General features: G+C 34.8%; 4 protein-coding genes across 4 annotated transcripts; 3 read left to right on the forward strand and 1 right to left on the reverse strand.

Moving 5' to 3' along the window:
• The first annotated feature begins 24,824 nt into the window (after positions 1-24,824).
• Positions 24,825-27,559, forward strand: LOC139875447 (replication protein A 70 kDa DNA-binding subunit B-like). The gene is made up of 10 exons (XM_071862782.1): positions 24,825-24,980; positions 25,084-25,162; positions 25,469-25,538; positions 25,696-25,823; positions 25,942-26,026; positions 26,259-26,400; positions 26,633-26,829; positions 26,912-27,191; positions 27,254-27,325; positions 27,398-27,559. Exons 1-10 carry the CDS (start codon positions 24,825-24,827, stop codon positions 27,557-27,559), a joined length of 1,371 nt encoding a protein of 456 aa, XP_071718883.1.
• An 858-nt stretch (positions 27,560-28,417) lies between these two features.
• LOC139875448 (F-box protein At2g35280-like) lies at positions 28,418-29,098 on the forward strand. The gene has a single exon (XM_071862783.1). It carries the CDS (start codon positions 28,418-28,420, stop codon positions 29,096-29,098), a length of 681 nt encoding a protein of 226 aa, XP_071718884.1.
• An 897-nt stretch (positions 29,099-29,995) lies between these two features.
• On the forward strand, positions 29,996-35,570 carry LOC139875449 (uncharacterized). The gene is made up of 8 exons (XM_071862784.1): positions 29,996-30,128; positions 30,456-30,677; positions 30,764-30,892; positions 30,973-31,417; positions 31,524-31,941; positions 32,004-32,472; positions 32,645-33,832; positions 33,910-35,570. Exons 1-8 carry the CDS (start codon positions 29,996-29,998, stop codon positions 35,568-35,570), a joined length of 4,665 nt encoding a protein of 1,554 aa, XP_071718885.1.
• A 28,443-nt stretch (positions 35,571-64,013) lies between these two features.
• LOC139875450 (YDG domain-containing protein At5g47150-like) lies at positions 64,014-64,961 on the reverse strand. The gene has a single exon (XM_071862785.1). It carries the CDS (start codon positions 64,959-64,961, stop codon positions 64,014-64,016), a length of 948 nt encoding a protein of 315 aa, XP_071718886.1.
• Positions 64,962-72,089: the final 7,128 nt, after the last annotated feature.

Below are 72,089 nucleotides of genomic sequence, written 5' to 3' on the forward strand. Positions count from 1 at the left end.
AGTACGCCTTTTTCACTATGGACGAAATTGAAATCTAGCGACCAAATCATCGAAGTTCAAAACCTTTTCTAATACTTTCGAAAGATGAACCGACTTCCGATGAAGGCATAATAAAAAGATCTTCGGGTGGGGAAAGGAAGAATATATTAGAAAAATCCTGATATTCCCGCTTTCTTCCTTGAGGACAAGCAAAGCTAAGTGTGGGGTATTTGATATCGGGCAAAAAGTCACGTTTTTACCCCCTAAATCAGGCCCTAAAACAATAAAGATTAAAACTTTGTCGGCAAAATTATCGCTTTTTCGGTTGATTTTGTAGATTAAGTAATTACAAAGGCGATACAAAAAGAATCAAGTAAAACAGAGCTAAAACGAAGATTCTAGAGCGAAAACGGTGAAAGACAAGAAATCAAGTTACGATCCGGTGAATCAGGCCCTGATCAGCAAGCCATACGGCCTGCCATACGGCCTGCCATAATGGAAACGGCCTGCCAGATACGTGCCACCACACGAGCCACCAAACGGCTTGCCAAGCGTACGGCCTGCCAAACGGCCTGCCAGGCGTATTTGGCAGAATTCCAAGTCTATTTAAAGGGCCTTTCTCCATTCATTCCAACACACACTTAACTTGCAATTCAATTTACATTTTCAATTTTTTAGGTAGTTTTTAGCAGTAGTTAGTTAGCTTTTTATTTTCCAGAGGATATCCCGGCGAGTCCCTCTGATTCCGGGCAGATTAGTTCGGCTTTTTCAGGTTTTTATCCGAAATGCTTATCTTTTGTATTAAACATGTATTCTTACTTTTTATGTTTAATAAAGCGTTCTGATATTGCCATGATAGCTTAATTTATCTGTATGTTGCCATGATAGAAGTTTGGGTTAGCGTAATTATGTTAATTTAGTACGATTACTGTTATAATACTGAACTAGGAAGTCTGATAGATTTGTATGCTAGCATCTTAAGGATTGACCAATTTAGGTTGTGATCAGGACTTGTCCACCTATATGAAATTAGCTACTTCATAGGATTAAGACCCCCTGGTTATACTGTATCTGAAGATTCTATGAACTCGGTATGGCCGGAGTTCCCGAGAGGCATCTAATGCACTTTTAGGACACGGAACCTAGGAATTGAGGCATGAATGACCTAGTATGCTTATTGACTATTCCGAAGAGACCTCTCAGGAGCTGTTAAGATCTAGTTAGTGCCTTTACTATATGACCCAAGCCTATTGCATGTTCTTGTCTGATTGTTACCCTAGGTCTTAGTCATATCAACTGTTTAGGTACTCAATAGGTTTCTATCTGCTTTACTATCAGTATATTAACTGTAATGCTGTATAATGTTTGTTTTGTTGTGATCTCACTAGTATGATGAAATGGTAGTTAGTCTTCAATCAAGGTTTTGCCAACTTAAACCGACGAACTCCTTCCGTTTGTGATCAGTGTTCAATCAACACGGCACGTTGTTATTCAGTTATCTAAACTGATAACGAGGGTTAAGATTAGAGCTCAACCCACTAACCAACCTAGTACTCTACTGAGGATAACCTCCGAGGTATTGTTACACTTCAGTTATACGACAAAGTGACATACTTCTCACTACTCAAAGAGAACTCCGAGAGTTTAGAGATAAGTAGGTCTGTGTAATTGGCTCATCCAACCAGATCAACATCAATCCAAGCATAGCCTTAACATAAGCATAGTTATCTCTACCTAACCCAACACTGATATCTTGGTCAATATTTCCCTGATCTGCATACTCCGGATATCCTCCCACTCTATTTACTTTTCTGCATTTAGGACCTTTAGCTAAAACCAACTACTATCTTTTATCCAGGTAATTTAACTAAAAGACAATTATCCACTTGATCTTCAATTCATTAATCAGCATAAATTTCGACACTAGGTTAACTTACACCTTCTACACCTTAGAAAGTAAAAAGTAAATTTAGGCCTCGCAAAATATAAATAACAAAATGACTGTGTGCTGCCTTGATCAACCGAATCAGACATCCTGCGACCTAACGACACCGCATGAATTAAACTGTCCGTTTCGGCCATATTGTAAGTAGCACATCACTTATGCACTCTCCATTCCCAAATCGAAAGCCAATATGGGTTATGAAACGGTAATCGACTACATCCAGCAATCCTCTCTGGCTAGAGCTATCACCGGTGTACCTTCACACTTATTTGCTGCCTGCTTGGCACGATTTTGCCACCACTGCCACCACTCCCCAGAATGTTCCATATATTCGTGGCATGGTAACCGAAACCCTAACTTGCTCTGTCACCGTTGAGGCCCTCCGCCGTACTCTTCAATTACCAGGTGGACCATTTGTCGATTCACCAACCAGCGATGTATTCAGATGGGAGGTGCTAGAAACCATTGGGTTTTCTCAACCAATAGCTCATACACCTTTAAGGAAGCATATGCCACCTCTTTGGTACTATTTCTTTAGCTGCTGACCCAGTGCATCAACCAGAAATCAGGAAGTTTTGACCAGTGCTCAGATTTTGAGCTTAAAATTGGTCATGATTTGTTGTTTAATAGAAACATTGATTATGCCGGAGAAATCTATTTGAGGCTAAGGGAGATGGTGCAAGCACCTAAAAGAACACATTTAATTCCCTTTCCACGATTCTTAAGTCATGTTTTTGAAAATGAGCTGGGTGAAGCATACTAGCAAATCTCTGATGAATCGTTTGAACTGCCTCTCAAACAAGGGGGAATGCCAAAAGAGGCTCCTGCTGACAGTACAACCAGTAGAGAACATAACTGACCCCCAAAACAGACTTGAGCTGGGTCCTCATCGTGTTGAACCAGCTCAGGATACTGCACAACTTATATGTTACTTGGATCATGATAAGATTCTCACTCCTACATCATTACCAGCCAGAACTCTTACACTATCTAGGTCAACATGTGTTGCCAATGAGTCAGTAGAGTCACATCTCTACTTACAGACACCTTATTCTATCTCATTCGAAGGGCTGACTAAATCAATAGTCTGTTCCCAGATGTGATGACCCGCGAATTTCCGACCAAATTTAAACCTTAATCTTTATATGTTTCCGACACGATAAGCAAAAATCTGTAATGTTGAGTCTCGAAAGTTTTGAAATCTATATTCATGTAATCAATTACCCTTTGACTGTGCTTGACGATTCACGAACAATTAATTGTAAACAGATATGTGTGTATATAAATGATAATTCGAAATATAATTTGAAGTATTATATGTTGTTGTTATTAAAGATTAATAAAATAAAAATACGATATTATAATAATTATTATTTAAAATATATCTCTATATATTAATGATGTATATTAAAAATAAATATTAAATGATTGTGTTACTCGTTTGATGTTTCGATTGATATTAAGCAAGTTAAATATAAACTTATGTAATTTTAAATAAAAGGTGATCCGAAAATGGGTTATATAAGCTATAGGCTTATTGAAAGTATATTCAGGATCAAATTAGTTAATTTCAACACTTTTTATATTTTACCCATAAATGGGAGGGACAGTTGATGTAATTTTTATCTAACAAATTAAGGATCGAATGTTATACCATAATGACCAAAACAAATAAATATAGTTAATCTAAAAACTTGAGATTTTTTTTCGAAGACTTCCATCCGCCACTAATTTTAATTAGTAGACGATACACAGTCTGAAAACTGTCGGCACAATGATAGAATTTACAGGCTACCAACTTGGTTCATTCACACGTTTCTTTTCCATAATATGCAATTATCATCATTATATGACTACTTTAATTTATTATTAAATCTTATATTATTTATCTTATATTGTATATATACATACATACTTACACTGCTTGGAACACAAGCCGCCAATGAAACCATTAATTTTAATCACACTTTTCTATTTCTATTCCTAATTTGACTAACACACCCACATGTACAATTTCTTTTCACCCATGAATTTTGTTGATTGAAGGATTACTGTATTTAATTCAATCATGTGGATGATATTTTTTTAATTGTTACTATTATTAATCTAACCTTATATATACACCTATACTATATAATTAACGATATAGACAAAGTAATCGATGGCCTTACTGCTCCATATCATTTTATGTATGATTGATAGAATAATCTGTTACATTTCATCTCACCTATCACTATCTATGTCTATTATGACATATATATATATATTGGCATATATCTGTAAAAACAAAAAAAGAGAAAGCACCCCTACCCCCACCATCCACCATTCCATTATTTCTCTATACACGTTTTCAATTACTCTTCTTATTCTAATATGATTAGGAGATATATATACATAAAACACAGACATGGAATGGGAGACTACTTCATAATTGTTTCTATTTCTTCTTCAACAACTCACCACCTTAATCGCCATCTTAAACCACCGCCGGCCACCATATCCGAGAGCCACCACTACTCCATCACCCACACCATCAATCCATCGCCACCACCATGGTTCACCACCAATATCTAAGTGTATATGTTTATGTTTGAAAAACGTTACCACAATTAACAACCACCTTCACAAACCACCTGCTTCAATCCTATTCAAAACCCACAACGATCACTTGTATACGAAAACCACGAGAATAAAACCATCCAGTGTCTCTGAACATCACTATCTTCGATCATGAGAACCAAAACATCATTGAAACAAAAGTCATTTGATTTAGTTTCTACTATTCGTTGCTGCAACTATAATCTGGAACCCACTTCTCTTTACATGAGTATAACTACAACGTACCGGTACTCTCTTTGTTTCAATCAACCACTATATCACAACCCATTAAAAACCACTTTCGGGTCACCACCAAAAGCACCTACGAAACAAGTTATTGCTACAAGCCATCTCCTGTGGATCGTTCTTATTTATTTTGATGTTTGTTACTAATTAATATCCACTCTAAACTGCACTACTGCTGCTCGCTAATTTTCTTATGTTTCTTTCGAAACAAACCCACCACTCGCCGTTATTTTTTTTATTTTATTTTTTTCCTTTACTGCTGTGTTACGCCATCACCTGCTGCATAATGATGAAACCACCATGGACCATCGTGATCTTGATACTGCTACGTGCATTTTTCTGTTCTCTTTCGAAGCTCACCACAGCCGTCCCCACCGTTGATTGTTTCTGCTCGATTTTAAAACCCAAAGATTAAAACCCTAGAATTTCTTTTAACTGCTACTGCTGCTGTGATATTGCTGTTTCAATGATGGTGATAAAATGCAGCGAGGGTGTTAACAAGAAGTGATGATGTACGATGAAGAGGACGATGATCATGATACATGATCATGTTAACGAGATAAAAGGATTCCACAAATTTAATTGGGTTTGAAAGATCACTTGGGCCGTATGTTTATTTTTTTTTTGAGTTGGGCCGGAATCTAGTATTGTCTGTTGGGCCGGGACTGTTAAAAATATGTTGGGCCGAGATAATAAGAAATAACGGATTATAATCAAGGTTGGTTGGGTTTAAATCACAAAAATCGTGTTAGCTAGATGGTTAGTGATGTTATGGGTGGACGAGAGGTTGCGGGTTTGATCCTTGCCACTTGCTGTTTTGTATATTTTTGAAGCTTGTCTCCTTTTAAAGGTAGCATTATTATCGGAATTATTATTATTGTCATTATTATTATTAGTATTATTTATTATCCGTGATTGATTGTTATTAAGTAAAATAATTATTATTGTTATTATTTATTATCATTATTATTATTCTACCATTAGGATTAATACTACAATTAAACTAGTATCATAATTACCATTAGCAATTTTATAGTTATTATAATTATCATTATTATTAATATTATTATTAAAAATAATTATTTTCGCAAAAACTATCATCTTTACTTTATCATTATTAGTAAAACTAACATTTTTATCTTATCATTATTATCATTTTTATCAAAATTATCATTATAATTAACATTACACCTAGTAGTGTTATCAAAACTATTAATATCTGTATTATTAATAAATCTAATTATTTTTGTTATCACCAAAAGATACAAATTGTTAATTATTATTATAGATATTATATTATCAAATAAATAGCTACATAAGAATTTATTTATTACGTATCACATAACAACATTTATATTTTCATAATAAATACTAATTATTCATCTAAAATACATAAAATAAATATAGTTAATTTAACTATTAATGAAACTTACAAGTTGCTAAAATAACAATTAATAATAATACATAAACTTACTTGATCACGAGTATATGTTTTAATATATATATGAATGATATAGGTTCATGAATCCGAGGCCAACCTTACACTTGTTCAATGATGTTATATGTATTTTTACTACGAAATACAGTATGGTGAGTTTCATTTGCTCCCTTTTTAAATGCTTTTGCAATATATATTTTTGGGACTGAGAATACATGCGCAACTTTTATAAATGTTTGACATAATAGACACAAGTACCTTAACTACATTCTATGATAGAATTATCTGGGATTGGGGTTGATTGATATGAATGATTTGTATCTCTAGTACGATGCGAAATGCCTGCTATGAGATGATTGGTTGATATGAATGGTTTATTAGTTATGACATTTTGGCACCGGATGGCCTATATTTTATATACATGTGTTCAGCCGTGGGGTGTAAAGACCGGCACAGAGGTTCTATATTTTGAAGGCACATGTATTCAGCCGTGGGGTGTAAGACCGGCACAGATGGTTACTATTATATTTTGAATCTCCACCAGGTGTTCTTCATATGAATGATATTTTTGTACAGTTGGAATGGGACTTCTGTGCATTGATTTATAATACTTAAAATCTTGTGGTCTATTAAAATTGATGAAAATGAAATGTTTACTATAAACTAATGAACTCACCAACCTTTTGGTTGACACTTTAAAGCATGTTTATTCTCAGGTTTGAAAGAAGTCTTCCGCTGTGCATTAGTTCATTGTTAAAGATATTACATGGAGTCGTTTATGGCATATAGAAGTCAGTTCATCGCGATGGTACCAGATGTTATTGTATTCGTTCAGGAAGATTTTGGACGGGGTATGACATATGGTATCAGAGCGGTGGTCTTAGCGAACCAGGTCGACATTAGTGTGTCTAACAGGTAGATGTTAGGATGCATTAGTGAGTCTGCATTAGTGTGTCTAACAGGTAGTTGTTAGGATGCATTAGTGAGACTGATTAGTGTGCCTAATAGTTATTTGTTAGGATGCATTAATGAAGTCTGGACTTCGACCTAGTAGTTGTTAGGTTATATTAATAAGTCTGGACTTGAACCTGGTCTGCATGTCAAAAGTTTTGCTTATCAATTCGTGTCAACAATTACCTGCTTATCATTCTTAGTCTAGACACATTTTACTGCATTCATTGCATAGATAGTGTATAGACAAAAATTCATATCTTAGCATATCTGCTACTGTAGACTTTATCTGACACGTTTCCTTAATTCCCTTAGTAATCTACGGGATCTTCTGTACTATGTATAGGTATTCTATGTAATTATAATATCATCCGATATCCGAAAATCATTTCATATCGAAAAATCCTTTTATTTAACCGTACGCAATGGAACTCACCACTAGATCAAGTCCCTCAGATTCCGATATGGAGTCCCACTCCAGCTCCGAAAGCAGCGTCACCAGAATGAATCAATCAATTAGCCATCCCCAATTCATCTGATGGATTCGTAGTCGACTCAACCAATGGAGACGAGGAGAAGGCGATACTTTCCACTAACCAAATTCACCTCTTGACGAAGAACCTGAAGCACTTACCAGCGAACCAGTCTGAAACACGATTTTCATACTCATTTCTCGAATACCTCGTCACGATTAGATTCTATCTAAAATTTTAAACCTTATTCATTCGCTTGTTACGACCGACAATCATCCCGGGGTAGCGAAAGAAGTCAACGAGTTTTGCGCTCGAGTCATGACTTTGGAAAATACGATGCACAACTTACAAGCACCAGCAGCATCACTGGCACCAACAGTACCACCAACATCAGCACCGACAGCACCAGTACCACCAACAACACAAGTCTCAACATCGCACGCCTCAACATCACAATCTATACCTCGTGCATAATCTTTGTTCTACATCTTGTTCTACATCAATTATCTTTGTTCTACATCTTGTTCTACATCAATTATCTTTGTTCTACATCTTGTTCTACATCAATTATCTTTGTTCTACATCTTGTTCTACATCAATTATCTTTGTTCTACATCTTGTTCTACATCAATTATTTTTGTTCTACATCTTGTTCTACATCAATTATCTTTGTTCTACATCTTGTTCTACATCAATTATCTTTGTTCTACATCTTGTTCTACATCAATTATCTTCGTTCTACATCTTGTTCTACATCGATTATTTTCGTTCTACGTCATTTATTTTCTTTCTACATGGCAATTATGTAATCTCTAATGTTTTAGAGATTATATACTCTAGTTCTAACCGTAAATCAAATGAGTTTAATACCATATTAACTCATTAAATCCATGATTACATTTGAAGAAAATATATATGCACATATATTTTCACAAAGATTGTAATAAAAAAAAAAAATTTCTCTTGTACAAACTGTTAATGATGAAAATATTTTTAACGGGTAGGTAATACCCGAGGAATAATTAAGATTTCACATTAATAAGCTACACCTTCTACAACTAAACATTTCTTCAAGTTGCCACTTGATTTCATCTTAAACCTCATTTGTATCGTGATGATTTCAATCTTCGTTCAAACCTTTCACGAATCTTGGAAACACCTCAATCGAGAGGATGATCCAACTAGATGTATCCGTGTCAGATCTTTTAGCATTGTTATTACCGAAAATAACTTTGCAATCCCTTCTCAAATTAGCCAATTTTGTGACAGCTCCAGCAAATCAACTTCAAGTTATTTATTTGAATAAACCCTATTATAAAGATTACCCCTTCATCATCGTTACCGAGGAACCGTTTATATTCCACCACATTAGCAGTAAACTTACCCGCAACTTCATTACTCATCGGCTTAAGTCTCTATGAGGAACCATTATATCCGTTCATTAAAACCCTATCATATACTTATCCGTATCTTATAACGAGAGTTGTCATATCAATTACCAAGAATTAGCAATCAGTATTTTGAAATCTCGCAGCATTTCTACATCAACAATTATATGTACACATATAATATTTATCTCTTGGAATTATGATCTTACACTCTGAAATTTTGAAAAGCACCTAGTCTACAAATCAATACTCCAAATTCTGAAAAAGCTGAATACATCAGCAAAAACTGTACAAGCTAAATACAGCAACAAAAACTGTACACGACCTTAGCCGTCGAAGATATAAAGATAAAGAATAGTATATTGGCAAAGCTCAGAAAAGCTGGAACTGGAAATCGGATTGAGCAAACCATGAAGGAGACTCTGAACAAATCACAAGGACTAAACTTGTACATAAAGAATCCAGATGATTCCGTTTCTGATGAAATCTTTAGCGAATACCTTACTCCTTAACCACTCTAAATCATCGTGAATGAATTTCCTCATCACAATTTGATTCTGAAATCCTAAGATATCATCGTACCTTTCCTTATTAATATCCTCAATATTTCTGAAGATATCTTCATAAATATTCTCGTTCGATATTAATTATCTCTGTGCGCTATTCGTATTATATCATAAAAGGAAACTGTTTTAGTTTCTATATTCTGCGAACCTTCGAATTTAAAATATGAATGTTTTTGAAGTAATGTTGGAAACTGATGCATGAGTTAGTATAATATAATGACACTTGATCAACGTCATTATATTACAGTAATTCATGCTGAGTTTCTAATGGAACATGATGATTCACAGTACCATCATCATGTGCCATATTACACGACTCTTACATTCTATCTAATCTTCAACATATCAAGAACATATCTTCTTGATAGTTCTATCTCTTCTCATGAATTCTTGTAACTTAACCAATCAGTATCGTGCTATTACAATCTCTCTCTTAGAACATTAGTCATGTTCACTCAAAACCTCATATCTATGAATTCTGGACCATTATTCGCTTGACTTAAAGTCGGGAAGAGAAAATAAAAGTGTGGAACTCCAAAATATAATGGAAATGAAGATGGTGGATTTATAATAAAATATCCGACAGAGCAATCGGAACAGATTATTGCATTTTATCAAAGAAGATCCTGATTTCCTTAATCGCCGAAGAACCCAATCTTATTAGAAGACTTTCTCTAAATCCCTTGAATTCCGGAATTCAACCATGACTAATCAAAAGTTATGATGAAACTTGTCTCTCTCATTTCACTATTTAGTGATAGCTTCATTCGTACTCTTCGAGTAATCAAATGGATTTATCTCTCTTAATAAAAATGATAAAACTCTATTTATCAACTCATATTCGTCATGAAAACATTTTTATTGTTAGCCATGACGACCTCTATCAAATTTCGGGACGAAATTTCTTTTAACGGGTAGGTACTGTGATGACCCGCGAATTTCCGACCAAATTTAAACCTTAATCTTTATATGTTTCCGACACGATAAGCAAAAATCTGTAATGTTGAGTCTCGAAAGTTTTGAAATCTATATTCATGTAATCAATTACCCTTTGACTGTGCTTGACGATTCACGAACAATTAATTGTAAACAGATATGTGTGTATATAAATGATAATTCGAAATATAATTTGAAGTATTATATGTTGTTGTTATTAAAGATTAATAAAATAAAAATACGATATTATAATAATTATTATTTAAAATATATCTCTATATATTAATGATGTATATTAAAAATAAATATTAAATGATTGTGTTACTCGTTTTATGTTTCGATTGATATTAAGCAAGTTAAATATAAACTTATGTAATTTTAAATAAAAGGTGATCCGAAAATGGGTTATATAAGCTATAGGCTTATTGAAAGTATATTCAGGATCAAATTAGTTAATTTCAACACTTTTTATATTTTACCCATAAATGAGAGGGACAGTTGATGTAATTTTTATCTAACAAATTAAGGATCGAATGTTATACCATAATGACCAAAACAAATAAATATAGTTAATCTAAAAACTTGGGATTTTTTTTCGAAGACTTCCATCCGCCACTAATTTTAATTAGTAGACGATACACAGTCTGAAAACTGTCGGCACAATGATAGAATTTACAGGCTACCAACTTGGTTCATTCACACGTTTCTTTTCCATAATATGCAATTATCATCATTATATGACTACTTTAATTTATTATTAAATCTTATATTATTTATCTTATATTGTATATATACATACATACTTACACTGCTTGGAACACAAGCCGCCAATGAAACCATTAATTTTAATCACACTTTTCTATTTCTATTCCTAATTTGACTAACACACCCACATGTACAATTTCTTTTCACCCATGAATTTTGTTGATTGAAGGATTACTGTATTTAATTCAATCATGTGGATGATATTTTTTTAATTGTTACTATTATTAATCTAACCTTATATATACACCTATACTATATAATTAACGATATAGACAAAGTAATCGATGGCCTTACTGCTCCATATCATTTTATGTATGATTGATAGAATAATCTGTTACATTTCATCTCACCTATCACTATCTATGTCTATTATGACATATATATATATTGGCATATATCTGTAAAAACAAAAAAAGAGAAAGCACCCCTACCCCCACCATCCACCATTCCATTATTTCTCTATACACGTTTTCAATTACTCTTCTTATTCTAATATGATTAGGAGATTAGGAGATATATATACATAAAACACAGACATGGAATGGGAGACTACTTCATAATTGTTTCTATTTCTTCTTCAACAACTCACCACCTTAATCGCCATCTTAAACCACCGCCGGCCACCATATCCGAGAGCCACCACTACTCCATCACCCACACCATCAATCCATCGCCACCACCATGGTTCACCACCAATATCTAAGTGTATATGTTTATGTTTGAAAAACGTTACCACAATTAACAACCACCTTCACAAACCACCTGCTTCAATCCTATTCAAAACCCACAACGATCACTTGTATACGAAAACCACGAGAATAAAACCATCCAGTGTCTCTGAACATCACTATCTTCGATCATGAGAACCAAAACATCATTGAAACAAAAGTCATTTGATTTAGTTTCTACTATTCGTTGCTGCAACTATAATCTGGAACCCACTTCTCTTTACATGAGTATAACTACAACGTACCGGTACTCTCTTTGTTTCAATCAACCACTATATCACAACCCATTAAAAACCACTTTCGGGTCACCACCAAAAGCACCTACGAAACAAGTTATTGCTACAAGCCATCTCCTGTGGATCGTTCTTATTTATTTTGATGTTTGTTACTAATTAATATCCACTCTAAACTGCACTACTGCTGCTCGCTAATTTTCTTATGTTTCTTTCGAAACAAACCCACCACTCGCCGTTATTTTTTTTATTTTATTTTTTTCCTTTACTGCTGTGTTACGCCATCACCTGCTGCATAATGATGAAACCACCATGGACCATCGTGATCTTGATACTGCTACGTGCATTTTTCTGTTCTCTTTCGAAGCTCACCACAGCCGTCCCCACCGTTGATTGTTTCTGCTCGATTTTAAAACCCAAAGATTAAAACCCTAGAATTTCTTTTAACTGCTACTGCTGCTGTGATATTGCTGTTTCAATGATGGTGATAAAATGCAGCGAGGGTGTTAACAAGAAGTGATGATGTACGATGAAGAGGACGATGATCATGATACATGATCATGTTAACGAGATAAAAGGATTCCACAAATTTAATTGGGTTTGAAAGATCACTTGGGCCGTATGTTTATTTTTTTTTGAGTTGGGCCGGAATCTAGTATTGTCTGTTGGGCCGGGACTGTTAAAAATATGTTGGGCCGAGATAATAAGAAATAACGGATTATAATCAAGGTTGGTTGGGTTTAAATCACAAAAATCGTGTTAGCTAGATGGTTAGTGATGTTATGGGTGGACGAGAGGTTGCGGGTTTGATCCTTGCCACTTGCTGTTTTGTATATTTTTGAAGCTTGTCTCCTTTTAAAGGTAGCATTATTATCGGAATTATTATTATTGTCATTATTATTATTAGTATTATTTATTATCCGTGATTGATTGTTATTAAGTAAAATAATTATTATTGTTATTATTTATTATCATTATTATTATTCTACCATTAGGATTAATACTACAATTAAACTAGTATCATAATTACCATTAGCAATTTTATAGTTATTATAATTATCATTATTATTAATATTATTATTAAAAATAATTATTTTCGCAAAAACTATCATCTTTACTTTATCATTATTAGTAAAACTAACATTTTTATCTTATCATTATTATCATTTTTATCAAAATTATCATTATAATTAACATTACACCTAGTAGTGTTATCAAAACTATTAATATCTGTATTATTAATAAATCTAATTATTTTTGTTATCACCAAAAGATACAAATTGTTAATTATTATTATAGATATTATATTATCAAATAAATAGCTACATAAGAATTTATTTATTACGTATCACATAACAACATTTATATTTTCATAATAAATACTAATTATTCATCTAAAATACATAAAATAAACATAGTTAATTTAACTATTAATGAAACTTACAAGTTGCTAAAATAACAATTAATAATAATACATAAACTTACTTGATCACGAGTATATGTTTTAATATATATATGAATGATATAGGTTCATGAATCCGAGGCCAACCTTACACTTGTTCAATGATGTTATATGTATTTTTACTACGAAATACAGTATGGTGAGTTTCATTTGCTCCCTTTTTAAATGCTTTTGCAATATATATTTTTGGGACTGAGAATACATGCGCAACTTTTATAAATGTTTGACATAATAGACACAAGTACCTTAACTACATTCTATGATAGAATTATCTGGGATTGGGGTTGATTGATATGAATGATTTGTATCTCTAGTACGATGCGAAATGCCTGGTATGAGATGATTGGTTGATATGAATGGTTTATTAGTTATGACATTTTGGCACCGGTTGGCCTATATTTTATATACATGTGTTCAGCCGTGGGGTGTAAAGACCGGCACAGAGGTTCTATATTTTGAAGGCACATGTATTCAGCCGTGGGGTGTAAGACCGGCACAGATGGTTACTATTATATTTTGAATCTCCACCAGGTGTTCTTCATATGAATGATATTTTTGTACAGTTGGAATGGGACTTCTGTGCATTGATTTATAATACTTAAAATCTTGTGGTCTATTAAAATTGATGAAAATGAAATGTTTACTATAAACTAATGAACTCACCAACCTTTTGGTTGACACTTTAAAGCATGTTTATTCTCAGGTTTGAAAGAAGTCTTCCGCTGTGCATTAGTTCATTGTTAAAGATATTACATGGAGTCGTTTATGGCATATAGAAGTCAGTTCATCGCGATGGTACCAGATGTTATTGTATTCGTTCAGGAAGATTTTGGACGGGGTATGATACCAGAGACCAACACCAGATGTAATTGTTGAGTCAAATTTATTTGGTTCTACAGTTGTTAACATAAAATGTTCTATTATTTCAGTTCTTATCAGGGTAGATGAACAGGCAGAGGGGGAGCAAGAAAAAGATGTTATAGTTTCTACTGATGAGATTGATGCCTCTGCTACTGGTGTTGGTGCTACTGATTCTCCGACTGGTGGTGCTGATGCTGGTACTGTTGCTTCTACAGCTGCTGGTGATACTGGGAAGTTAGTTGATGCTGGTTCAACTATTGTTTATGAGGAGCTGGTCTCTGACATTTTTCCTACTGTTACTCCTCAAGCTCCCAGTATTGCTGCTTTCACTACTGAACCTGAAGTGGAAGATGAAATCATGGTGGATCCTCATGTCCTTGAAAAAGTCATTGATAATATTGTCAAGGAGATTCTACTTGATGACCCTCTCACTAAACCAAAGGGTGACTCTGTGCTTGATTCTGACAACGCTGCTGATACTGCTTATTCTTCAGATCAGGAATTTCAAACAATTCCACCAAATGCAGCAAATGTTATTGTCATCCCTGGTTCAGATTCTGGTCAACAGGATGTTATTATGGATGTTGGTACTTGTGCTACTTTTCCATCTGATTCTTCTTCAGCTCCTGCCTCTGAGGAGAAAAAACCATATGTTATCAAGGCACCAGATCCAGATGAAGTTGTACCTAACTTCATCTTTAAGGGAGCTTCTATTTCTCCCAAGATTGCTTTGCTGGTGGATCAGCTGACTATTGATCCACAAACTGCTATAGTCTCAGCCAGCAGGTTACCAAGAGAGGAGCTGACTGAGCTATTATCTCAGCTAGATCGACCAGCAAGAGAAGAGGTATATGAGAGGCTGGATGTGCTGGAGCAAATCAATGAACAACCATATTATCATGTGTTTGGTATGGCTCCAGCTGTCTCACCATGGCCTAGTACTTGGAGGCCTCTCATTTTCATCATAGATCCAGTCACCAAGAAGTGTGTCATGCAAAATGTCCCTGATTCGCCAGTACCTTCTTCTTCATCAGCTTCTTCCTCATCATCTTCTTCATCTGATGGTTATGCTGATGAAGGTACTGGTAAGGGCGAGCCAGTCACTCATGATAATGTGACTGGTTCCAAGGACAAACTAGTGGATCTCACTGATGATGCTGACAAGGATACTAGTGGTTCTAAGCCTTTGGGTGAAGGTAAAAATGATGGTGATCATGGTGATGAGTCAGATCATGACCTTCCACCTCCACCACCCCACGGAGGCACTGCTTTGTTAGCTGCCAGTGACCGCCCCTCCACCAGCAGTTTCAATGCTGATGAGGTGGCTGACATCTCCACCTTCGTTGTCTATAAGACATTGGCCGAAGTTACACCAGGTCTACAAAACACTATTCGCTCTGCTATTGTTGATAGAGTATCTGAAGCCATACGCTGTGCTGGGGAAGTTACCACTACTTCTATTGAAAACAAGCTCAAACAGGTATGTGCTTTTGCTGATCTAGCGGTGGAAGCTATTGTCAAACAATATGAAGAAGAAGAGGATCTCAAGAAGTGAATCATCTCTCATAATGAATATTGTGAACATATTACCCGTCTCCAAGCTGAACTTGATGCTGCTAATCAGAGGAATCTTTTTCTTAATGAGGAGAACAGGGTATTGATAGAGAGATTGGATTCGCAGGAACAACAAATGGCCAACATGATTCCTGCTTCTGCTTATGTTCAAATGGTGGAAACTATACAACGAATGGCTGCCCTACAAGGTGATGTTAGGGCCATTGTTGAACAAATGGCCATGGTTGTTGCAAGGAATGAAGTTAGGTCTTCCAACCTCCTTCTTCGACAATATGGTGTAGATCCTGGTGCCCATCTTACTCCTGAAGTTGCTGAATGGAACAATTTTGCCTTCTCTGTTCCAGAATCAGATAGTGACCTTGATGCACAGGTCCCCCCTACTCACCCTTCTGCCTCTACTGATGACAAAAAGGGGGAGAAGAAGTCTAAGAAGAAGTCCAAGAAGAGAAAACAATCAGAGGGGGAGCATGAGCATGAAAAGGCTCCAAAACAACAAAGGAGGGATGGTGATGGTGATGGTACTACTGGTCAAGACTCTGGTCATAAGCCCAGCAACGCTCATACTGAAGCTGGTGTACAGGCAGCTGGTGAATCTCAACCCAGTGTGTCTGCCACATCAGTGGATGATATTAGTTCTGGCAGTATGCCCAGTGATGTTTCTGAGCTAGCTGTTGCTGAATCTTTTGCTGTCTCTCAGACGATTGAAAGGAGAATGAAAAGAAAACTGGAGAGACATCAGAAGAGACAGCAAGTTTTAAATGATGCCTTTAATGTCAAGTGGGAGGCCTATGTTGCTCGTAAACAACACATAATTGAACATAGAAGGAGCCTGACCCCAGAAAAGATGGACATTGATGATGACCTGATTAGCATTGACAAATACAAAAAGGATGCACGAAAAAGAAATGCTAAGTTCATGGTCAAATACGACAAGAAAAGGGAAAAGCTGTATGCTGAGTGAGCATACATGATCAAACGAATGACTCCAGAAGAAATGAGAGATTATCTGCAATCTACCGAGTCAGAGGGAGTTAGAGCTGATGTGTTTATGAAATGGTTAGATGCAACATTAGAAACCAGCTCATCTTCTCGACCAGCATCTTTTGCTCAGCCAGCTACACAACAAAAACCAGCAGAAATAATAGATCTTAATGACGATGATGTTCAGGGGGAGTATCTTGCTATTGTTCCCTACCTGCCTCCAATAGAGCCAGTATCCACACAAGAACCATCAGCTAAACCTATGTCTATTGATAAACAAAGGGTGAAATCTACTCCTAGGGATAATCAGCCCCTAAGGAAAGGACCCCCTATTTGAGGCAGCTGATGAAGATACTGAGGTGGATGTACCAGCTGATACTAATCAGTCAGTTGGTACTGAAGACACAGCGAGGAGTGCTGTGAATGAAGACCCAGCCAGAAGTGTGCTGCTGGGTGATACAAGTGTTGAAGACCCAGCCAAGGTGGTTGGGCTGGGTGCTAATCAAGATGATGACACGGTTGATCCTGCTGACTTTACAGTCTGGGGTAGAGGAGATCACTTATTTGTTCAATCACCTATCTCTCCCCGGACCCTCACTTATTTTAACAGAACACAGGATAATCGTGTTAATCAGTTTCCAGTGAGTTCATCTGGCATTGCAGAATCAATCATGTATCCTCCATCTTTCCCAAAACGTCACGATAAACATACTACTTGGGAAGATGATTCAGTTGCCCATGGTGAGCCAGATCTTAGAAGAATGAATCCAGATGAAAGAGATGCTTACAGGCTGAAGATCGCTGTACCAGAATTGCTTGAGCAAAGACAAGCAGCTATTAATGAAAGAATATGCCAAGTTAGATTGCTGCATCATCCTCTTAATCAGCCACTCTACATCACTGCCTTGACTTATGGCATTGAAATTGGCATATATTTAAATAACAGTGGTCAAAGGCTCTCTACTGATGAGGAGAAATCTCAATTTCAAGAAGCTCGCCAGCTGGGTATGGATCTAAGGGAGTATCGTGTTGCCCTTAGAACTGAAGAGGGTAGAAAGATGATTGAAACAGTCAAATCCCTAAAAATTACTGCCAATGATTATCTGCTGGGCTTAGAAGCTGAAAGGCAAAGAAGGGAGGCTGCTGATGCTGAACTCGCTGAGAGGTTAAGGCTTCAGGAAGTATAAGACAAATTGGCTGCTGATAGAAAGCAAGAGGCTGAGTCCCTAAAATTAATTAAAGCCATTGTCAAAGAACAGGATAAAGCCTTTAAAGAATTGGAAGCTGCTGAGAAAGCACCAGATGCTGCTCCTGTTGAAACTGAACGAACCATAGAGTTATCTTATCATTATTATAGGAGTAGGTATGGTGATGTGATGAATAGAGGATCCAATCCCAGCAGGATCATCAAAGTGCACAGAGGCTCAAAAAGAGCTTTCAGTGTCAGCAGGGAGAATAATGTTCAAGAAAGGATAAACTATGATGAGTTAAGATCCCTAGGATTTAGTGAATGGATGGAGATATTGGAGTATTTCATTAGTAAAGGTCAAAGTGTCATCAGAGATACACTTAAATCTGAACTCCAACAACTCTTCAAGAAAGCAACAATGTTTGGGAATGCACCAGTAGTGAATGTGGAAGAAGTTCTTTCTCAAAAGCCTAAAGGAAAGCAATCTACTGGTGAAGGCCCACACGGAAGAGGTCCCATCATTCTACCTCCTCATAAACCTGTATTTGACCCTGATGTACCTATCATGTTTCCTGAAGCCTGGAAAATCAAACAAGAGGAGCTATCTGAAGAAGAACGAGATAAAGATAAAGATAGATAGTCCTCTATGTGCTTAAAATGTATCTTTTGCTTTATTCACTTTTCATTATGATATTTTTGTAATTACTGTATATATTCTGTGTAATGAAAGTGAAATGAGTTTATCTTCAAAATCATATCAAATTATAAGATATAGATAACTCAGCAAAAGATCCCAAAACAAACTTAAAAAGGGACAAACTTACTGCCTATTTTTCTTTAGTTTCCTTAGTGCTGGCTTTAGTGTTTTCTCTTCATGTCAGAGGTTTTGTCATCATCAAATAGGGGGAGATTGTTGAGTCCCCAAAATAATCAAGGATTTAATTATGACAAAATAGAATTTATTTACACTAAAATGTTATGTGCAGCCAGCACAAGTTTGTTTATGTATAGTCAGCTAATATAGCTGTGTCGAGTGTTTAATATGCTGCCTAGTCTACCAGCACAAGGTAGAGTGTATTCTTCGAATCAGCACAGGATGTGTACTCAGCAAATCAAGAATAACAAGTGACTCAGCATATGAAGAACCAGTATGTCTGGTTAGCAGCATGCAACACAAGACAGCCATGCTCCATTACAAGCATGGTAGTTTCCTGAGTGGTCTACATCAAATGTACTATTCAACAGAAGTCGAAGACAAAGTTGAAAAGAAAAGGACACACGTCGGCGGCTGACAAGTGACCTTACAAGACCACGTGGGAATGCAGAAGTTTAACGCATGTGCAGACATGGGTTATCCTTTGTCAACACCTAGGGAACACAACATTCTATTTGTTTAAACAAATAGTGGTACCAAACTGAATTGGGGTGTTCCTGCAAATAGCTACCAAAGAGGAAAGAAGGGAGCACGCCTTCTGACACAATTGTCCCCACAAGTACAGACATCCTATGTACCAGTGGACAATGGATCAATTACACGGATAATAGGACTATTATAAATTGATGTATCCACTATTGTAACAACTAGTGGTGTGGGTTTTATTACTTAGAGTCCAAAACGTGTAATAGCTTTTAGTTTACCTCTTAGCTATAATCTAGGTATTCTGTATCAACCAACTATCATTCCACCAAGGATAGTTGTGATTCTTTGTGATTCAATCAATAAAGAATAACCGTTGAAAATTACCTGTGACTCTATTTAATTTACATGCTTGAGTACTAATTGTGTTTAACTGTTAAGTTAATTAAGAAGAAATTGTATTCACCCCCCCCCCTACAATACTCCTGTTGTTATTAAGGGAACAACAGTTAGGACTTTCGTCCTTGGAGTCGGAGAGAATAATGGGGCTAGCTTTCGACATGTTATCTATAAGAAAACAAGTAAATCGAGAGTAACAAGTAAGTAAGGCAACTTATAATTGTCTAGTTATAGATTAGGCTTATCAACGTATCCCATAGGCAGACACACTAATGCATCCTAATTCTCTATAACCTCGCTCTGATACCAACTGTAATACCCCGTCCAAGTGTGGCCTTGACTTGCTGTATTATCAGGGGTCAAAGTCTGATCGATGTAATATATATGCAACGTTTTAAAAGCAATAGTGAAATTTTATTCAAAAACCAAACGTTTACAATACTTAAAGATAAAAACCAACAAAGTACTAATCAAAAACCAAATGTATATATAATGAAAGACAAGATGCCACTATTATAGTTTAAACAATCTTCAATCCAAATGCATGACCTCTACTGCCTTACTAGCTACAGCGGATTCATTCTCTAATTACCTGAGTATAAACATGTAAAAACGTCAACATAAAGGTTAAGTGATTCATAAGTTTAAGTATTATAAAGTGTAGACCATAAGATCTGTTTGCATGCTCGCAAGCATCGTTAAAAAATATATAAAGATTCTATAATTTTGAGCATCTGGTAACTAAGCTTAACGTACGTCTAAAGTACCACTGTTCTTAAGTACACTTAACCAATGTGTACTACCTCAAATAGTATACGCCTATTTTGTGCTAGCGCGAGTAGCCCGAACGGGGATGTCAAGCCCTATGGATCCATATACATATATTGGCGCCCACCAGTTCATAAATTATTAGTTACTAGTTACTAAAGCTAAGGGATTTTCGGTTATAACTCAGCATCGAATGTAAGTTTAGCACTTGTGTCTATGTTGTAAAACAGAAAAAGACATGTATTCTTACCCCGAAAACAGTTTATAAAATAGTTAAAAAGTTAGGGCTATGACTCACCTTATGAGCACAGTAACAGTGCGATAGCAAATAGCAGCGGTGGTCCAAAGTAGTCAACCTATCATCATTAGGTTTAAGTTAGTTGGATTATCATGATCATCATCATCATTTTAGTTATACGCTTGATAACCATATGTTCATATTTATTACCGGTGTTCCTTTAAGAGTTTTCAGTGTTTACCATTCTCACAGTTTAGATGTTGTATAACTCAAACGATCCTCGTTTCTATCAAGTAAGTCAATGGACAGCTAGATGTAACCGGGGGCCAGGACTCTTGATCCGACTTTAAGTCATGACATTCGAGATCCACAACCATATCCCAAACTGGCAACCTAGACACCATCCATGAACGTAAATAGTAGTGAGACTCGTGAAAGTCATACGTTATCGGTTTGTGATTATAGTTCATTATATAATTCATATGTGTTTTAATACTTTCAAATGTGTGTATAGAAATACAACACGATATGTTATATTATAAGTATATAATATTTAGTCTGTTTAATAATAATATTTATATTATAATATAGATGGTATAAATGATACATATATCATATTATAATATTAATACCTTTTATTTTAGCATTATAATAATAGGTATAATGTAAATGTATTTTACATATCTTATAATATAATATTATATTATAGTTAGATAAGATTTTATCTAATAACCTTTTATCATTATCTGTAATAATATTATATTATACTTATTTTTTTAAGATCGTATTTATCGTGTTACTTATAAGTATTCGTATTAACAATAATAGTTTAGATACTTATATATAATATTATTAGATAGTGAACCTTATCCCTTATCTTTTATCACATTTATATTAAAGTACTTATATATATATATATATATACACACGATACATACATACATATATATATATATATATATATATATATATATATATATATATATATATATATATATATATATATATATATATATATATATATATATAATTTTATTGTTTTGTATTATCAAATTTATTTAATAATCTTATCATGTAAATCATTAAAATAAAAGTATTAATTTATTATCAAGCTTATTATGAAACCATGCATACATATTATATATATATATATATATATATATATATATATATATATATATATATATATATATATATATATATATACATGCATGCATGCGTAACATATACACATACACACATACGCGATATATATACATACATATATAATATTATTGTTTATCAATTCTTTCAAGCTTTTAATCAAGTTCATGTTTATATGTATTCAACCATATTCAAGTGTTTATCAACTTTATTCATGCATTAACAACATATATGTACCATAAAAATTTAGGATTGCGTATATATAAAGTGTATAATTAAATCTTAAGTTTATAGTGTACCTTGGGAGTGTTTCAGCAAGGAAAAAGTGAGGATTTGAAGGTGATAAAGTGGCCGATCAGCAGCAACAGTTTCGGCAACAAAGCAGGTACTAAAAACAACAAAACAATGTTCATTTGTGGTGGTTATGAGTGGCGGTTTGAACCAAAAAACAGGACTAGCAGCAGGGCCGAATATGGGTTGTTTTGGAGGTATTTTCAGCTGCAAACGCAGCTTAAAAAGGGTGGTGGATGTGCCGATTTAGGGCTGCAAAAGACAGCAGCAGGGAGGCGGTGATGGTGGTTGTTTTGGTGGTCGACGATGGGGTTGTTTGGTGGTGGTGATTGCCGATTTCTACAAGAGAGAATAGGGAGAATGTTTGTGATTTTTATGAATGAATTATGAGCTAGGATCATTGGTTTATATAGGTGAGCAATTAGAAAAGAGTTAGGATTTCTAATCCTTTAAGAGTTATCTTTTAGAAGGTTATAGAATATTAGGATTCTTTAGGATAGAGTTTAGGAGTTTGAGTGTATCAGGACTTCTAACTTTTATCCCTTTAATTAATTTAGATAACTTTTTATTATATTTCTTTTTTTTAATCGATTTATTATTTAATATAAATTTACTTATATTTTTTTCGGTTATATATATATATATATATATATATATATATATATATATATATATATATATATATATATATATATATATATATATATATATATATATATATATATATATATATATATATATATATATATATATAGGGGCAGGATCAATGGGGAAGTAACCATTCGGGGGGAAGCGGGGGGAAGCAAAAAAAAAAATCATTTTTTTTGAAAAAAAATTTCCGGCATCAAGATCACAAGAAAATATGAACATTTAGAAGAGATACTTCGTGATGAATGTTATTATTTAGGTGAGAAAACGATCGACAAAAATAACATTCAAGATAATATTGTTCGTGAAGAATATGAACGTTTTTTTTTTCTTCATGTTTTGTGAAGTAAAATTTAGCCCGATTTAGAGTTTTAGGGTTTAGGGTTTAGGGTTTAGGGTTTAGGGTTTAGGGTTTAGGGTTTAGTGTTTTGGGTTTATGGAATAAACCCAAAACACCAAACCCTAAACCCTAAACCCTAAAACACTAAACCGTTCGTGTTAAAAACTCAATCTAAATCCTAAATCTAGACCCTAAATCTGAACCCTAAACCCTAAATTTCTAAACCCTAATATCTAAACCCTATAAACCCTAATATTTAAACCCTAATATCTAAACCCCAATAGCTAAAACCTCAACATACGTTCGAAAAACACGATAATTGTTATATATTACTTCTTCGAGCGTTTTCCCGCCAAAATAAAAACATTTATCACAAAGTGTCTCTACTAAATGTTCATATTTTCATCTCATCTATAATGTTCGTGAACAAAGTTTTTTAAAAAAACAAAAAAAAAAATTTGTTTCCTCCCACTTCCCCCCGAATGGTTACTTCCCTCTTGATCCTACCACTATATATATATATATATATATATATATATATATATATATATATATATATATATATATATATATATATATATATATATATATATATATATATATATATATATATATCTATTAACTACATATAAATCTATAAGAATATGATGACGTGTCGCAACCTCACGCATTTGAGCCCCACCCCATACAACTATACTCACATTAAAATTATACATATACATAAAAACATATACATACACAAACCAAATTCAAAATTCGGATTTTTGCATTTGGTACCCAAAAAAAATCAAATTTTTACACTTTCCAAGGCAAAACACTCAATTATCTTCACCATTTCCAATATTTCCATTTTTTTTCACTTCCTTCTCCCACAATCCATAACCGGACTAAACCTCTCTACACATCCTTCCACCTTCTTCTTCCAGGTATTACTTTATTTTCTTTCGTAATCAGTTTCTTAATTTTTCGTCAATTAATTATAATTTGTTTTCTCAACTTATATGTAGTTACAGATCAATATATATTGTTATGATAATTTGTGCTGTGAACATTTATTTATATATCTACTTAATATAGATTTTTAGTAAATCTTTACACACAACTGATTTGTGTTCTCACATTCTATGTGGTTACACATTCATATGTAGTTTTGATAAATTGTGTTCTGTAATAAGATTTATATGTAGTTATACAGATGTAGTGATACATTGATACGGTCAACAGGATGAGAATTCTTGAAAATACATTTATATGAAAATTGAATTTCTGTTATGTAGTGATAATTTATTTTCTCAACTTATATTTCCTTTCATTTTAGTTTATGTCATGTCTCGATCAATCAAGAACATTTCTGTAGCAGCTATTGACAGACGACAAGTGAATTTTAATCTCAAAGTTAAAGTCGTTCGAGTTGTTCAAAAGCTTGGTCACGGATTTGACGAAGGCAAGCCCACTCTTGAGCTCATTGTGTGTGATGATATGGTTTGTGTTCTTTTACTTTGTTTAGTCTAAAGTATATGTTTTTGTTTGTTCTAAGTATATTTTCATATATATGTTTGTTACATTTACTTTCTTCATATATCAGGGCCATAAAATTGTAGTAAACATCCGTAACAACCTGAAGGACAAGTTTGATGTTCTCATCAAAGAATGGGGCACTTATTGTATTACCTACGCTGTTGTAATTGATAGTCCCCTTTGTTATCGGTCCAAACATGTGAAACATGATTACAAGCTCATGTTTACTAAAAAACCTCTGTTGTTGAAATACCACCTAACGAATGGACTGGGAATAATGGATTCACGTTCATTCCTTTCGATGTTTTGATAGAGAGCGAGATTGCAGTTGGAGTTTCTGCAGGTCATTTATTGTTTATGATAAACCTTTTTTTAGTGTCGACCTATATATTGAGTTAAGCCACATAATTTTTTTAATCAACAATTGCTGAGCTATTTTCGTTTATGTGCAGATGTTATTGGTCGTGTATCGTTCTATGGTCCAATACAGGATTTCAAAAACACCGGTGAACTAAAGAACAAGTACATTAATCTGCAACTGATCAATTTAGAGTAATATTTTTACACCTATAACTTCTAATTGAAAGTATGTCTTTAATTTCAGTTTATCTTAATATTATACTTATGTACGTTTTTTGTGCTTGTATTTATATAAGATTTATATTTCACTGATTAATAGTTCTTTGGAAGTTGATGCAACTCTGTGGGGTAAATTCGCCATTGATTTCGACAACCATATCAAATATGTGTCTGATGATTCTTCTGTGATCTTGATCATTCAGTTTGGAGTCACCAAGCCTCATAACAGTTTGTGCTTTTTCATTCAACAAACCTTCACAATAATATTTTGTATTTGTGTCGTTATGATCTTTGTGTTACTTTAATGTGTTTTGTCCATTCTCTTTTGTTTAAATTAACGCTGCAGGGAAGCTGGCCGTGTCCACCGACTGGAATTACACTAATGTAGTCTTTGACAAAAACCATCCGCAGATTGTTGATTTCCGACAACGGTACATTGATTATCTCATTTAATAAATACCTATATAAAAAACAATCATTGGCTAATAAATGACAACCATCGTGGATCAATGTATCACTACATTAACTACATGTTAGTTAATGAAGTTAATCATTTAATGAGGTGCTATGTTTGTTACATAAATACAACATTGATTTTATTTATAGTTGTTTTAATGTACTTTACTCTAACAAACTAACTTCCTTATATTTTCTATTTCATAGCCTCAATGAAATCCATTCTGGTGACAATTCAATTGGTTCCTTAGCTCCTTCTTTGTCAGTGATCCCACCTCGTGATCGTAATCCGAAAGCTTGGTTTAAAGATGCAAAGCATCTTGGTTTAAATCAGTTGAACCCTACATTGGTAATAATTTAACCTTGACAAAAAATATAACCATTTATCTGATTTTTATTCTATCATATTAATCCCATATATAATGATAATTTTCTTCCAATTACAGTTTCTTTTATGATACACATATTATACTGCAGTTAACCTGCATAATTTAATTGAGTTGTTGTATACTTGTGAAGTTCACCCTATTTTAGTGCACATCTAATACCAATGTTATACTGTGTATATCAAATACTTTCAGAAAGGTATCTTCATTGTTGTAGCCACAATCAACACCATACTTCCAGACGATCTTTGGTACTACATTGCCTGCAAGAAATGTAATAAGAGTGCAAAGCCTGTTACCCCCAACTATGATCTTACTTTGGACATTGATCAGCTATTAGCTTTGGAGCGAAAGTGTTATGCGTGTAGAGATAAGCCGGATCCGGTAATTAGGTGAGTTGCCAATAACTACTTAAACATGTTCATTTATGTTATAGTCAATCTTTAATTGTATAAATGTTTTTATACATAATAGGTTTAAAGTGCCAATCCGTGTGGAAAATCCAACTGGCACAGCATCTTTTACAGTTTTTGAAACGGTTGTCAAGAAGTTTGTTACCAAAACAGCATATCAGTTAATGAAGGAGATGTTTGAAGATGATGATTATCCGGAAGACTTGGAAGCTTTGTTGGAGAAGACCCTTCTTTTTAAGATAGAGGTCACTAATTTCAACAACGAACGGGGTATTCGCAATTACACTGTTAAAGATGCTACCGACAACCCTGAGTATTTACAAATCTTTGAAACCTTCAAGGTAACATTTTATACTTTAACATTGATTTCTATTTATTATGATCTAACGTTAATACGACTTAGGTTGATCATCCATTTCAATGTGAAGATGTTGAGGGCGAACCATCATCTGATCTGCTGACTTATTCAGTTAATGTATGATTTCTTCTTCTATATTACCTTCATTATTGATTGACAAAATTAAACTAATTAAGATTATCATTGCAGTTTGCTTCTAATGATGATGCGAGTGGTTGTCGGTCCATCGATCTCAGTGACGATATTGGTTTTAGCCCGCCATTGAAAAAAATCAAACAAGAACTTTTAACGACTCCCGGATCTGTGAAGTCTTCGACTACCAAGGTAAAATGGTCCGATCGTTTTGAATAGAATCTGTCGCAGATTGTTAAATTTGAATATTTTTTGGGTTCCCCGAATCACCAACGACATGTAAACGATACAATTGTTTTGATTTTGTTACTATTTGATGATGGTGGCCATTAGTTTAAACCCTTTTAGGTCGCCCATCATATTCAAAACAATGTTTCATGCCTTCGTTCCAACATAATCCTTTTATGTGTATTCCAATGATCTGTTACAAAACAGAATATTTTATTAGAACGTTTTAACTTAACCAACAATAAAATTCTTATGAAATGTGAATTCTAAACATAATATGTTTTTGTTCATGCTTCCTATAGTCATAAGTTTTAAATGTTGGAATAGTTGTTACCTTTTATACTTTATGATTATATCACATAATCATGTTTACTTATTAGTTGTTAAACATACAATTACATGGTATCCAAATATTTAATCATAAGTAGATTTTATGTATAATGTTTTATATGCATACTAAGTGGTCTAACAGTTTGTCATAATCAATCCTTAACATATAATTGATAAACACTTCCAATACAAAAACGAAAATACCTCAAATGCGTTTACATATTTTTAAAGAACAAGATTGCTTACCATTTTTATCAAAATTAAAATAATTAAAAAAAGTTTGATCCATGCACCAAGCCACGTGCTAACCTATACAATTAATGATGATTAGACCTTGGTTCCTCTCATGTCGATTCATAGCACCTAAAATCAACTTTCCAAAGAAAGTTGTCAGTCACCATTTTTTAGCACAGATTTTTTTGATCTTTCACCTTCTTCTCAACACATTTCTTGCAGTTACCCAAAAACAAATATTGCAAAAAACTCCATCTTCCTTTTCTTTAAAAAACATACAAAAAAATGGCGGCAACTCAATATAGCATTGTTGAAGCTCTTCCCCAGGACATGCTAGCAGAAATATTGTCTCGAGTTGGGCGAGATTCTTGTCAACAGTTGTTCTTAACTAAGACTGTTTGCAGAGATTTTTCGGAGGTCTCCTTTGATCCTTTAGTTTTTAAACGTCTTTGCTTAGATAGGTTTCCTATTGTGCATTTTGGCAACCCTAAATTAACAATGTTGTTTGATCGTTGTTTTTTCTATGGAAACCCTAATATGATTTATCGAAGGGGTTTAACCTGTTATTTTAATTCACATGACTATACTGAGTTAGGGCTTCGTTTATTAAAACAGGCAACTGAAATGAAAGTTTTAGAAGCTGTTTATGTTTATGGTTTGATAATGTTTGCTAAGCATGAAATCAAGTTTAGGGATGTTGGTTTACAAATCCTAATTGAAGCGTTCCCACCCTTACCTGATTTGGTAGTTGCTGTTCGAAATCGGGTTTTTGCTATGCTTTCAAGGTTATGGTTGTTTAACCGCCAACCTTTTGAGGAAGTGGCAACCAGGTGCCCTAACTTAGCCCACCAAGGTTATTGGCCAGATGCACATGGCTGGGAACAACAATTGCAACCACCAGATTGCATGTCGTGTTTCTGGGCTTTTGAGTTGGGTGTCTTTGTTCAACGATTTCATTATCAATAGGTTGTGTTAAGATTATGGACATATTTTGTACTTCTGATGCCACATTGTTCATATTTTTTGTTATATATTACGGGCATTACTGATTATTATGTTGTATATCTTCATATCACTTTGTGTATATGAAGTCTATTCTGATATTCCTGTTATAATGTTCAATGTGGATGTATATCTAATAGTATGAATACTTTAGAAAACTTCTCATGCTAAGTACCATATGACCAACAATGTGTACAATTTACCCATAAAACAATCAAGTGGTACATAATATGAAGTATTATTGTTACTAACAGTTATATGTACTCAATTTTGTAATAGATAATTTTGTGTTGAACAATATTTTTCAAAAGATCAATAGGTGTAAAAACTAAATAAAGCCTAAGTCCTTTGTTGTTATTGTAATCTATTTTAACTATAGGGCTGAAAATATGGGCTTATACATCACCTTTCATGTTTAGATTTGATTTCTTATTGGCCTTTTAAGCCCACATCTCCTAAACTGAAAAATATATTTACATGTTATAAATCTGACAACAAACTATATTATACATGTTTGATAAACGTACACAATAAATGAAATAGAAAGATGAGATGATAAAAATATGAATTTTATTTTTTGAAAAGCCTATGGTGTGTTGGAAATAATATAGTTGGCAAAGTTTGACTAAAAAAACATCATTACCTTAGACTTTACCCTACTAATAGGTTTAAGTACATGGTACCAATAAAACAATTAACAAATTAAACATGCCTTTACCTGTTGGGTTTACTCACTAACCACTCTTAAAAGTTTTTGAAATTTGAAATTTTAAATAATCAATCAACTAAAACTAACGGATCAGAAAACATCATCTTCAAGAATCATAATTTCAGCAAAATTTACATAAAAACAAACTTCAGATGGACAGAGTTTTGAGAACATCTTCACGTAACAATAAATCAAAACAAGCAGAAAGTAGCAACGAAGAACTTTTCATCAAGAGAAAACAACCATCAAGGGATTTTGAGTTTGATGTTAATGGATCAAATTCAGGTAACGCTTTCCTGACTTATTAACTTACACTAACAAAACATATGTTTACCATTTGTTCCTTAAGAATCAATTGTAACTGTTATATCACTTCTATTTTTCGTGCTTATCAAACTCCTCCACTGCAAAGAGAATTGTTAGTAACATTATAATGAAACACATAAATCAGACAAACACAACAACATTTGGCCAACAATGCACTCCTTCAAGATCAATACTAACAGGTAACCAAGCTTTTGTATACTGTAGTTATCTAATAGCATGGGTTTACATATGTATATTATTTGACTGTGTAAAATTTAAGTAAACAATCATTATTTGTGGATTCAGATTTAACCAACACAATTGGAACAAAGTTTGTGAATTCATCTACAACACAATGTACATCAAGTTTCTTTAAAGAAAACATGTTCCAAACATCGACATCTAAACAGGGTGAATGTTCACATACCATTGCAACTCCTGCACCGAAAACACCAAGTGTTATATTAGGTAATCCATCACTTACAAATAGTGACCAATGTTGTTCTACAGAAGAAAGTGTATCCAAAGGTAATTATATTGGCAAGCAATTTTATATTTGCATTTCCCTTTAATTATTAAAATTTTCATAATTAGTTTTTATAATCTATTTTTAGATGCACGGTCAAAGCGTAAATCAGTTATCAACAAACGTTGGAGGAGAAAGATTACACCCATTGCTTTCGACATTGAACAACTGATCTCCAATGAAGTTCAAAAAACATCATTCAAGGGAATTTCAAACGGTACTCATTTTATTTTTGCCACATTTGTTCATTTATTATATATTTTAATAGATTAAGTAATTAATTGTTAGTATTGACAGATTATGTTGATGACGGAGATATGACTTATGTATGTTCTGCCTGCGGTGCTAAATTATGGCTTAAAGAGACTAAACGTGGGAAACTAACTCAACAGCAAACTGGTGCAGAGTCACTTTGTTGTCAGAAAGGTAAAGTTGCACTTCCAGAGTGGACCAAGTCTCCTCCTAAATTAATTTGGGATCTATATACCAACAATCATCCAAAAAGTAAACATTTCCTTGAGAATATTAGACAGTACAACATGATTTTTGCGTTTACTTCCATGGGTGGCAAGGTGGACAATCGATTCAATAAAAATTGTGGCCCTTATACATTTCGTATTAGTGGTCAAAATTTTCACCGGTATGGAGGTTTATTACCAAATGTTGGTCACAAGCCCAAATTCGGACAGTTATACATATACGATACTTCAAATGAAGCCCATAACAGGAAAGAAGCAATCAGGTATCATTCGTCTAATTCATATATTGTAAAATCAAATAATAGGAATACCAAAAACAAACTCAAATTATTAACAGGTTAATTTGTTTATGCTTGGCACCCATGACAGAGGGAAAAACAAGACAATATCGACGTCATCAAGTCATTCACTAGACGAGGATCTCATTGTTCAAATAATGCAAGTTCTCGATGAACATAATCCTCTTGTCAAGACTTTTCGGATGGCCCGTGAAAGGTTTAAAGATGATCCTAATATGCAGTTGAAGATTAAATTAATTGGTGGACGAACCAAAGATGGACGTAATTACAATCTGCCAACGGTTGATGAAGTTGCGGCACTTATTGTTGGTGATATCAATGTATCTTCCTTTGACGAAAGGGATATATTAATTGATAGTCATGTTGAAGGGTTAAAACGAATCTCTGAGCTTCACCCTGAATATTTAGCTCTACAATACCCACTTCTGTTTGTTTACGCAGAAGATGGGTACCGTACAGACATACTTCATCGTGATGTCGATGTCAATGTTGGTACCACAAGGAAAAAAAAAGAGTTACTATGCGTGAATTTTTTGCTTATAAACTTCAGGAACGTGCTGAACCCACACCTGTGCACTTAGGCCGTAAGTTGTATCAACAATTCGTAGTAGATGCTTACACTATGATTGAGTCTGAAAGAATATCATACATAAGGAAGAATCAAAAAATTCTAAGAGCTGATACTTTCAACAACATAATGAATGTATCGTTATCGGGTAATGTGGTTAATAGTATGATGGGAAATATGATAAAACTTCCATCCTCATTCACGGGTAGTGCTAGATATATGATTGAGAATTATCGTGATGCTATGGCACTTTGTCGTGTATTTGGCTATCCCGACTTATTCTTAACTTTTACATGTAATCCAAAGTGGCCAGAAATCACAAGAGAATTGGACGGGACAGGATTTAAAGCAGAAGACAAACCTGGTTTGTGTGCAAGGATGTTTAAAATGAAGCTCGACCAACTGATGAAAGATATAAGGAAACAAAAGATTTTTGGTACTTTGAAAGCAGGTTTGCCTATTAACTTTTAACTACTTTTCCAATTGTATTATGTGTTAAATTTTTGTATTTATTATTTAATGCTTACATACTTTGTCAAACAGTACTAATATATCCAAAATACTTTACATCATCCAATAATTCAATGCTTCAAAATTAATAATTTCTTTCTTTATTTTTTTAGAAGTGTACACAGTGGAATTTCAAAAACGTGGATTGCCTCATGCCCATATATGCTTATTCCTTGATGAAAGAAGCAAAATGCCTCAACCAGAAGATGTAGATAAGTATATATGCGCTGAAATACCGGACGAAGTCAACGAACCAGAACTGTATCAACTCGTGTCAGATTTAATGATGCACGGTCCTTGTGGGGACAAGAATCCATCGTGCCAATGCACTGATACAGAAACCAAAAAATGTACAAAAAGGTTTCCAAAACCTTTTTCAGATGTCACAAAAACTGATGCAGACGGTTATCCAATCTACCGAAGAAGGAATGACGGAAGAACGGTCAGAAAACAAGGTCACGATTTGGATAACAGCTGTGTGGTAGCTTATAACCCTAAACTACTCAAAATGTACCAAGCACATCTCAATGTAGAGTGGTGTAACCAAATAGGTTCAATTCGATATTTGTTCAAATATATCAACAAGGGCAACGATAAAATTACAGCACATCTCTGTGATCAAGAAACTGATGAAATTAAACAATACTATGATTGTAGATATGTTTCATCTTGTGAAGCAATGTGGAGAATTTTCTCATTTGATATACATCATCATCGCCCATCAGTTATAAGATTACCCTTCCATTTAGAGGGAGAACATCAAATCATTTTTGATGAAGATGAAATAATAGAACAAGTATTAGAAAAACCATCTGTGAATACATCAATGTTTCTAGAATGGATGAAGTGTAACAGGTGCAGCAAACAAGCACGTGAGTTGACTTATGTTGATTTCCCGACAAAGTTCATTTGGGACAAAGACGACAGGGTGTGGAAGTTGCGTAAAAGAAAAACCGGTGCAATTGGACGTATTCATCATGTGTCACCAGCTGCTGGTGATCTTTTCTATCTTAGAATTCTTCTAAACAAGGTTAAAGGTCCAACTTCGTATGAAGAAATCCGAACGGTAAATGGTGTCCTATTTGATAACTTCAAAGATGCTTGCTACCATTTAGGTTTATTGGATGATGATAACGAGTATATAGAAGCTACTAAAGAGGCTTTTTTTGGGGAGGGTGGACATTTTGTTAGAAATTTTTTTGCACAGCTACTGTTAACTAACACTATGAGTCGACCGGAAGATGTTTTTGAAAAAACATTTGAATTTTTGTCGGTAGATGTCGTTCATCCAAACAGACCAGGTAATGATATTTACAGTATATTATTCGATACTTTTCATCTTAAATATACTAATAAAATGAGTGGTAATTTATTGCAGGAACAAAAATTGGGAACGAACTTTTGAAAGATTTGACTTTACAAGAGATCGAAAGATTACTTCAACGTAATAGTAGTTCATTGAGAAATTTTAGTTCAATGCCTTTTCCATCTTATAATACAAGGGATATTTTTGAAAACCATCTTATTATAGATGAACTCTCCTACGACAAAAGTACACTTGAAGTTGAACATGCAGATTTCATTACCAAGTTAACAACAGAACAAAAGGATGCATATGATCAGATAACAAAGGCTGTTGATGAAGGCACTGGAGCTGCGTTCTTTTTGTACGGATATGGTGGTACTGGAAAAACATTTCTCTGGAAAACACTAACAGCTGCATTACGAAGTAAAGGAGAAATTGTTTTAAATGTTGCAACAAATGGGATTGCAGCTTTATTGTTATCTGGAGGTCGGACAGCTCATTCACGTTTTAGAATACCACTTCAACCAACAGATGAGTCTTTTTGTACTATTAAGTCGGACAGCAATTTGGCTGAACTAATTAGGAGGGCAAAACTAATTATTTGGGATGAGGCCCCAATGGTAAACAAGCTGTGTGTTGAAGCGTTGGATCGTTCTTTTCGTGATATATGCCGTCAAATCAATCATAATAGCATGGATACAATATTTGGCGAAAAAATTGTTGTTTTTGGTGGTGATTTTCGACAAATATTACCGGTTATTCAAAAGGGTACAAGACAAGATATCGTGGCTGCATCACTCAATTCCTCCTATTTGTGGGATTATGTAACTGTTTTGAAACTTACAGTTAACATGAGATTAGGTGGGATTGGTGCCTCTGCAACTGATTCCGAAACTAGAATGTTTGCTGAATGGATACTAGATATAGGCAATGGTGATGTTGGTGAATCAGAAGACGGAGTTTTTGATATTGAGATTCCACAAGATCTTTTGATAACAGATTATGTTGATCCAATCGGTTCTATGATCTCAACTATTTATCCAGAATATCTTCTAAATCTTGCCAATCCACAATATTATCAACAACGTGCAATTCTTGCTCCAACTCATGAAGTTGTGGACATCATTAATGATAGAATGATGCAATGTTTGGAGGGTGAAGAAAGGTCCTATCTGAGCTCAGATAGTATATGTGCGTCACAAAGAGACACTGACTTTAATTCTGAACTATACAATACTGATTTCCTAAATAGTATTGAAGTTGGTGGATTACCAAAGCACAATCTAAGGCTGAAAGTTGGTGTACCAGTTATGTTACTTCGAAATGTTGATCAAGCAGGAGGTTTGTGTAATGGTATACGGTTACAAGTTATTGAATTAGGTGAAAGAATGATCAAAGCCAAAATTTTAACCGGTTCCAACGTGGGCAAGATAACAGCTATATCACGTATGCTAATCGTTCCTACGGACAAGAGAATACCTTTCAGATTCCAAAGAAGACAATATCCGTTGTCGGTGTGCTTTACAATGACCATAAATAAAATTCAAGGACAATCACTTGAGCACGTCGGTTTATTTCTTCCAAAACCGGTCTTTAGTCATGGACAACTATACGTTGCACTTTCTCGAGTAACCAATCGTCAAGGAATAAAGATATTAATTCTAGACAAGGATAATAAAATATCAAACAAAACGAAAAATGTTGTATTCAAAGAAGTGTTGCAACACTTATAGATTTGAGTTTACAACTACGTTTAATGTTTTTTTTTGTTAAGTATTTAGAATTATGGTTCATTTTTATGAAATTTATTAAGTATAATGCATGTTTCATGTTATTTTTTTTTTTTAATTAGAACTATGATAAAATGTTATGACATCCATCATTTATTAACTACATATCATAACTTCTAAATTTGTGCATCAAAATTTTTATATAAACAACTACAAATTATTGCTACAATTAATGAAGATCCTATATTCATTAATAATAGAGAAATCAAAAAGATTACAAAAAATAGTTGTTAGACTAATTAAAAGATGATCACAACCTGATTAAAAAATATTAATTATATCATTGATTGATAATAATTATATAAAATGATTTTTTTAAAATCAGTTATATTATTTCCACCGTGCATCGCACGGGCTCAAAAAATCTAGTATATATATATATATATATATATATATATATATATATATATATATATATATATATATATATATATATATATATATATATATATATATATATATCGTTAGTTTCTTTTTTAAATAAGTTTTGGTTTTCTAACCGAGCACGTTTACTTTGGACAACTTAAGTTTCAAGTTCATTATCTTAATAACGTTCGTTAAGTATAAAATGATCGGAAAAATTGGGTTGTTATACTTTCCAGATTATACATTTAACATTACGGGTATTACAACTATTTCCTCCTTAAAAAGATTTTGTCTCGAAATCAAATATCATAACTTACATAATATCGTTATCTTTTTCCAAATTTATAAGTGCACGAGACTCCAGAGAATAACATAATCAAAGTGTTACTACATTATATAAAAGTTTCATGCTATAAAAATTCAACAATTACTTATATCACTAAAGTTTGCGTATAACATTTATCCTCGATTTTTCAAGTATCCGGACTCCACTCCACTTAGATATTTCGTACTCAAAATTTAAGATAAGTCAAATTCATAAAAAAATACATATTATAATTGTTAACCTAAAAAGGAAGAATTATTAGCAGAGCGTCAATATAGCCCTTAAAAACTATCATGATTAAGTATAAAGTGACATATTATTAAAACCTATTATTATTTAATAGATTATTATGATTATGATACCGTATATATAGTTGTATATATTATGTATGTGCTAAGAACAACGTTTTTAATTAATAAAGTAATAAATTTATTTAATAGGTTAATTTATTCATTAAATCAATTATTCAAAATTTCAGGTATTACAAATGTACGGTAAAAACTTGTAATGTAGGTAATTTCTCTAATTGTGGTATTGAGTGATATTCAACTTGGCGTACTGCCAATTCGGGTTCAATTCTCACTTCAAACGGGGAGTTTCCAATCTTTAATAGTACTGGCAACATTAACGCGATTTGGAAAAGTCTTTGAGGAGGTTTTCCCAAACTTCGATGGTCCTGCCAACATCATCGCGAATTTGATTTCCTCCTAACGCGTGTGTGGGTGACAAACGAGAACATTCGATATCGATATCGTCGTTCAAAAAAAAAAAAAAAATTTCTCTAATCATCCGGCCACCTATGGCCAATCATTTTAATTTGCTTAATTTGTAGGATTTTTTATCATGAGATCGTTTCTTACTTTTCTTAGCCACCAATCTCATGAAATTTGTTGCTTATAAAAATGTATCTTAGTTGTTTAGTTTTTCTTATTGTATTACATAGTCTTGTTTAAATGATTAAAATATTTGTAACGTTACATTTAGAAGATAAACAACAAATGATGAGGAAGAACAACAATTCAGGTGTAATGAATAAAAGTTTGGTTTAATATTAGAAAAAGTGAGATTGTTGAACCATAGACATAAGCAATCAACTAGTAGGCTAATAATATATATTTGAACAATAACTCAGTTCTCATGGTTGTACACTAGTTTTTGTATATTAGCTGCTATGTGTAGTAGTGCTGAACAATGGTAGCTATAAGTGATCTTAAAGGTTGTGTATATATAACTTCATACATACCAAGAAAAGGAAGTAACTGATATATATGTACATGGTGCTCGCAGTTATTCGTTGCCCTATCTATGGTCTGGACAATTTGTACAACAATTGTTATGTGCTTTTGTATGGTCCGGTCATTATTACACACATTTGACATTTGACCACGTGCACGGATCTTTAACAACAATATATACAAGCTAGATCGATTAATAAAAAGACGGAAGCAATTAAACACCATATCAAAGTTAACCAAATGATTTATTGATAGCTAAACATTGTTGAACGATTACAATCGATTAAACAGAGAAACAGTGGTTGGCAAGGGGTGATTTGAGGCATAAATCATCCCTTACACGTCTCTAGAGCCGCAGCTCCAGAGAGAGGGTTTCACAAATTGCTTAACCCTAAAATATGCATAAACTGGTTTATATAGGCCACGAATGGGCTTCATTCGTACAAACGGACCTTCAGTCACATATGCTCCTACAACTGACCAATTTCATGCATATACATCAACCTAGGTGTATAACATAAATATGACAATATCCAAAACTATTCGCCAAGCGACGGACATCCAGAAAATGCATCAACAAATTCCCCCTTGGACGTTGCTTGTGAATTGCTATAAACACCTCTTGCAAACTTCAGTCAATCTCTGTCGGATGTACTAAGGTCTTTAAATACCCACCTCACGTCTTCAAGAACACGTGCTAGCTCACACTTCGAACATCAATGTTTCCGCCCACTGAAATCGAATTACCAATGTCGTTCTTGAAGAAACAACAATACTTCCTAAACTTGAACGCACTAGTACCAACACAACAAAATTCCCCCTCGGACTGAACATGATAATAATCCTGATTACATCTTCATACCTGAGACTCATTCAGAGTCATCAATTGCAAATTTTCCCCCTCACTGTTAGCCGTATCCTAATATACATTAATAGCTCAAATCTTCTTGTCATCATGACATGTATAGGCAAAAGATATAGAGGAGTTCGATCCACAATTAATAAATCCAAACAAAACAACATGCATTCAGATTTACCAAGAGTAACGTTCTAGTATCCTATGATTGCGTATCCAAATCAGATTCCCCTACGAAACGAAATCATCCACTTCTACAAAGTCCAGAATACATAAAGAACACGGTTGGCCCATAAAATAATCATATGCTCCTGATTACCCCACAATAACATCTCGATCAACATCGAGTTCCACAAAATGTTCACTTTTCTATCTATGAAATCTAGTGAACGAGGAGGTCATCCATTAGACGTGCATACGCTATCTTCCAAGTGAACTCCGTTTCAACATTTACTGATCAAGTTCGTCTTTATGTCTTCAAACGAACACCAAAGTATAACGAAACGGAACCAAAAACCCGAAAATTTCTTCCGAAAACTGCTGAAAATCGAAATTACATAACGGAAAATTCAACGGTCCGATCATCACAAAAATTTTACCACATTTAGAACATTATGGCTTCTATCTACAGCAAAAATTTCAGGTCGATCCAACGGTAGACGAAACCTCGGTGATTTTTCTCATACCGCAGCAAAAACAAACCCTGAAGGGTTTTTTTTTTCAAGAACGGCTGCCGTTTTGAAAAGATCATATCTTGAAATTGAACGGTCCGATCGCTTTCAAATTTTAACAGATATTAGATCTATGAGTTTAGAACGTACAGTAAAAATTTCAAGGAGATCCAACGGTTAACGAACCGGCTACAAATTTTCTTCCATAACAGCTTCAGGACCTCCGAATTTTTAACAAAACTTTAACGTCTTTAACTTTAAACGATCGAATCGATTAGCTCGGTTGTACCCGCTCTGATACCAATTTGATAGACCACGTGCACGGATCTTTAACAACAATATATACGAGCTAGATCGATTAATAAAAAGACGGAAGCAATTAAACACCATATCAAAGTTAACCAAATGATTTATTGATAGCTAAACATTGTTGAACGATTACAATCGATTAAACAGAGAAACAGTGGTTGGCAAGGGGTGATTTGAGGCATAAATCATCCCTTACACGTCTCTAGAGCCGCAGCTCCAGAGAGAGGGTTTCACAAATTGCTTAACCCTAAAATATGCATAAACTGGTTTATATAGGCCACAAATGGGTTTAATTCGTACAAACGGGCCTTCAGTCACATATGCTCCTGCAACTGACCAATTTCATGCATATACATCAACCTAGGTGTATAACATAAATATGACAATATCCAAAACTATTCGCCAAGCGACGGACATCCAGAAAATGCATCAACACCCATTTGACAAATTTTAAAAACAAAGAATGACCCGTTGGCGGTTGGATGACAAAATGTATTGGCCCATTTAATGCCCAGGATGACGCGGTGACCCGTTTAATTACAAACTGAAGTGCGAACCCATATGGCCTGTTAGATGACAATTTGAAGCATAGACCCAATTGACAATTTCAACAAGAAAAAAGCACTTGGTTTTAGTACTGACCGATTTGATAACAAATCATTGTGACTTTCAATCAAGGGATCGAACACATGCTTTAAAAACATTATACCATTAAACCCCTTATTGTGACGCCCCGTACTAAATCGTCATGTACGGACCATCATCAACAGGATCATTACAAGGTTAAGTACTATATGCGTTTTCAAAACAGAGTTTGCATTCATTAATAAAAGTGACGTCATAACATACGTCAATTGTTTTACAAATCAAAAGCATGCTTCACTAAGTAGAAGCATTAAATAAGTGTACGTGACCATAATGGTCTTTACATAACATAAGTTCATAAGTAAAAAGTTTGAATGCAAGATAAGTAGTCATGCGAATACAACTCTAAGCAGTGGGTTCTACAGCACAACAAGTATGATAGCGGAAGCGACTTCAAGCACCTGAGAAATACATGCTTAAAAAGGTCAACACAAAGGTTGGTGACCTATAGTTTAAGTATAACAGTAATGTAAGTAGGCCACGAGATTTCAGTGCTACAACGAGCGTTCAAAAGTATGTAAAAGTATATGCTTAACCATGGGCACTCGGTAACTAACTTAACGTTTAATGTACCCCCTTAAAGTGCACTTGGCAAGTGCGTATAACCTCGAAGTATTAAACACTCGTTAAATGCTAGCGCGACTAGCCCGAGTGGGGATGTCAAACCCTATGGATCCATATCTAAGATTCGCGTTCACGGTTCAAAAACCAATGATTAAACGTTACCGAGCTAAAGGGAATGTTTCTGCCATTATATAACCCACACATATATAAAGTTTAAGTACTCGTGCCTAGTATGTAAAACATAAAATCCGCATGTATTCTCAGTTCCCAAAATAAGTTAAAGTAAAAAGGGAATGCTATAACTCACAATGATTAGTAGTAACGGTAAGGTAGTAGTCGGAAAGTGGTGTGCAAGTAACGGTCCAAACGTCCTCAACCTAAGTCAAATAGCACTAAGTCAATAAGTCATCTCAAAAGGTTTATAAGTATGTAATTAAGGTCATAAGGGTCATCATCAATCATCATTAAACAAAAGGTAACAAGTAAGACTCGTTTATGAAAGTCGTTTAAAACAAAGGCTGACTTCGGTCAGTCACCACGGCCTCTACACAAACCGAACAGAGGTGAGGCCAGTGGATATGGCTCCGTATATGAGTCGTTTAAGTGTGGTTAAATTTACAGAAGTTAACTCGTCTTCGTTTGACCGTGGTAACGGTATAAGTGCGAGTAGGTCTGAAATTTCTGCACAACGTTAAACGGACATAGTGACGATCGGAGGGCCATAAATCCTAAACCGTAACTCGGATGAAGACGAGTCCTAAATGAAAAATTATCTACTCGAAAAGTTATATCCAAAAATCAAGATGGGATCAGCCCAGAGCTACTGGTATGGTCCAGAAACAGCTGAACAGACCCTGTTGGACAGAAACAGTGGGTTTTGGAGAGTTCCGGTTGTCTCGGTGCTTGATGTTCATCACGGTTCTCATCCTTGATGCGTATAGCTTCAAGTGTACAACTCGTTGATGTGTTAACATCATCTTGACCAAGGTTTGTCCATCATAACTCAAGTGCAAGTGTTGTAAGTGTTTTAATGAACCAAGGTTACATCAAGGCTTAGTTTCAACACTTACATGAACTTTAGAAGTAAAAACAAGTTATAACTTAAATCAACAACTAGTAAAGTGTATGTAAGCTTTATAGCTTTTGTTTATGACAAATTATGAAGACCATAAGCTAGATAACTTAGATCTTTCAAAGGTATTTGAAGTTGTAACTAGTAAGTTACACTTCCATGTTCTTGAAACTTATAAGTTAACTTTTAAGTTCAAGAAGATTATGAGATCAAGTCTAACTTGTAGCACTTGACCAACAAACCAACAAACAAGTAATTTAAGTGCATAAAGTAAAGAAACAATTTAATTAAACAAGTAGCTAGTTCAAGTGTTGTTCATACTTTAAAGATTCAACCAAAGTTGATCTTTAAGTAAAGTAAACCTTAAGTTTACTTCCATGACTTGCAAGTATGATTTTTAACAACAAGAACTCATAATCTTTGAAACAAATAAAGTAGAAAACTAAATAAACAAGAGAAATGATTCCTAGTTGCTCATACTTTTAAAGATTCAACCAAGGTTGATCTTTAAGTAAAGTAACTTCAAAGTTACTTCAAGAACATCAAGTAATGAGTTTATACAACTATGAACTTTAATCTTTTGAAACAAAATATGTAGAACATAACTAGATAGATTATGTTCTTGAATGTTCTTGTTATAACAAGATAAAGATGAAGAAATCAAACTAGTAAGTTTGTTCTTGAAAGTTAGAAAGTAAGTAACATATAACTAGTAACTACATGTATTCAAACATTAAGCAAGAACAAGTAAACAAACAACAATTGATGATGATGTTTAAGGGGTAAAAGGCCACGGTTTTAGTAACCAAAAGAAGAAGAAGAAAAGTTCCTAGTAGCTTACAAGTATCAGAGAAAAAGAGAGGAAAGTTGAGAGGATTTCAAGTGTGTGTTTGAATGAGAGAAAACTAGAGATGAAGTAATGAAAAATGAAAGCAAAGAACACTCCTAAAGGCCTCTAAACTTTCGGCCAGCTGCATTAGGAGGGAGAGTGGGAGTGTTTGTTGGTTAAAAGCTTGTAAAGATGATTAAAGTTGGATAATAAGGTGGTGTTCATGGGGATTGGTTGCTAACTTGATTCCATTTCTAAGTAACTACTAGTTTAAGTTCAAGTATCATACTTACACTTGTAAGAGTGGGCTAAATGTCCATTAAAAGAAGTAGGGTGGGCTTGGAAGCCCAAGTCATGAGTTCATTAGTTTAAAACAAGCCCAAGTCCAATAAATCACAAGTTAAACTAATTAAAGCCCAAGTAACCAACTAATTACCATAGTTAATTAAAATGATTAATAAAATTAATCATGGATGTAAATAATATCTTAAAATATTATTCGTGAAAGTTCCGGGTGTCGCAAAGACGTTTCGGGCATTTAAAGTTCAAGTACGGGCAATCAAAGCAACATGTAAATGTAATAACATACATTCGTTTAATCAAGCGTATTAATAATAATAATAATTATTAATAAATAACGTTGGAAAAACCAGGGTCGTTACATTACCCACCTGTTAAAGAAAATTTCGTCCCGAAATTTTAAGCTGAATCTGAAGGTGATGGAGGAGGTGGGAAAAGGTGAGGATACTTCTGTCTCATGCGGTCCTCTCGTTCCCAAGTAAACTCAGGTCCTCGTTTGGAATTCCATCGAACTCGGACGATCGGAATCCTATTGTGTTTCAACTCCTTGACTTCTTTTTCCATGATTTCAACGGGCTCTTCCACAAAGTGGAGTTTGTCATCGATAGTAAGTTCCTCCAATGGTATGATAAGTTCAGGTGGAGCAAGACACTTCTTCAAGTTTGATACATGGAAGGTAGGATGAACTGAGCTCAATTGTGCTGGAAGATCAAGACGATAAGCAACGGGTCCAACACGTTCCAAAATTTCAAATGGACCAATGTACCGCGGGTTCAACTTTCCGCGCTTTCCAAAACGGATCACACCCTTCCAAGGTGCAACCTTCAACATAACACGATCACCAACGTTGAATTCAAAGTCCTTACGTTTAAGATCAGCATAACTCTTTTGGCGATCACGGGCTACCTTGAGTCTGTTTTGAATCTGAGCAATCTTTTCTGATGTTTCATGGACTATCTCGGGCCCGGTGAGTTGCACTTCACCTAGCTCGGCCCAACAAAGAGGAGAACGGCACTTGCGGCCATACAACGCTTCAAAAGGTGCAGCTTTAATGCTCGAGTGATAACTGTTGTTGTACGAGAATTCGGCGAGTGGCAAATGCCTTTCCCAGGCCTTTCCAAAATCAATAACACATGCACGTAGCATGTCCTCCAAGGTTTGAATTGTTCGTTCACTTTGCCCGTCAGTCTGAGGGTGATACGCAGTGCTCATGTCGAGACGAGTTCCCATGGCTTCTTGTAGAGAACGCCAAAATCTAGAAGCAAAACGAGGGTCGCGATCGGAGATGATCGATATAGGTATACCATGTCGTGACACAACCTCCTTAATGTAAAGTTGAGCAAGTCTCTCCATTGTGTCGGTTTCCTTCATTGCTAAGAAATGTGCTGATTTTGTAAGACGATCAACAATAACCCAAATGGTATCATATCCGCCCACCGTCTTTGGTAGCTTGGTGATAAAGTCCATAGTTATCATCTCCCACTTCCATTGTGGGATTTCCGGCTGTTGAAGTAACCCAGAAGGTTTTTGATGCTCGGCTTTGACCTTTGAGCAAGTCAAACACTTACTAACATAAGCTGCAACGTCTTTCTTAAGATTGGGCCACCAATACTGTTCTTTAATATCATGATACATCTTGCCCGCTCCGGAATGAATCGAATATCTAGACTTATGAGCTTCATCAAGTATGAGGCTCCGTAGATCTCAATAACGTGGTACCCAAATTCTTCCGGCATAACATCGGAGTCCGGATTCCCTAACCTCGAATTTAGAGACGAGGATGTCAAATACTCATACCGCAAGTGCTTCTCTATGAGAGCCTGTTCTTGGGCTGCTCGGATTTGGTTCTGGAGATTGGAATGAATCGTGATGTTCAATGCTCGAACACGAAGAGGTGCCGATCTCTCCTTTCAGCTTAATGCGTCAGCAACAACGTTGGCTTTACCCGGATGATAGCGAAGTTCACACTTGTAATCATTTAGTGTCTCAATCCATCTTCGTTGTCTCATATTCAAGTGTTTCTGATCGAATATATATTGGAGACTCTTGTGATCGGTGAAGATAGTGCATTTAGTTTCATAAAGGTAGTGCCTCCACAATTTGAGCGCGAAGACAACGGCTCCAAGTTCAAGATCGTGTGTGGTGTAGTTTCATTCGTGGATCTTAAGTTGACGAGAAGCATAGGCGATGACCTTCATGCGTTGCATCAGTACACAACCTGAGACGACCCGACCCAATCCATAGGGAAGAATACAATAACATATGATAACATTGCGAGGTACTTGACCTCTATATGATACATTTTACAAACGTTACATTTATTCTTAAAAGACAATCTATCATTACATCAAAAGTTGACATGTTCGCCTAACATTTTATAATATCCAAATGACCTAATCTGTCATTTACTTAATAATAGTCTCTAATGATCTTCAATGACTCGAATGCAACGTTCTTGAATCCTGGCTTAAATGGTCCCAAATAGTATCCTTAATATGAGCTAATGCACAGCGGAAGACTTAATACATACCTGAGAATAACATGCTTTAAAACGTCAACATAAAGTTGGTGAGATATAGGTTTAATGCCGGCAGCAATATATATATAGACCACAAGATTTCGTATATAAACAGTTTAATAAAAATATTCTAAGTGGTTGAGCACTTGGTAACCATACTTAACATTTAATCACGTCGCATATTCCCTTTAATATGAAATCTTACTACACTGTACCAAGTGTAGTCACGAAACGAAGTACTGTGCAACCGTTGAATACTGGTCGTCCAGTCCGGTTGGGGTTGTCAGGCCCGATAGATCTATCAACAGGATTCGCGTTTACAATACCGCTGTAAATATTAGTTACCAAGCTACAGGGACGTATGCCAGTGGTACAACTCAACGTAGAATATATTTTTCAGTTACTTGTGTCCATAACGTAAAACATAAAATACATGTATTCTCATCCCGAAATATTTAGAGTTTAAAAGTGGGACTATATACTCACAGTTGTCTTGAAGATATGTAATTTCGACTTGGTCTCCGATTGATATCACGAACCTATCCATATATAATATATCAATACCTTTTCTTTTTAACAATCGTCACATATATATACTTTTAATACTTTTAATAATTCCTTAGTCCGTAGTTAGCAGTTCCGATGTTAGTAATTCAATTTTAATGGTTCATTTTTAGATGTTTAATAAACCCGCAATGAAATAAATAAAACCCCCATCGTATATGTATTGGTCGAGATTAATCTTGACCCACGGTACCGGTGTTGTCAAATGACGTGTTGCGTACATAAAGTACCGGTGTTGTCAAATGACGTGTTGCGTACAATCATGGGATCTTATGATTAATCTTCTCGTATTGTTTACGGGTGATCCTGAACCATATAAAATTAAATTATGAGTACATATATATAAAATATCATGTTATTTTAGAAAGATGTGATTTATTTTAATTTTCTTCAATTAATCACGTAGCTAAACAAGTCTTGGATATCCAATTTTGTTTTTGTCGTAGTTTCTTCGTTACAAATCCGTTTTCGTTGATTCAACTTGCCATCTCCTTGGATCGAGTCCCTCTTTAAGACTATGAACTGTAAATACCTTAGTTTGTATTCAAAATCACACGGCATAGGTGAAACTTTAGTGAAACTTATGAAGTTAAACATTTTCCTTTATGTAAACAACCTTAAATGATTATTTTTCTAAAAATACTTATACTTTGAATTAAATCATGAAATTTTTATGTGTTATCATATTCATAGTAAAAATCATTTTTCCAGAAAATAAACCTCCAATTTAAAGTTTAAGATGGTTTTTAATTATCCAACCCAAAACAGTCCCCGGTTGCACTCCGACGTCGTAAAAACAGTTTTTAAGGTATTATTTGAAAAACCAAGTTTTACGTTGTTAAATTAGCATATATTTAAGTTATATTACAGGTCTTGAAGTATTTTAAAAGTTAAGTTAGAAGGATCTATTTAGTTTGCAAACAAGTTTGAAAACTTTCAAACTATGTTCTTGTTGTTAAAATTGTATACCACAAAATATGATAGCTATATATATATGAATCGAATAAGGTTATGAACAAAGTTACTACCTCAAGTTACTTGGACAAGATTGCTGTAAAAGAGGAGTGAAAACCTAGAACTAAAAGGGTGATGGAATTGGATGAAAGATTGGAAGTAAGTTTGTGTTCTTGGAAGGATTCTTGAAGTGTTTTTGTAAGGGTTTTCTTATGGTGATTAAGTGATGTTTTTATGGCTAGATCTTCATGGATACTAGCTGAATGGTTATGGAGTTTCTTAAGAGTGTGTTTTTGGTTAAAGAAATGAGGTAGTAAAGTTTGAAAATGGAAGATGTATTTAAAGCCATAAAAACATGATTAATGGAAAAACATGGACAAAATTTCATGTTGTATTTTTATGTAATTAGTCATACTAAACATCAAAAGTAGTTACCTTATACATAAGGCATGAACAAGAGAGTTACCTTATACATAAGGCATGAATAAGGGCTGGTTGGTGGTGATTTGATGTGTATATACCAATAGTAAATACGTATAGAAGCTAGGTATGATACGAGTACATGTACTCTAGATATACGTATAGAAATCTTGTGAAAAATGGAATGAGAATTCAAATATAGCTATCTTTTGTGAATATACTTATATTGTTTTATGTATTTAAGTCTTTAAAAAGTGATTAAATACATTACATATACGATATATGTATAAACATTATAGGTCATAAGTATTTATGTCAAATAACGTTACGTATGGTTATCGTTTTGAAAACTTAAGTTAGTAGTTTCAAAATATACTTATAACTTATTGTTATTAATACAAAATAATATATTAAAACATCCTTAGATCAAGTTAAATATGTATATATACATATATATATACACAAACGTATAATTATCATATATTATATAGTTCGTGATATCATCGGTCAAACTAGACGGTCAAACGTTGTGTAAACTCTTTTCAAAAATATAAATCTCAACAATTTGGGTTGCTTATCATGTTGGTAAGGTTTAATTTATGTAAATATTAATCTTATAAGTGTAAAACGATCGGAAAAATCCGGGTCATTACATTACCTACCCGTTAAATAAATTTCGTCCCGAAATTTGATAGAGATCGTCATGGATAACAATATGGGTGTTTTCATGACGTATATGAGGTGACAATGGAGTTTTATCATTATTGGGAGGTATAGATACAACGGTTCGATCAAGTGAAGCACACAAGTGAAGCAATCACAAAAGAGTGAATTGAGTAAATATGGATTTGTTTGAACCGATAACGTGATTAGAATTGATTTCCGGAATTTATGGAAAATTTTACGTAATAAGATTTGGTTCTTTGGCGATCAAGATCTTCTTTGATTTAGTGCGACGATCTGTTTCGATTTCTTTGTCGAATATTTTGCTATAAATCCGCTTCCTTCTCTTCCTTATTTCCACAACTCATATCTTCTATCCTTTCTCCCTCAACTCATACCTTAAAGTATTCTTTTAAATGCTCCATCCCGTTCTAATTCTTGTTATACTTCTAACCTTCATATCTTTCATTCTTCTCTTTCATTTATCGCCAGAAGAATCTATTTACTTCTATCCTTTCCTCGGAATTATAATGTTTTTAATTCTCCCGAGTCTTTACGTTGCAATACGTATTGATATACACGGTTTGTAAATCCTGGGTGATTTTCGGCCTTTGTATTCTTCATTATTTTTCAAAGCTTCATACTTTCGTTTTCTCTTCCCGACTTCGAGTCAAGCGAGTAATGGTCCAGAATTTGTAGATATGAGCTTCGAAATGAGTATAGCTAATGCTCTAAGAAAGAAATGGTAATAGAAAAATTTTGATTTGTCAAATTACCAGAATACCCCGGAAAAGATAGAACTATCAGGATGACATGTTCCTATTATGTTTGAGAATTGGATAGAATGTAAGAGCCGTGTAACATGGCACATGATGATGGTACTATGAATCATCACATTTCATTAGAAACTTAACATGACTTACTGTAATATAATGAAGTTGATCAAGTTTCATTATATTATACTAATTCATGCATCAGTTCCCAACACTGCTTCAGAACATTCCTATTTTAAACTTGAAGGTTTTAGAACTTAGAAACTAACACAGTTTCTTTTATGTTGTAACGCAGATATTACGGAGAGATAAATATTCTCAGATAAGAATAGTTGTGAAAATATCTCCAGAAATATGGAGAATATGTATAACGGAAGATATGAAGATATCTTATAATATCTAAGATAAGATGATGATGAAGAATATCATCGGGAAAGGTTTAGAATAAGGGGTAGGGTTTTTTTACTAATGGTTTCAGCAGGCACTGAATCGTTTGAATCCTTTGAAAGTAGATTCAGTTCTTGTGATTTATCCACAACCTCTTTCATACTTTGCTCAAACCGTTTTCCGGTTCCAACTCTTCTCTTTTTCTGAGTTTTATCAACACACTATGCTTCATCATCAAACTTTTGACTGTTTAAAATCGTTTACAATTTTCGCTGCTTCATCAGCATTTAAAGAACTACTTCATAATTCAGGGTGTTTTTCAGAAACTTCACCTTCGGAGTATGAAATCCTTAGGAATAGACGTTATAGGTATGACTGAGAAGTTTTGCGAGATTTTTAAAATACTAATTGCGGATTCTGCCAAAAAGATGACAAGCTGCTGGTACATGATGTCGTGGAATATGAAAGGTTCTCCGGTAGCAACGGTGAAACGATAAGGTATATATATTGAGGTTATAATAAGAGTAGTCCTACTGAGAAATCAAAGTGGAGCTGTGACAAAATTGACTTATATTGAAAAGAGAAATGTAAGGTTGTTTTTGCCAATGAATGATAAGGAATTTGACGTGGATAAGTTTTAACGATAACTTCGGTTTCGAAAGTTTCAGGTGTATAACTGTATGCATAAATCTTTCTTCCGTAGACGAGGTGCGGCTGGTTCAACTTCTCGATCGAGGTGTTTTCAAGAATCATGAAAAAAATTTGAACGAGGATTATAATTGTCGAAGTACAAATGAGGTTTAGGATGAAATCAAGTGGCAAACATTGAAGAATTGTTTAGTTTTATATGTTATAATCAACATTTTATTTCATTTTAATTGTCCAATGTTTCTTCTTTATGCCACTTGTTGGATTCGGATAGGTAAAAATCCAAATATGAAATTTAAATGAAAATGGTTATTCTGGGGTGAATGGATACGTATATCGATGGTTGTAAGTAGAATAACAAATGACCGTTGAATCAGATTCGAAGAATGTACAGTGTAACTTATTAATATAAAATCCAAATATTCCACGGGTACTACCTACCCGTTAAAATATTTTTCATCATTAACAGTTTGTACGAAAGAATTTTTAATTACAATCTTTATGAAAATATACTTGCATATATATTTTCTTCGGATGTAATTATGAATTTAATGAGTCAATAAGAGATTAAACTCATTTGATTTTTCGGTTAGAATTGGAGTACATAATCTTTAAAACATTAAAGATTACATAATCGCTATGTAGAACGAAAACAAATGATGTAGAACAATACGTAGAACGATGATAATCAATGTGGAACAATATATAGAACAAAGATCATACTCGAAGTTCTGATGAGGTTTTTGAGGTATGTGATGTTGATATCCGAGATACAGTTTGTGAGGTTGAGATTTTGGGGGTGACAAGAGTACTGTCGGTGTTGATGATGGTGGTACAGATTATGCTGCTGGTGCTGCTGCTGGTGTTTGTAACCTTCGCACCGTATTTTCTAAAGCCACTACCCGAGCGCGAAGCTCGTTGACTTCTTCTATTATACCGGGATGATTGACGGTTGGAACGAGCGAATGAACAAGATTCGAAATATGGGATAGTATGTAGTCATGATGAGATACTCTAGAAATGAGAGAGAAAATGGTGTTTCGAATAGGTTCGCCGGTAAGTGCTTCAGGTTCATCGTTAAGAGGACAATCTGGTGGATGGAATGGATCACCTTCTTCTTGCCTCCAGAGATTTAGTATATTACGAACCCATCCCCAATTCATCCAGAATAGATGATGGGAAATTGGTTGATCCATTCCGGTGACGCTGTTCTCGGAGCTCGAATGGAAATCCATATCGGCGTAGCTATCGAAGTCGGAGGAATTCGAACTGGATGAAGAATCCATCTTGTATAGTCGGAGAAATGAATTTTTGGTTTGGAATAGATTATAGAAATTGGGTTTGGTACTCTTCAATACATAATTTACATATGTATATATAATACCAAAATCCCGTGAATTACGGAGAATTTTTGAAATACGTCAAGCAATGTCTATAGTAACAGATACGCTAAGATATGAATTTTGTCTATACACTATCGATGCACTAAATGCAGTAAGACGTGTCTAGACTTAAGAATGATAAGCAGGCAGTTTCCTAAGGATGATAAACAGATGATTTCCGACTAGAAATGATAAGCAAAACTTTTGACATGTAGACACGGTCAAAGTCCAGACTCACTAATGCATCCTAACAACTACCAGTTAGACACACTAATGCAAGGCCTGGTTTGCTAAGACCAACGCTCTGATACCACATGAGACGACCCGACCCAATCCATAGGGAAGAATACAATAACATATGATAACATTGCGAGGTACTTGACCTCTATATGATACATTTTACAAACGTTGCATTTATTCTTAAAAGACAATCTATCATTACATCAAAAGTTGACATGTTCGCCTAACATTTTATAATATCCAAATGACCTAATCTGTCATTTACTTAATAATAGTCTCTAATGATCTTCAATGACTCGAATGCAACGTTCTTGAATCCTGGCTTAAATGGTCCCAAATAGTATCCTTAATATGAGCTAATGCACAGCGGAAGACTTAATACATACCTGAGAATAACATGCTTTAAAACGTCAACATAAAGTTGGTGAGATATAGGTTTAATGCCGGCAGCAATATATATATATAGACCACAAGATTTCGTATATAAACAGTTTAATAAAAATATTCTAAGTGGTTGAGCACTTGGTAACCATACTTAACATTTAATCACGTCGCATATTCCCTTTAATATGAAATCTTACTACACTGTACCAAGTGTAGTCACGAAACGAAGTACTGTGCAACCGTTGAATACTGGTCGTCCAGTCCGGTTGGGGTTGTCAGGCCCGATAGATCTATCAACAGGATTCGCATTTACAATACCGCTGTAAATATTAGTTACCAAGCTACAGGGACGTATGCCAGTGGTACAACTCAACGTAGAATATATTTTTCAGTTACTTGTGTCCATAACGTAAAACATAAAATACATGTATTCTCATCCCGAAATATTTAGAGTTTAAAAGTGGGACTATATACTCACAGTTGTCTTGAAGATATGTAATTTCGACTTGGTCTCCGATTGATATCACGAACCTATCCATATATAATATATCAATACCTTTTCTTTTTAACAATCGTCACATATATATACTTTTAATACTTTTAATAATTCCTTAGTCCGTAGTTAGCAGTTCCGATGTTAGTAATTCAATTTTAATGGTTCATTTTTAGATGTTTAATAAACCCGCAATGAAATAAATAAAACCCCCATCGTATATGTATTGGTCGAGATTAATCTTGACCCACGGTACCGGTGTTGTCAAATGACGTGTTGCGTACATAAAGTACCGGTGTTGTCAAATGACGTGTTGCGTACAATCATGGGATCTTATGATTAATCTTCTCGTATTGTTTACGGGTGATCCTGAACCATATAAAATTAAATTATGAGTACATATATATAAAATATCATGTTATTTTAGAAAGATGTGATTTATTTTAATTTTCTTCAATTAATCACGTAGCTAAACAAGTCTTGGATATCCAATTTTGTTTTTGTCGTAGTTTCTTCGTTACAAATCCATTTTCGTTGATTCAACTTGCCATCTCCTTGGATCGAGTCCCTCTTTAAGACTATGAACTGTAAATACCTTAGTTTGTATTCAAAATCACACGGCATAGGTGAAACTTTAGTGAAACTTATGAAGTTAAACATTTTCCTTTATGTAAACAACCTTAAATGATTATTTTTCTAAAAATACTTATACTTTGAATTAAATCATGAAATTTTTATGTGTTATCATATTCATAGTAAAAATCATTTTTCCAGAAAATAAACCTCCAATTCAAAGTTTAAGATGGTTTTTAATTATCCAACCCAAAACAGTCCCCGGTTGCACTCCGACGTCGTAAAAACAGTTTTTAAGGTATTCTTTGAAAAACCAAGTTTTACGTTGTTAAATTAGCATATATTTAAGTTATATTACAGGTCTTGAAGTATTTTAAAAGTTAAGTTAGAAGGATCTATTTAGTTTGCAAACAAGTTTGAAAACTTTCAAACTATGTTCTTGTTGTTAAAATTGTATACCACAAAATATGATAGCTATATATATATGAATCGAATAAGGTTATGAACAAAGTTACTACCTCAAGTTACTTGGACAAGATTGCTGTAAAAGAGGAGTGAAAACCTAGAACTAAAAGGGTGATGGAATTGGATGAAAGATTGGAAGTAAGTTTGTGTTCTTGGAAGGATTCTTGAAGTGTTTTTGTAAGGGTTTTCTTATGGTGATTAAGTGATGTTTTTATGGCTAGATCTTCATGGATACTAGCTGAATGGTTATGGAGTTTCTTAAGAGTGTGTTTTTGGTTAAAGAAATGAGGTAGTAAAGTTTGAAAATGGAAGATGTATTTAAAGCCATAAAAACATGATTAATGGAAAAACATGGACAAAATTTCATGTTGTATTTTTATGTAATTAGTCATACTAAACATCAAAAGTAGTTACCTTATACATAAGGCATGAACAAGAGAGTTACCTTATACATAAGGCATGAATAATGGCTGGTTGGTGGTGATTTGATGTGTATATACCAATAGTAAATACGTATAGAAGCTAGGTATGATACGAGTACATGTACTCTAGATATACGTATAGAAATCTTGTGAAAAATGGAATGAGAATTCAAATATAGCTATCTTTTGTGAATATACTTATATTGTTTTATGTATTTAAGTCTTTAAAAAGTGATTAAATACATTACATATACGATATATGTATAAACATTATAGGTCATAAGTATTTATGTCAAATAACGTTACGTATGGTTATCGTTTTGAAAACTTAAGTTAGTAGTTTCAAAATATACTTATAACTTATTGTTATTAATACAAAATAATATATTAAAACATCCTTATATCAAGTTAAATATGTATATATACATATATATATACACAAACGTATAATTATCATATATTATATAGTTCGTGATATCATCGGTCAAACTAGACGGTCAAACGTTGTGTAAACTCTTTTCAAAAACATAAATCTCAACAATTTGGGTTGCTTATCATGTTGGTAAGGTTTAATTTATGTAAATATTAATCTTATAAGTGTAAAACGATCGGAAAAATCCGGGTCGTTACACAACCATAACCAGTTTTCGAGGCGTCGCAATAAACAACAAAATTGTCATTACCCTCAGGAAGTGATAAGATAGGTGCGGTGGTTAACTTCTGTTTCAAGAATTGAAATGCCTTCTCTTGTTCGTCTCCCCAAACAAATTTCTTTCCTTTGTGAGTGAGTGCGGTTAACGGACGTGAAATCAGAGAGAAACCTTCGATAAACCTTCGGTAGTAACCGGCAAGACCCAAAAATTGGCGGATGTGAGTCGGAGTAGTGGGGGTCTCCCACTTGCTGATCGCTTCTATCTTGGCGGGATCAACTTTGATGCCCTGGTCACTCACAACATGACCCAAAAACTGAACTTCCTTCAACCAAAATTCGCACTTAGAAAACTTCGCGTAGAGTTGCTCTCGTCTCAAGAGCTCAAGTACTAATCGGAGATGATGCTCGTGTTCTTCTTCGCTCTTAGAGTAGATGAGGATATCATCAATGAAGACTATAACAAACTTGTCCAAGTACGGCTTGCAAACACGGTTCATAAGGTCCATAAATACAGCAGGTGCATTGGTTAGACCGAATGGCATTACAAGAAACTCATAATGACCATAGCAGGTTCTAAATGCAGTTTTCATCACGTCGCTTTCTTTCACCCTCAACTGGTGATAGCCCGATCGCAAATCGATCTTTGAGTAAACACACGATCCTTGCAGTTGGTCAAAAAGATCGTCAATTCGTGGAAGAGGATACCGATTCTTGATTGTTAATTTGTTAAGCTCACGGTAGTCGATACACATTCGGAAGGATCCATCCTTCTTCTTCACAAACAATACAGGTGCGCCCCACGGCGAAGAACTTGGTTGAATAAACCCTCGATCAAGTAACTCTTGTAGTTGGCTTTGCAATTCTTGCATCTCGGAAGGTGCAAGTCTATAGGGTGCGCGAGCTACAGGTGCAGCTCCTGGCACTAAGTCAATCTGAAACTCTACTGCCCTCGGTGGCGGCAATCCAGGCAATTCTTCAGGAAAGACATCGGAGAACTCGTTCACAATACGCACATCTTCCACTTTCTCCTCCTCGGTTCCTACGGTTTTCACATGAGCTAGGACAGCAAGGCGTCCCTTCTTCATTATCTTTTGCGCCTTCACGCAACTTATGAGGTTCAGTTGCGAGGTACATCTCTCGCCATAAATGGTTAGTGGCTCACCGTCTCCTTGGGGTATACGAAGAGCTTTGTCTCCACAAATAATCTCGGCTCTTATCTTAGTCAACCAATCCATACCAACAATAACATCAAAGCTTCCCAACTTAATGGGTATCAAGTCTATCTCAAAGTCTACACCGGCTATGTTGATAATAGCCACTCAGCCAATTTGGTCCACTTTTTCAAGTTTTCCGTTGGCTACCTCGACAAGCATACCCTCCTCTAAAGGCACTAATGACCAATCTATCTTATCGCAAAAATGTCTACATACATAACTTCTATCGGCACCAGTATCAAATAGGAAAGAAGCTAAAAGATTGTTGATTTTGAATATACCTGTCACCAAGTCGGGGTTGTCGCGTGCATCTCTTGCATTAACATTGAAGGCTCTAGCACGTGGTGGTCCGCCATCCTTACGCTTGTTAGGACACTCGTTTCTGAAATGGCCCGTCTTTCCACATTCATAACACTTCTTAGGCCCATTGTTGTTGTGGTTTGGCTTCACATTCAAAGTGGTAACCTTGCAATCCTTGCCAACATGTCCAGATCGTTGGCACTTCTCACAGACAACATTGCAATACCCAGTGTGGTGCTTGTAACACCTATTGCATTGTGGTAAAGTTCCTTTGTAGTTCGGATTGGTGCGGTTGTTGTTGTTGGGGTTGGTGTTGTTGTTGTGGTTGTTGTTGTTTTGCCTGAACCCTTCATGTCGCTTTGCCGGGTTTTGATCATAGTTCCTACCCCTGTTGTTGTTGTGGTTGTTGTCCCATTTCCTCTTTTCACCACTACCAGTTTCAAACTTAGCCTTCTCCGGCTCGTCCAGGATGATTTGATTCAAGAGAGTATGCGCCATGCGCATTGCTTCGGGAACGCTTGGTGGCTTGGATGAGGTAACATTACCCTTGATGGACTTAGGAAGTCCCGAGAAGTATTTCTCCAAACGCTTAAATTCGGGGGTGACCATGGTTGGACACATGAGAGCCAATTCCAAAAACCTACGGTTGTAACTGTTAAGGTCGTTCCCTATGGTTTTCAATTGCATAAACTCGATTTCCATCTTTTGAATCTCGGTTCTCGGACAGTATTCCTCGATCATAGCACATTTAAATTCTTCCCAAGGCGTGGCATACGCCTCATCAATTCCTTGCGCTTGGGCCATGGTATTCCACCATGTAAGCGAGCCATCAGAAAGTGTGCAAGATGCAAATTTCGTTTTGTTAGCCTCAGAACAATTGCTAACTCTGAATACCGATTCCAACTTTTCGAACCATCTGGTTAGACCGACGGGTCCCTCAGTGCCACTGAAGTAGTGTGGCTTGCAGCTTTGAAATTCCTTGTAAGTACACCCATCTCGGACGACAGGTGGATTAACAGGCGGTGGTGGTGGAGCTTGGGGTTGTCTTTCAGCTAGTGCAGCAGCGACTCGCTCGTTAATCATTTCCTCAATTTGTGCCGCGGTAGGGGTAGATCTCCCGTTGGCCATGATGTTCTATACAAACATTTTGACTCAAGTCAAAATCCATTATGCAAATAATAATAATACATTATATAACAACCAACATGAAAACAGCACGACACATGTTGATTAAGTAACGCAAGCAGATATAAGTACCACAAAACCATGATATGATAACGTAATTAGAACACTTGCGCAAGAAGTAAGCAACACAAATTCCATTCATTAATGATAATAAGTTCATACATTACAATAAGTTCGTACATTACATAAGTGAAACATAAAATTATAAAAGAGATTACAATACAGAATCTAGTACAAAGTCCTACGGCGATGGTGGGTACAAGATGTCCAAAACATGAGCCAACTGCTCCTCGAGCTCAGTAACTCGAGTCTGGAGAATCTCAATCTCCCGCCTCATTTCCTCATTAGAGGAAGATGGTGGGGCAGGTGGTGCTGGCGGTGCAGGTGGAGCCGGTGGTGCTGAAGTGGATGGTCCGGCTCTGGGTGGAGATGGTAATATCTGTGGGTCGGCAGGATACGGCACCAGCCGTTTACGGGCAGTGATCCTACGACGCCGACCATAAGCGTCAGTGACAGTACGACCAGGAATAATGCCAGCGAAGCGATACCGCTTCTTCGGCGGGGTGGAAGGTGCCTGAATCGGTCGGTCAGCGGGATCCTCCTCATCACTGGAGTCGTCAGATGAGGTGTCGTCTGAAGAAGCATCGGTGGAAGAACCGCCGTATGAATCATGCGGTGGTGGCGCGGGTGGCTCAACATATCCGAAAGCAGCCAACATCTGTCGGTGTCGGCCTGGCGTAATCACGGCTAAGCGGCCGTCGGCAGTGCGTCGACAAGGTGTGCGCCAGTGATTACGGAAGGGACCTTCCCCGAACTCCGCGGGGATCTCTATACCACCAATGCGAGCCAGTTGCCTCGGGGGTCTGGAAGAAGATGCTCGGGCAGGTACACTAGAGCTAGCTCCAGAAGTAGAGGCGCCGGGGTCGCCAGTGGGTGTCGGGGCCGGAATGTCGGCAGCAGCAGTAGCAACAGGTGCAGCAGTAGGTGGAACAACGGGGCCTGAGCCTGAACTGCCCGAAGAGCCAATAGGTGGAACGTTCGACATCTGAACAAGGAAAAATAAATTTTCCATGTCAGTAAGCACGCAAATAGTAGGCCAACAGTTTAAATCAGGTATAACAGTAACTAGCATGGTAATAACGGCATATCGTATGAAAGTAGCATGCAATCGGAAGCAAGTAGCATCATGCAGTAGTGATATCATATAGTAGTATACGGCATATAGTAGAAAAAGTAAGCAGCAGCATGCAGTAAACACAGCGGAAACAAGTAAACTAGCAAGTTGTAGATTAGTCCTATTAGTGAATCCTACTCGGGTCGGTCTTAGACTCACTAATGCATCCTAATTCCTTACAACCAATGCTCTGATACCAAATGTGACGCCCCGTACTAAATCGTCATGTACGGACCATCATCAACAGGATCATTACAAGGTTAAGTACTATATGCGTTTTCAAAACAGAGTTTGCATTCATTAATAAAAGTGACGTCATAACATACGTCAATTGTTTTACAAATCAAAAGCATGCTTCACTAAGTAGAAGCATTAAATAAGTGTACGTGACCATAATGGTCTTTACATAACATAAGTTCATAAGTAAAAAGTTTGAATGCAAGATAAGTAGTCATGCGAATACAACTCTAAGCAGCGGGTTCTACAGCACAACAAGTATGATAGCGGAAGCGACTTCAAGCACCTGAGAAATACATGCTTAAAAAGGTCAACACAAAGGTTGGTGAGCTATAGTTTAAGTATAACAGTAATGTAAGTAGGCCACGAGATTTCAGTGCTACAACGAGCGTTCAAAAGTATGTAAAAGTATATGCTTAACCATGGGCACTCGGTAACTAACTTAACGTTTAATGTACCCCCTTAAAGTGCACTTGGCAAGTGCGTATAACCTCGAAGTATTAAACACTCGTTAAATGCTAGCGCGACTAGCCCGAGTGGGGATGTCAAACCCTATGGATCCATATCTAAGATTCGCGTTCACGGTTCAAAAACCAATGATTAAACGTTACCGAGCTAAAGGGAATGTTTCTGCCGTTATATAACCCACACATATATAAAGTTTAAGTACTCGTGCCTAGTATGTAAAACATAAAATCCGCATGTATTCTCAGTTCCCAAAATAAGTTAAAGTAAAAAGGGAATGCTATAACTCACAATGATTAGTAGTAACGGTAAGGTAGTAGTCGGAAAGTGGTGTGCAAGTAACGGTCCAAACGTCCTCAACCTAAGTCATATAGCACTAAGTCAATAAGTCGTCTCAAAAGGTTTATAAGTATGTAATTAAGGTCATAAGGGTCATCATCAATCATCATTAAACAAAAGGTAACAAGTAAGACTCGTTTATGAAAGTCGTTTAAAACAAAGGCTGACTTCGGTCAGTCACCACGGCCTCTACACAAACCGAACAGAGGTGAGGCCAGTGGCTATGGCTCCGTATATGAGTCGTTTAAGTGTGGTTAAATTTACAGAAGCTAACTCGTCTTCGTTTGACCGTGGTAACGGTATAAGTGCGAGTAGGTCTGAAATTTCTGCACAACGTTAAACGGACATAGTGACGATCGGAGGGCCATAAATCCTAAACCGTAACTCGGATGAAGACGAGTCCTAAATGAAAAATTATCTACTCGAAAAGTTCTATCCAAAAATCAAGATGGGATCAGCCCAGACCTATTGGTCTGGTCCAGAAACAGCTGAACAGACCCTGTTGGACAGAAACAGTGGGTTTTGGAGAGTTCCGGTTGTCTCGGTGCTTGATGTTCATCACGGTTCTCATCCTTGATGCGTATAGCTTCAAGTGTACAACTCGTTGATGTGTTAACATCATCTTGACCAAGGTTTGTCCATCATAACTCAAGTGCAAGTGTTGTAAGTGTTTTGATGAACCAAGGTTACATCAAGGCTTAGTTTCAACACTTACATGAACTTTAGAAGTAAAAACAAGTTATAACTAAAATCAACAACTAGTAAAGTGTATGTAAGCTTTATAGCTTTTGTTTATGACAAATTATGAAGACCATAAGCTAGATAACTTAGATCTTTCAAAGGTATTTGAAGTTGTAACTAGTAAGTTACACTTCCATGTTCTTGAAACTTATAAGTTAACTTTTAAGTTCAAGAAGATTATGAGATCAAGTCTAACTTGTAGCACTTGACCAACAAACCAACAAACCAACAAACAAGTAATTTAAGTGCATAAAGTAAAGAAACAAGTTAATTAAACAAGTAGCTAGTTCAAGTGTTGTTCATACTTTAAAGATTCAACCAAAGTTGATCTTTAAGTAAAGTAAACCTTAAGTTTACTTCCATGACTTGCAAGTATGATTTTTAACAACAAAAACTCATAATCTTTGAAACAAATAAAGTAGAAAACTAAATAAACAAGAGAAATGATTCCTAGTTGCTCATACTTTTAAAGATTCAACCAAGATTGATCTTTAAGTAAAGTAACTTCAAAGTTACTTCAAGAACATCAAGTAATGAGTTTATACAACTATGAACTTTAATCTTTTGAAACAAAATATGTAGAACATAACTAGATAGATTATGTTCTTGAATGTTCTTGTTATAACAAGATAAAGATGAAGAAATCAAACTAGTAAGTTTGTTCTTGAAAGTTAGAAAGTAAGTAACATATAACTAGTAACTACATGTATTCAAACATTAAGCAAGAACAAGTAAACAAACAACAATTGATGATGATGTTTAAGGGGTAAAAGGCCACGGTTTTAGTAACCAAAAGAAGAAGAAGAAAAGTTCCTAGTAGCTTACAAGTATTAGAGAAAAAGAGAGGAAAGTTGAGAGGATTTCAAGTGTGTGTTTGAATGAGAGAAAACTAGAGATGAAGTAATGAAAAATGAAAGCAAAGAACACTCCTAAAGGCCTCTAAACTTTCGGCCAGCTGCATTAGGAGGGAGAGTGGGAGTGTTTGTTGGTTAAAAGCTTGTAAAGATGATTAAAGTTGGATAATAAGGTGGTGTTCATGGGGATTGGTTGCTAACTTGATTCCATTTCTAAGTAACTACTAGTTTAAGTTCAAGTATCATACTTACACTTGTAAGAGTGGGCTAAATGTCCATTAAAAGAAGTAGGGTGGGCTTGGAAGCCCAAGTCATGAGTTCATTAGTTTAAAACAAGCCCAAGTCCAATAAATCACAAGTTAAACCAATTAAAGCCCAAGTAACCAACTAATTACCATAGTTAATTAAAATGATTAATAAAATTAATCATGGATGTAAATAATATCTTAAAATATTATTCGTGCAAGTTCCGGGTGTCGCAAAGACGTTTCGGGCATTTAAAGTTCAAGTACGGGCAATCAAAGCAACATGTAAATGTAATAACATACATTCGTTTAATCAAGCGTATTAATAATAATAATTATTAATAAATAACGTTGGAAAAACCAGGGTCGTTACACTTATGACAACAGATGCTACTGCATTATTGACAATTATTATAAAACACAGATGTCCCTGTTGATGAGTTACAGAATCCAGATGAGAAGTTAGAATTATGTCAAAATATGTCAATATATACATTTGTGAGCTATGTACCATACACGAATAAGGATAACAAGCATAGAGTCAACAAAATGAATTTAATAAATCAATCCCATCAACTTAAACATGCATTACAAATCAAAATGAAACCAACAGTCAACATATGACAAACTACACAACCCATATCTTTCATCCATGATCCATTGATATCACTAATTTTTCAAACTACTTGCAACAAAATACAAATAACAGCCAACATTGTAAAAACGATCAATATATAACTCCCAAAAATTAGAAATGACTCCCAATAATAGAAAATGATGCGGGGCAAGACGGATGAATGTGTAAGAACTTATTTTAAGAACGTATTATGAGCTGCACCTTTTTGAGCTACTTTGTTTAATTTGTTCAATACTTTAATCTGTATACCCTCTATTATGAAAACAAGTGTAAAGAAAAATTATATTGTGACATTTAGAAGTTAAACTGCCATCAAAACCATATACATCTAAGTTCTTCAAGTTCTTCAAATTTATAACTTAAAACTTTATCTCTAAATCTTCTTTGATTCCATTTTTCAAAACAATGCACATAGTCAGCACATAAATAAAGAGTTATATGGCCACCCAAAGTCAAACAAAAAAGCCAACAATCAGTAGCACCATTTTTCAAAACTTTAAATCCATGAACGACTTCTCATTTTGACTTTTAAAAGTCAACATTGAAACATTAACAAAATTCCAATCAGTAGCACCATTAATCCAATTCCCAGAAATGATCCAACTATTTTCTTTACAACAACAATACTCAATCCCACGAATGTAGGGTATGGGGGAGGTGGAGTGTAGACAATCATTCCTCGTACCCTAGACTAGAAGGAAATCCCTACTCCACTTTGGTCTATAACATATTTGACTTTGCACCACAACAGGTACTATAACCATAAATCACAATTATTAGTCTTCTGAACAAGTTCATTAATGTAATAGTTTTAATGAAACAGTAAAAATTAGCATAAAATAGTAGCAAGACAAACAATTGCAACCAAAATTTTTCTATATAGCAGTGGAATTAGACTCAATTCCAACTTGTGAAAGTGTAGAAGACGGAGTATGTGAATAAAAGACAGATCTTTACCGTTAAAACAGAAGGCAACAATTTGATAACACTACCCTACTCCACCTTAACCCAAAAGGACACAATTACAGTAGATACTTCAACTCTTGCCTAAAAGGGTTTAATATTATATATATATATTTTTTTTAAAAAGAAGAAGAAGAACCACATTCTAGTGCTACATATATTTTCGCCCAAACACCTAAATGGCTATCTTTTACACCAATTGACAGACTCATTCTCTTTCAATTTGTACAATAAATGTTATGTGCTTTTGAATGGTCGGGGCATTATTACACACTTTTGACCCGGTCTATGACGAATCAAAGTACTGTTGCAATGCACCTGTGAGATGTCAAATCAAAGCAGTGACCCATTCTCAACATTGTGATGATAATATGAAGCGTAGGCCCATTTGACAATTTAAATAAAGAAAGAACTGTTGGCCTTTGGATGATAAAATGCATTGACCCATTTAATGGCAGAATGACTTGATGACCCATTTAATTACAAACTGAAGTAGGGACCCATGTTAGATGACAATTCGGAGCATAGACCGATTGACAAATTCAACAAGAAGAAAGCACATTGTGGTAATACTGACCTATTTGATGACAAATCATTGTGACTTTGAATCAAGGGAACACATGGTTATACCAAGAAATGAGTACGAACTTCTTCTCATACGTGATTTTGCATGGTCTTGGAATTGTTACATCCATTTAACCTGTTTGATGACAATTTAGAGTGGTGACCCATTTGAAATAGCGACACATTTGACCTGTGTGTTGACAATTTAGAGTGGTGACCCGTTTGAAATGGCGACATATTTGACCTGTTTAACGACTATTGGATGCATAGACAGACTAAGATGCATTTGAATCCCAACGCCAAGAACACATTTAATGACAGATTGATTGATCGAGTACCGACCCGTTTGATGACAGAATGAATTCAATCAATTTGATAACAGAAGAGTAAAACATATTTTAATGATGGAACCATAACCCTGCGTTATATGTCAGATGATTGTATCCAAGAGTAAAACATTATGAATACGAATCTCACTGCAATATACTCCATGTCAGATGATTATGAAACAGAAATTGCCCTGTTCAAGAAGTTAATGACTACACATGAAAAGTTAGAATTATGTAACTGTTTGCTATTCTATTTAACAAACCATATAGTCAACAGATTCATTCTAGGTAATCAAAGCTATCACTATCCATTAACAAGATGCGCATGTACTAACTAGTTACATCATGAAACTTAACGTACACTAATTCTTGTTTATCAAACAGCAAAATCAAAATCTAAATCAAAATATTGAAAGATGTTATCACATGCTATTTCTTGTTAAGAAGTTCATGAAGTTGAGGCTGCCCGGGTACTCTTTCCAACTCAAACATAAACACCATCTTTCCTTTATCATCTTTCTCCTTTTCAAATTTCTTTACAACATACAAACCATCATAAACAAAAACATCATGACCACCCTTCACCTCACTAATCTTTCTAATCACTCTTACCACATTTTTCATAACCATGCTGTTTTTCAACGCCAAATTACCCCGTTCTAGCTTTTGATCTTCAGGTAACTTATCTGCTTTACTTCCCAAAAACCTAACCCCACCTTGACCACAATATTTCATGACATCACTCGATTTCCTATCATTCTGATACTTACTAGAGTCCACAATACTAATTGCCACATTCTTCCCACTAACTTCCATATAATCGATCCCTGATTGTGGCTGACAGTGAACTCCAATCATTTGAAGTTGGGCCCGATACCTAAATTTATCACCGATTTCAACACCAAAAATTGGACCTAAACTCTTTCCAACTTCAACCCAATTCAACCTGCTTTTTACTACTTTCACTGCCTCACCAGGAACCCTCCAATGTGCTATTTTTTCTACCTTTTCTTTCTCTCTGTTTGCTAGGAACAATTCATTATAAACTTCATAAAATATATTCATTGCTTTTTCGATCTCTTGACTTCTCGTTTTATCCTTTTCTGATACCAAAACTTCAACCTCCTCCTTTGATTTCTTTTCATCAGCTTCCTTAGTATCCGAAAACTTCAGTTTAATGTTGCCAGGTGGCCTTTTTGGTTTAAGTTTGTTGAAAGGAATCCTCCCTTTAGCGTTTATGATTCCACAACCTTGAGGGTAATCACGTACAACTCGAACTCCCAACCTCATTTTCAGTTTACTGATTTCTTCAGACTCATGAATATCATCATTAAAATGTCGTGTTTTCAGCTGATCAGTGTTCTGTACTAGTGCCATTACTGTGAATTCTGATAAAATTCAATGTTAGGTTAAAAAAGTTAGTTACATTCAGAATCAAAATAAAACAACTTATTCAGCAATGTACAAGAACTACTTATTCACTGATGTATTCAAATTTAGAATAAATAATAGTAACACTTCAGCAAAATTAGTTAACAAATCAGCTACTAATTATCATATTTATCATGTACATAAAAACTACGAGGCAATGGTCATTTAGAACTGATTATAAACAAATATCATCTAAGTGTCATTTTTTGGACCGATTAGTGTTCTGTACTAGTTCCATTACTGTGAAAGTCTGATAACTTCAATTCTAGGTTAAAAAGCTAGCTACATTCAGAATCAACACAAAACAACTTATTCACAGATGTAATTTAAACTTAAAATAGATCATAGTAACACTTGAGCAAAATTAGTTAACAAATCAGTTACTAATCGTCATATACATAAAAAGTACAAGGCAACAGCAACTTAGAACTGATCATCAACAAATATAAGTAAATGTGATATAAGAGATGTGTAATTTCATGATTTTTACGCAGAAATTATGACATCAACAGACTGAAATCGAACGATGAACAAGGCAAAACACAAGGATTCGAGAGATGAAGTAATACAAATAGATATAGATATAGATATATATATATATAAATAATAAATACTCCGTAATAAGTAAAAATAAGGAATTTGAACCAAAAGCTTACATAAAAATGGCTGAGCGTGAAGTTGCTGCAGACCTGCAGTGCAGAGAGACTATTAAATGAATATCGCGAAGTGACACGGAGAGAAGTTTCTTTATAAACTATTTTTTTCTCTTTTCTTTTTATAGAACTAAAAAAATGGCTGGCCAAACATTACAATACGGAGTAAAAATATTTGGGAGATTACCAGATTAAACTAGATACAAATATAAATATTTTATATAACAAACTATAAATTAAATATAAATATGCTATGTTTAATAAATAGGGATGGCAATGGATCGAATATGGAGCGGGTGATGCCGTATCCACATCCATATCCATTTAATTTTTGTTCATCCATATCCATATCCATATCCGTTTAGTTTCAGGTCATCCATTCATATCCATATCCAGTGGATTAAGCGGGTTAATGGATAGATTAAAAAAATGGTATGATATTTTCTAATATGCGATTAAAATAAAAATGTAGTATAGCATAAATAATTATAACATGACATATTTAAAATCTATCCATAAGAATGTGTAATCTTTGTCGAAGATATAACAAAATTTGTTAAATTTTACTATAAAACATGTATTATGAAAAATTAAACATGAAAATTGTAAATTTATTTTATTAGATATGCGTGTTTTATTGTAATATATTATAGTTATTTCATTGTAATTTTGAAAGCAAAATATATATCTAAGGGTAAATGAACTTGTAATAGTAAATATGTAAGCATATATCTATATTTATGTATCTGTGTATGTATTTCGGGTGATAATGGATATATCCATGGATGAAACTTTTCATCCATGTCCATATCCATATCCATTTAGGTTCGTCCATATCCATCACGAAGCGGGTGGATCAGGTGGTCATTGTCATCCCTATTAACAAATAAATAGTCGGTCCTCTCAAAATCTTAACATAAAAAACTTTTTTTTGAACTAAGCTTTGCATGACGTTTAGAAGAAATCAACCCCAATCACGAACTAAAAATTACGTACTGTACAAGATTACAAAGCTCGAAATTTATAATATAATATTATCTAAATAAATTAAGAAAACAATAATTCACGTAATAAAAATTATATACATATATGTAAGTAATAATAGTTCATATTATAAACTTTACCATGTAAGTTTGCCAAAATTAGCAGCTTAGCAGGTCCCTTTTTATCATATGTTAATGTCCACCAAATTTAATTATTCAATATTAAGCATTGTTAATCTTAGTTGGTTTAAAACTATTATGTATGTATGTATGTATATGTATTTTATATAAGAATATTATTATCGTTTTATGTACAATTTTTTTTAATTAAAATAGCTTTAAAAAATATTGCCCCTGTCGAAAAAAATTTCTGGATCCGTCATTGTTTGCATCGGTATATTATTTATTTCAACGGCACTTATCATTTGCACAAACACACGTTTGGGAGGAAATCCGAATCGCGTTACATGAACCCGATCTTTTAACCATTCCGAGGGGCAGACGGACGGGTTTTAATCCTGAATAGATTCGGGAGAAAACTCCCTGGGGTCAATCTGGATATCCATATTTCGGACAGATTGGCAGGCAGGCCGGGTTTGAATCCTGAATGGATCCGGGAGAAAACCCCCTAGGTTCAATCTGGATATCCATATTTCAGGCACATTAATTAAAAGGATGGGCAAAGCGAGACTCGAACCCATGATCTAACCCCGGCTCCAACATACAAGGTGAAGGGAATGTCGTTGAAGCAATGTTTATTTCATTTATAAAACTCATGTGTAACTCACGGGCTCATACATCACAGAACATCTACGGTTATTCGACTTCCTTTCCGCTTGGATGGTCAACAGTCTATTATTTTTGACGAGGAAGAATATATTGATAGTTTTCTAAACAAGCCTTCGGTCAATACCTCTATGTTTCTCGAATGGATTTCTCAAAGAGTCAATCCCTCTATCTTTCTCGAATGGATTTCTCTAATCAATGAACTATAACAAAGTAACCAAAGAAGCATGCCAATTAACTTATGTTGAGTTTCCTACTAAGTTTGTATGGCAAAAGGAAAAAAAGGTCTAGGTTAGAAGGAAATCAAAAACATGTGCAATTGGCCTAATTCATCATGTTTCGCCGTCAGTGGGTGATTTTTTTATCTTCGTATTTTGTTAAACAAGGTCAAAGGTCTTACTTACTATCAACATATTTGCACCAAAACCTTCAAATTTTGCACCAAAACCTTCAACTTTTGTCCATAAACCTTCATAATTTGCCTAAAAACTACTCCCTCCGTCTCATTCCAATAGTCCACAGACAAAAAACACGCAGTTTTAGGAAATCTCACTAACTTCATTTCTCCACCAATGAAATATCTTCTCTCTCCAGACCCACCAATGAAATATCTTCTTTCCTTTCTATTTATGAAAGTGGACTATTAATTTGGGACAACCCAAAATGGAATATCGGACTATTAGAATGAGACGGAGGTAGTATATTTTATTGCTCTAAAACCTCTATATTTAGTCCAAAAAAATTCCTACGGTTTTAAATTTTTTTTTTTTTTGCCCGCAGTGAAAAAAATTCTAGTTCCGCCATGGTGGCTAAGGTCAAAGGTCCTAATGTTAACTGTTTTCTAAAATGATACTCATTAAGACATGCCTAATGTTAATAGTTGAAGGTTGAATCTTATTGGGTTATGGTAATTGATATCGCTCCAATTATATATATTTTATGTCGCGATATCAGTTCTTTATGGTTATTATTTCACGAAGATGTGAAGACTTTTGAGGGTACTTGGAAGAAAATGATGATTTCTGCTTAAAAAGTCGTTGATTTAATGTTTCGGTTGATTTCAGCAAGATGTTGGCTTTAAATAGACTCAAAATAAGATTAAACGCGAGAAAAAAATGAAGATTTGTTGAAGGAGTGTGAATCGCGGCCGCAACTAAGGGGATTCCGGTCGCGATTCATGGACAGAAGGTGAGGATTTTCGAAGAGGCTCGATCACGGTCGCGATTGTCTGATCACGTTCGCGATTCCTGTCTGAATTCCGGTCGCAATTCGCGTATTCCGGTCGCGATACGGGTTCGGTCAGACACCCGAATTTCCATGTTTAAACTCCCCTATTTAAACCCAACATTAGGGGATCGAATTATTTACGAATTCTAAGGCTAAGAGGGTCGTTTTTGAAGGTTTTTGAGCCACTCTTCACCAATATTGAAGATCATAACATCAAGGTTGAAGATTGAATCATTACAACATCGTTGGTACTCTAGATTTCATCTCTTTTAGTGATAAAACTATGAATTCTTATTGTTTCCATTGTTTTGTTTGATTTTATGATCATGTTTGGCTAAAACCCTTAAGGGTTTGCTTTAATGTAAGACTTATGATTATGGATTGTTCTATCTTTTGATTTATTAAGGTTTTTATGTTTGATTAATCGTGCTTTCTTGATAGATCCATTGTTGTGTTCATCTATATATCGTTTATTTAATTATACAGGTTATTGAATTTGGTGTAATCAATATTCATAGCTTGTACTTCAACACTTTGTGATCTAGATAATTGTATGTGAGTGCACTTGGTGATTAAATCGATATTGTGATAACACAATCGTGTAGGCTATTCCGAGTGATCCCAATAATCTAGGTTTTATGTGAGTTTAACCAAGAGAAAGTCTCGTATAATTTAACATGGTAATTTGGACCTCTGATTGATAATTTATGTGAGTAAATTGAATTCATTATGCTTTTGGTTCATTGATTTCGTGAGACCGATATGAACTAATTACCTAGACCTTTAATAATGGTTTTAATAAAAGAACAATCCTAGTCATTTGTTGAGAATTAAAGTGGACACTGCTTCTCCTTATCTGGTTAATTCGTTGTTTTACTTTTGCTACCGTTTTTAGTTTATTTAAATTCGAAACAAAAACCCCAAATTCTTAAAATAATTATTAGTTGTTTGAATCTTAAACGCTGCTCCCGGTAGACGAATTCGTAATTATATTACAATAAGATTAGGTGTGTCTAAAGCATATCAACTTTTTGGCGCCGCTGCCGGGGAGCGGTGTGTTTTAAGATTTTAGTAACTCTTAGTTGTTCGATCCTTTCGTGGGAATTCGTTTTTGTAAAAGTTACTTTATGTTATTTTATTTTGTTTGGTTTTATGCGCTCGTTTGGTTGTGTTGTGATTGCAGCTAGGTTACAGGTATACCATGGCCAGGCAAGAATCTTTGTATGACTTGTTATGGTTAAGAGTAATGAACGATGGTCAATAATTGGGCACGAACAATGATTATGGTTATATGAGCATGAACAATGGTACTTATGATGGTTAGTGTGATGACAAGGGCTATGATAATCGTTATATGAATGATTTTGTTTCGTTGGATCAACCTTGTGATATTGGTCTAATTTCTAATTTTCACTCTTTTGGTCAACCAATGGACTATTGTTATGAGAGGGATGACTCAACATGGGATTCTTCTCAATATCAATTCCAAGAGCAACAACAAGAGGAGATTGATCCGAATTTACAAGAGTTATTCCCAAACTTCATGAGGATCTACTTTCACCGCATCGAGGCTCTTAACCAAGAAAGGAAATATTTAAAGGAAATGTTAGCTAGTCAACAACAGTCCATCCAGTGTTTAGAAGAATCAGTGAGTTCCTTAATTCCATTGCTTGAAGATTTTGTATCCACTAACATTTCACCACCCACCACACCCGTAGTCTCCACTTCTCGGTAACGAAATTGGATGTTTTATGATGATGATGATGATGATGTAAGCTTTTATGCCAAGATCAAAGTGGTGGAGAATACACAAGTACCCACATATTTGATAACCAATGATGAAGAGAAGGATGAAGATGATAATAGTGACGATGATGATAAAGATGATGGTAGTGATGAGGAAGATGATGAAGTGAGTGAAACTTTGCCAACACCCGACTATGATAATCCACTTGGTGATGGTAAAGATGATAGTGATGATGATTGTGAGGATGATCGTGAAGATGAGGTTGAAGATATCATACCGGAAACTTTTAAAGTGTACAACAATCCACTCGGGTATGGTAATGATGATATTGAGGAGGTTTTGCAACCCGAGGTTGAAGTGACCAAGTCACCAAAGGTCATTGAGACTGAGGTGATTGATATAGTGAAACCACTTGAGAAGTCACCTTCTCATGTGGAAAATGTATGTCCTCACGAGTTTAAAATGTGTGATATGATGTATGATCACCCGTTTTGGTACGAGCCGATCAAGAAGATAAACATTTTGTTGCAAACCGTGTTTGAAAGAGAGTCTTTCATTGACTCTCGGGTTAGTTTAATTTCTTCATCAAGAAGATTGTTCTTGCTTTCTTATACACCACCCGAGGGGTTAGTGAGTGGCTCACGCTACTTATTCGTGGAAGTTTTTCCACTGATTTCATATGTCGTCCGATAAGTGTGGGGGAGTATGACCCTACTAGGCAATAAAAGAAGGGGTCAAGTTGGGTACACGACTCGTTAAATATGCACCATATATCCTTGTACTTTTTGTATCGTGTGTTTTAAAACTAAAAACCTAAAAATTTGAAAGAAAAAAAAAACCAAAAAATCCAGAAATATTTTTCTTTTTGTCGTTTTGTATTTTCTTTGCATGAGTGTGTGTAATAAGGAAGTAATGTCTTCCAGGGTATAAACACCAAAATTGTAGGATGATTCAAGTCCATCCATAAAAGAAGTTGAGTCTTCCGAAAGCCCGTCTTACTTAGTGTGGGAGACTTCCTAATCCACATCATTTCATACTGACATTGGTGGATGCATCATTTCACGATGTATTACACTTATGTATCGTACTGTGGGAAGAGGAGCCTTGAGCTTCACTATGTGTTGTCTTCTTTAGGAAGAGCAATGACTTCGTGCTAGTTGATCATATATATAGGCATATATATGTATATTTCAAGTGCAAAAGGCAATTTAAATGCAAGTACAAACAGAACCGCGGGTATGAGTTAGCATTTACGCGCTGCGCCTAAAAAATTGCGAAAGGTTGCAGAAAGAAAGTGTGTGAAGATGTCCCGCACAAACATTGCGGATATGTCGGTTCTGCGCAATCATTAGTAAAATATTTAAAAACCAATTTTTAATTAATATCAGCGTAGGTAACGTTGCCAACAATTGCTTCATTTCCTGAAATGCGCTATCCGCTTCTGCAGTCCATATCGAGTTCTTCTAATTTAAACATCCTTTAAGAGTTTTAAAGAATAGCATAAATATCAATTTTTAATTAATAAATTTTCCCTCCTTTTTTCCAAAACTGCATTTGGACGGACTTAGCTTCATATTTATTCTGCTCAGATTTTGAAATGTTTCCGCAATATCTTGCAGCATTTGCTCTTAAGCTTTGCTTTTGATTACCAGATCATCTGCGTACGCTTCAAGATATC

The sequence above is a fragment of the Rutidosis leptorrhynchoides genome, chromosome 11 (genome assembly GCF_046630445.1).
Source record: "Rutidosis leptorrhynchoides isolate AG116_Rl617_1_P2 chromosome 11, CSIRO_AGI_Rlap_v1, whole genome shotgun sequence".
Lineage (NCBI taxonomy): Eukaryota > Viridiplantae > Streptophyta > Magnoliopsida > Asterales > Asteraceae > Rutidosis > Rutidosis leptorrhynchoides.

Coding starts and splice junctions, on each gene's coding strand:
- LOC139875447 (XM_071862782.1), top strand. CDS start 24,825: ATGTCTCGATCAATCAAGAACATTTCTGTAGCAGCTATTGACAGACGA. Junction 25,163..25,468: donor CAAAGAATGGGGCACTTATT/GTATTACCTACG, acceptor GTTTATGTGCAG/ATGTTATTGGTCGTGTATCG. Junction 25,824..25,941: donor AGTCACCAAGCCTCATAACA/GTTTGTGCTTTT, acceptor TTAACGCTGCAG/GGAAGCTGGCCGTGTCCACC.
- LOC139875448 (XM_071862783.1), top strand. CDS start 28,418: ATGGCGGCAACTCAATATAGCATTGTTGAAGCTCTTCCCCAGGACATG.
- LOC139875449 (XM_071862784.1), top strand. CDS start 29,996: ATGGACAGAGTTTTGAGAACATCTTCACGTAACAATAAATCAAAACAA. Junction 30,129..30,455: donor TGTTAATGGATCAAATTCAG/GTAACGCTTTCC, acceptor TTGTGGATTCAG/ATTTAACCAACACAATTGGA. Junction 33,833..33,909: donor CGTTCATCCAAACAGACCAG/GTAATGATATTT, acceptor AATTTATTGCAG/GAACAAAAATTGGGAACGAA.
- LOC139875450 (XM_071862785.1), bottom strand. CDS start 64,961: ATGGCACTAGTACAGAACACTGATCAGCTGAAAACACGACATTTTAAT.